This window comes from Diceros bicornis, chromosome 9 (genome assembly GCF_020826845.1).
Source record: "Diceros bicornis minor isolate mBicDic1 chromosome 9, mDicBic1.mat.cur, whole genome shotgun sequence".
Lineage (NCBI taxonomy): Eukaryota > Metazoa > Chordata > Mammalia > Perissodactyla > Rhinocerotidae > Diceros > Diceros bicornis.
Window position 1 is genome coordinate 30,058,606 of NC_080748.1, and position 72,089 is coordinate 30,130,694.

The window sequence follows — 72,089 nt, forward strand, 5'->3', positions numbered from 1 at the left end:
CTAAATTTCTCCCTGATTCTGTTTTTCGATATATGCTAACAATCATATATTTCCTTCAAAATGCATCTACTGAGGATGCCCCACTAGGAGACACCATGCTTGGTATTGAAGGTAGAGAGATTGAATAAGAAGTTCACCATCTAATAAAGACGACAGACATGTGAACAAGTAATTATAAATCAGTCATACATTCATTCGACAAACATATCTAAGCACCAACTATGTGCCCCACTGTGAATAAGATAAACATAATCTTTGCCTTTATGGGGCTCACATGTGATGTGAGAAGCATTAAAATAGAAGACTGTGGCAGGTGCTATAGTCTTTGCTTTCACGGGGGGAGGAGAGACACAGAACACTTAGTAACAGGAAGCTTAACAACAATAATAACAGCAACTAATCTCTATTGAGTGCTTAAAATGTGCCAGGCACATCTGTAAATTTATTTAACTCTCAAGTCAATCTTTTGAGGTAGGTATTATTATTCCCCATCTACAGATGAGGAAATTAAAGCACAGAGAGATTAAGTAGCTTGATCGAGGTCACACAGGTGGTAAGTGATGGGCCTGGGATTCATGGAGGACATACCTTTGGAACTAAGCCTTGAAAACTAAGTAGGAATTTGCCAGATGGACACAGAAAGGGGGGTAGTGAGAGCATTCCAGACAAAGGGAGCTGGAAGCACCAACACATAGAAATCGTCAGCAACCAGCAAGATGTCGGCTACTTGTGAGAGAGTAACAGAGTCCAGGCCTGAGATGTGGGAGCAGTAGGGGGCGGGCAAGGACAGGATTGTGGGCCCCACAAGGGAGAGACTGCAGGAATGTAGGTACAAACTGATGGAAGTGACGTTTGTTTTTTAATAATATCAATGAGAATATTAATAAAAACTAAAATGGCTAACACTCATTAAGAGCATCCTATAAGCCAGACATGGGCTACACGTTTACACACATTACACCTTCTAGCTTCACTACAGTCCTATGAGGGAGGTATACTATTATCCCATTTTATAAGTGAGAATATGGAGCCTTAAAGGGGGCAACTTCATTGTCCAGGATGCTACTGTTTATTCGTTACAGAGCCGGGGTTCAAAACACAGGAGCTGTGACCCCAAGGCCTGTGCTCTCAGCTCCTGCTCCACGGTGCGCAGCAATCACCACCCTCCTCTCCACGTGCGGATGCAGAGGGGCAGGAGGATGACAGAAGGGCAGTGAGGACTAAACTCATCCTCCAGCCCAGGAGACACAAGATGCGGCCCTTAACCAAAGAAGTGTGAGCTGTGGGCTGGAGCAGAGATTCCAGAAATATGCATACAGAGGTGGCACTGGAGACCAAGCAAGATCTGATGATGAGAACTCAGGAAGAGACATGGATAACAGAGTCCAGGCCTGAGATGTGGGAGCAGCTGTCTGCAGAGATGGCGAGTCCATCCACCAAGAGAATGGGTGGAGACAAGCACTAAGCAGTGGACAGGGGAATAAGAGACAGATGATGCTGAGGTCAAGGTCTCCTAGGCTACAGATGGAAGGGCCCACTGGGCAGGTGGATATTTAGGTCAGGAGCTGAGGAAAATAATCTGCTATGAAGGTACAGATTTGGCCAACAACATGTTGAAGGCATGAGAGTATTTGAATTTGTCTATGGAGAACGTAAAGAGTAAGAAGATGTAAGGAAACCTAGAAAACCCCAACTATTCAGGAAATAATCCATTTCTTCATCTGTAAAAATAAAGAGATCTGTCTGTGTACAAACATATCTACGTATACCTGCCATATATCTGCCTTCTTTAGAAACCTGAGAACAGGCTTTCTCACAAACAAAGCAGGCTGTCTTTAGTGTTACCTCTGGAAAAACCAACTATTCTCTTTCACACATGAGGTTTTGAATTACTTCTAGGTGGTATATTTCTGCTAAAGAAAATAAGCTAGTTGAACAGTGTGTGTATTTAATAACAAAGAAAAATAGTACTAATAGTTTAGAGTCATCACCAAAAATCCGCTTGGCCACTCTGAGCCCAAGTCGCCGATGTCAGGAATTCCACTGTAGCCTTTGGATGGAAATACCACATGCTTATAGTGCTCCAAGGATACACCATTTTTTAGCTTTATTTACATGATCTCTTCACCCTTCACCCTAAAAAATATCATGGTGTGGCTCACCTGCCTTAAGAATCTGTACAAAAGGCGATTTCTCCAGTTCCTCCCTTTTTAAAACCAAGGAAAACTTCCCAATGTTAACATGTAGCAAAAAGAGAAAAAAAAGCCCATTTGGTCCGCCCTCCCTGGCTGCTGCTACCTTGCAGTTTATGACATACAGATAGAGGGAGGTCTGATGAAGTGAACGAGGCAGCCGGAGAGCCGGTCCATTCCCGTGGAAACCACGAGTCCCCTGGTGCCGGCAGCTCTTCCTACTTTCCTGTGCGATCTCTTCTGTGTGACTTTGAGAGGGGCTCATGAATGATTTCTAAATGTGTGCCTCGCTGAGGCGAGCCGCACAGGGAGGGAGTCACCCAGCTGAGTGCGGGCAGAGGAAGCCAGCACGAACCTCGCAGCGCTGGAACTGGCTCGACTCTTAACATGCAGTTTTTGAAGTCAGCAAAACAGAAATCAAATTACTATCACATTGTGCTGGTGGAAGCTCAAGGAGAAAGGACTCTACGCCGGCTTTGTTATTCTGCGAGATGCAGCCAGTCACAGAACAGCAACGTGTGTTTAATGTGTGGACCCTGAAGACAGATGTAAGTTCTTGTGTTCTCATGCTGCTCTATTTTATTGCCATGTAATTTTCTTTCTGGATTGAAATCATGCGGGCCAAAATGTAATCATTTCTATGAGAATTTCTAGTGTGGAAAGTTGTCTCTAATCTTTAAGACTTTTTTTTTCTTTGATTAAGCAACGTAATACAAGCTGAAATTCCTGACAGCAGCTGTGGCAATTCAGCCTAAGACTGACTGAGCACTATAACCCAAAGTGCATCCACTTACTGTGGCATTAACACTGGATGTATTTTTAATTGACTTTCTTAATGTAGAATGCACACAGCCCCGCTGTGTTGGATTGCATGCTATTTTAATACTGCTGTGGTTCAACTAGTAGGCTGAACATAACCAACAGAAGGAGATAGAGCTCAACAAGATTCCTGGTAGTTAGGGAACTTTTCTTTTTTGGCCAGGATCACATTTTTCTCCCCCGAATGCTCAAAACTCTGCAAGCTCTATGTTAAAAGTTCAGTCTGCTTTTTGGACTTTGCTTTGGAGAAAAAAATGAAACCAAACAGAGAACTCGACTAAAATTGTGAAGGAAGAAAACATAAAGAGCCATTACAGTTCTTTATCTACTGCTGCAATAATGGGAGGAAAAAAGCCGGCCAGAGGAGCCCAGCATGTCCGCCAGCTTCAGTGTGACAGAGTGTGGGGACACAAAGATGGATGGTGAGCAGAGCCTATAACTTGTTAGTTTTTCTACACTTCATCTGCTACAAGTGCCGGCTGAGAAATGGATATTCTTTGCGAAGAAAACACTTCTTTGAGCTCAACTATGAACTCCTTAATGCAATTAAATGATGACACAAGGCTCTACAACAACAACTTTAACTCCGGAGACACTAACACTTCGGATGCATTCAACTGGACAGTGGACTCGGAAAATCGAACCAACCTTTCCTGTGAAGGCTGTCTCTCCCCACCGTGCCTCTCCTCACTTCATCTCCAGGAAAAAAACTGGTCTGCTTTGTTGACGGCTGTAGTGATTATTCTAACCATTGCTGGAAACATACTCGTCATCATGGCAGTGTCCCTAGAGAAAAAGCTGCAGAACGCCACCAACTATTTCCTGATGTCACTTGCCATAGCTGATATGCTGCTGGGTTTCCTTGTCATGCCTGTGTCCATGTTAAACATCCTATACGGTGAGTGGCATTAGTTCCCCAGCTGTACCCACAGGGGTAATAAAGAGCATGTCCATGTCATTAGCCGATGAGCTGGGGCTCAGGGGACAAACTAAACACAAGGCTTTGTTTATACATGGGGGTCTACCATGTTATGCTAGTTACTTAAATTTTACTCTTAAGATGGGGCTTCACATATTAAAAAATCAGACAACTGATTATTACCTGTGATCATTGGAGAGTTTTGTACTTTGAAACACGTACATTTTATGGAGAGCTGATTATGAAGTGTTGTGCTTTAAAACATGTACATCTTATGTAGAAATGATTATAAATGCCCCAGTCCAGTCATAAAGCAATAATTTAGGTGTCATTTTGAATCCACTTGATTTTCACTCCTTTATATTCCCAAATATTCCAGCCTTCAGGTCAGAACAGTTTTATCCTTGTCACACAGTTTTCAGCACTTCTGATGGAGTGGCAAAACCTTCCCAATTACTTTGAAACATTTGCAGAGAGAATATTAGTGATGCAGTGGGTTTAGTGTTAAAATATGCAGAGTCTCCATTAGAATAAATGAATTACACCAATTTTATTTGTTCTCTGCCCAGAGAAGCTAATTTGGAAGTGTGCCTCTGAATTATACCCTCAACTCTTTAAAAATGCATGTGCATAAAATCCTCCAGTCTGGTTTGGAGGAGGGTGGAAAATAAATGGGAAGAGATTAATTTTGCTTTCTTCTCAGAGTTTGAAAGAGTCAAACCTCTCAGCAAGTCAGCAAACACTGGGACGGCTTCAGCGGGAATTAGAATGTGATATTCTTTCCAAGTTATGAGTAATACAGCCAGATTTCTCCTTTTAAAAAGAGAATATTGAGACCGCTGACACAGGCACATCAGCAGTCACCCAGAGCTGGAAACAGGTTGTGAGCGCTGTCTTTTAACAGGGATTTTCTGGCCAAGTCTTAGGGGCTAAAAAAAGATCAACTCAGCCCTGAGGAGCGTGATGGAGGTGAGCAATGGAGAGCAGGTGTGGGTTTGCAGGGGGTCGATAATGCTTATTGCCAGGCTCGCCCCCGCTTGACCAGTCACAGCCCGACGATTTTGTTAAACTCACCTGTCATTTCCCAGACATGCTGGAGAGGTTCTCACTTCCTACAACCCCGCCCCCCTCGAAGGTAAACTCCAGGAGTGGGGGATGACTCCCAGAGGCCGCTTCCGGAAACCATACCCACGGTGGGAGGGTGGGGGACCCCGAGGTGCGGGTGGGGGGCAGGCACACGCCAGCGGCTTAAGAAGCTGGGATCTTCCAGGCGCCTCACGCTCCGGGTGCAACGGCGCCCCCTGGCAGCGGCCACTCTGCACGCAGCCGGTTCCTGCCCAGAGCTGCGCCCCTTGGGAGGCTGGTCCTCCCAGACACCGCAGGGCGGGGATGTGCCCCCGCCTTATCCCCGCCAGAAACCCAGACTAAGGCCTGTGGCTGCCTCTTTGCAGAGAAAACCCCTCCAAGGGCCAGCATCAGTTCCGACCAGGCAGAGCGCGGCTTCCCCCCAGGCGCTGCTAAGGAAAAGGCTCTCGTTTTAGCTCAAGCTCTTTGCAAATAATCAGAGTGAAAGGCACTAAGTTAGGCTCATATCCTGCACACTTTACTTCGCTAAATATCTGAGGTGGCATTTTGGTAGAGAGAATACGTTTGCGAATGGAAAATTCATTCAGCTTTGTAGGTCTGGAATATTATGAAGATAGGGAGGTCTTTATAATTTTTCTTCTCACATGCACACAGATCTAACGCCATTGCTAATACTGTCATCAAAACTAGTTAAGGGTTATATAACCATTTGACACCCCCCCCCCACCACACACACACACACACACACACACACACACACACACCGCCCTTCAGAACAAACAAAAACAGGACACTTTGGTTTTGTCCACAGGCATATCCTATCTTCCAAATATAGCAGGTGACCTTCTGCAGTGCTGGTCACAGTGGAATCATCTGGAGAGCTTTAAAACACTGGAATGTTGGGGGCCCACCTCCGCCTACCCTCCTGGGCATCAGGACCTTCTCTCAAGCTCTCCTACTGATTCTAATGTGCAGCCAGGGGTGAGAACCACTGCCCTAAACAGCTGTTGCCAAAGTGTGGTTCCTGGACCAGCGCACCAGCACCCCCTGGGAACTTGTTAGAAATGCAGATTCTCCTGCCCCACTGCAGATGTACAGAATCAACCCCCAGAGGCGGGAGCCAGCAGTCCCATTTTAAGAAGCCACCTGGGAGATTCTGAAGCTCACTCAAGTTTGAGAACCACTGCCCTGAAACAGTTCTCAGGACAATACAATGCTTTTCTTCACCATTGTCTCTATTTTTTCCCCCCACACACCCCAAATTTGAGTTTAATCCCCAAAGCATTATTAGATAGTTGTTTTCATTTTTACAAATTGGGAATGTGTCAATCTGGATTTTTAATCATGTGCTCATTCGCACCAGTAGCATTTATTGAGAAACTATTAAATGCCACCACAGTGTGAGACTAAGCAGTTATAATAATGACTGCGATGGACCTAACCTCAGGGAACCTACAATATGTGAAAGATACGTGAATAAATAACAACAGTACACTGTAAGAGGTGCTTCAATAGAGGAGCCCAAAATACATCATAACTTATGACCTAAGTCATTAAAAAAAAAAAAGCTAGATTGTTAGGCAGAAGAGATAGAGCGAGAGAAACCCCAAAGAGGGACAACCTGAGTTTACCACAACACGCCGGCGTAATTCCAGCCACAAGAAATATCAAACCTTGTGTTCATCAGCCAGTGCCATCTTATTGTGGTTAAGTACAGTCACTATTAGGCTTTTTTGAAATATTGAAAATATCTTGTGTTGCCCTTTGCGTCCACCTGTGCCTTTCCCCAGCATGGAAAGTGTTGTAGCAGGGTCAATTCCACACACCAGAGGGGGACAAGGCCACTGAATGACGCTAACCTTCTGCATTGCAGGTTACCAGTGGCCTCTGCCTAGCAAGCTCTGCGCCATCTGGATTTACCTGGATGTGCTCTTCTCCACGGCCTCCATCATGCATCTGTGCGCCATCTCGCTGGACCGCTACGTCGCCATCCAGAACCCCATCCATCACAGCCGCTTCAACTCCAGAACTAAGGCATTTCTGAAAATAATTGCTGTTTGGACCATATCAGTAGGTAAGTGGATCTCATTTGAAATGACAGTTAGTGCCTTCCAAGGAGACTTGTTCTGTTTTGTTGCATTGAAACCTGACATCCTGAATCTATTATTTGTTACAAGATATTTTACAACATAGTTATTATCAAATTTGCTTTAGGAAAGAAAAGTGCATTAATGTCATTGGCTGAGAACATAAATTTGCATTGCTTTGCACAGGTAAGAGTGTATACAGCAATCGAGCCAAAACCAGGAATAAGTGTGCCTTAGCCACCTCTCAAATCTTTTTCCCCATCTTACATGCTCAAATTCACTACCCTAAATCTTGAGTTTCCCAGACACCTCAACGTTTATAATCACTGGACTTGTGGTCGGTACAGAATACAGAGCCCCATACGGGAGAATACAAACTTCTAGGGGCTAGAGAAGGTACCAGGTGAGGACAGAGGAAGGTGGCAGGACTTGTTCAGGGGGGACAAGGCGTTTCAGCCTGCCCGGCACCTCTGTAACCCTTCCTCCTGTTGTGACACCACACGCACAAGAGGATTTCAACCTGAGTTGCTGAGGTTGATACACACATTCACCTGTCCCCAGTATTGATCCCCTGTCACACACCTAACAATCAGGTAATGGAAGCTAAAGGGACAGCCCCCAGGCAGCTAAGGCAATTGCACCTGTCACCTCAGCAGGCTTGGTTTGTACCCAAAGATTCCCTGAGATCTGTTTTCAAGTTGCAGAGCTTTCCAGGAGGAAATGCTGCACCTGCTTACAGCCACCTGGGTGCCCGTATCTACTAACATGAGAGACTATGGGATTTGGTGACAGGCTTGAAATCAAGGACTTGTGTGAGTCTACCACAGCTTTGTAATAATAAAAATGCAGATTAATCAGAGCAAGCCTTATAATATCTCGTGGTTTTTGTTCCTATTGTTTGCCTTGCTGCTTAACGTGTAATCTGCGGGGTAGGCAGCTCCGTGTTATAGGTGAGAAAACTGAGGTTCAAAAAGTGAGATGGCCTGTGCAAAGCCCACCTTAGCACACGGAAGATTTTGTTTGATGATGATGGGAACACTAACAAATTACACTTGCATGACTTTCAAACTTTTGAAAAGTCTTTTTTTCCCATTTTAAACTTCACATGACAGTCTGAGGTAGACAAAACAGGAGATCTTACTGTACTTATTTGATGGACCATGGAACCGGGGCAGAGAGGGTTTCATAGCTTGCTGGGTTGCCTCTCCAACTAGCGGCAGGGCCAGGACTCTAACCCTCCCACTCCAAGCCCTGCTCTTACAGCTGAATGGACCTCCTTCCTTAGGAAACAGTTTTTCTCTCCCAAGAAGTACCTGTGGTTTCTAGGCCTGTGCAATCTCAACTCATTCTACTAGGAGCAAGAGAATGAAGGACTAGTGGTCTCAACCCCAGCTGCACATAGGAACCCCTGAGAGCATGCTGATTTCACTGGCCCACAGTAAGGCCAGGTGATTCTAAGGTACAGCCAGCGTTAAGGACCACTGAGACAGACTGTGGAAGAGGGGGTTGCAATTAGCAAGAGAGGGCAAGGATAATGCAAATGAAGCGAGCAAAACTATTGTCAGATTTACTCTAGTTTTACCCTGTACGCTGTGCCATTGGTGAGACAGAGGCTGGGAGGATAACCCATCTTTTACCTTTAGCCATACCAACTCTCCCATCTTCGTCAACCTTAATACTACTACTAGTAGTAAGGGCCAATTTCTGAGCAACAACCACAGACCTAATGATGTACAAAGCACCTTACAAAACATAAGCTGCAGAGAAGTAAGTTGGATGGGATGACATAGCTCATAATCAGGAGTCAACTTGGGTCAGTCTAACTCCAAGCCTATGCCCTTTCTACTGCCCAATGAGAATCTGCTTCTCGATCCTTCCAAATACCACCCCAGGAAGCAGGCAGGCTGGAACGGTTGTAGGGGTGCTGCTCAGGGTTCACCATTCATCCACTTGGTCAACAAACTTTTATTGCATAAATACTATGTGCTTGGCACTGAGTATACTGCAATAAATTAAATATGCACTTAGAAATATCTCACAATGCAGTAGGGGAAGGCAGATAAGGAAACATAAGAAAGGCAAACGTTATGTAGGCTCTATACTCCAAGTCTTGGGGATGTATGGCCTAGGAGGGGAGCAGTTGAGAAAGGTAAACAAAAAAAAAAGAAAGAGAAAAAGTCAGTTTTACTGAAGAGCCTGAAGGGGTTTAGCGTAGATATTCTCCTGAATTTTCTTCTAGTGTTTTGGTTTCTATTGTTCTTGTTGTTGTTCATTGTTGTTTTACATTTAGATCCTTAGTCCAGCTGGAATTTATTTTTGTTTATGGTGTAACATGTTTTCTTCTACCAATGATTAGAGCCTTTGCAGCATCTATTGCTATGATCACAGTTTTCCCCTGTAATTTATTAATATATTTAGTTTTGATAGATTTCCAAATATTGAACTACGCTTGTATTCCTGGAATAAATTTATAAGTAAAATTGGATTTGGATATCTTTGTTAGGATGATTCGGGTTTATCATTCTTACAAGGTTTCTTTTTCTAGCTTCAGGAAATGAATTGGGATGTTTCTGTTTTTTCCCTATGGTCTTAAAATATTTAGGTAGAAATGTTCTTTAAAGGTTATATGAAACTGAGTTCTAAATCACTCTTATCCTGGTGCCTTTTCAAATCGTATCGTTAATTACATTTCTAACCTTTTCAATAGTTATTTATATTTTCTGTCTCATCTTGGGTTATTAGCTGCATACAAAGTTTAAGTTGTTCTCTTTTACATTGATTATTTTATCATTATTAAATGTAATGCTTCTTGCCTTAAAGTCTACTTCATTTGATATTAGTATAGCTATGCCAGTTTTCTTTTGGTTATCATTTTCTGGATATATCTTATTCCATCCTATTACCGTCAAACTTCTGACTTTATACTTAGAATATATTGTTTGTATACAGCATATAAAGTTTTGTTTTGTTTTTATCCAGTCAATCTCTTTTAATTGGATTGTTGAGTCCATGAGTCCTAACTCATATTTGGGTTTAAATTTACTCTCTTACAATTTCCTTCCTATTGTCCCATTTATTTTATATTCCAGTTTCTCTCCATTCTTACCTTCTTTTGGACTAATCAAGAATTGTTAATTCATTATTCTCCTTTGTAAGCTTGTTAGTTATAGTCATTCTTTTAAATCCTTAGTGATTAAAACATTCATTTTTGACCTAATAGAGCCTGCAAATCATTACTTGTATCACTTATCAGATAATGCAAAAACTTGAGAATATTTTAACTCCATTTACCCCTCTTTTGCCTTTTGTATTATTTTTCCTATCTTCTAGTTCTGTGTATATTTTTAGAACTCATAAGATATCATGTGTTTTATTCACTCAGTATTTATTTCCCATATATTGACCCCTTCTTTTGCTGTTTACTGCTTTTGTTATTTCCACGATTCTGCCTGGGTTTATAGTCCTAACTCCTCAAGGATTTTTTTTTAGAGTATCATAAGTTATCTTTCAGCTTTTGTTATTCTAGACATCTTTATTTTGCCTTCATTTTTAAACATATTTGTGCTCAGTATATAATTCAAGTTTGGCAATTATTTTTTTAAGCAATTTGTAGGTGACATTCCAAAGTTTCTAGCTTATATTTTTTTTTGTTTGTTTGTTTCTTTGATTGTTTGTGAGAACTCAGCTGTCAGACCTGTTGTTGTTCCTTAGAAACCACTGTCTCTTACCAACCTTTGCTGCTTTAGGACTTTTTTGTCTCTGTGTTTTAGCAGTTTTACTGTGATGTGCCTATATGTGCATTAGTTTTGATTTTATCCTGCATGGTGTTTGTATTGATTCTTAAATTTGTGGTTCAATGTTTTTTGTCAGTTTGGGAAAAGTCTTGGTCATTATCTTTTCCAATATTGCTTCTGCCCCCTTCTCCTCCCCTCACCCCCCCGGTCTGGGACTCCAATTTCATGTATGGTAGAATTTTTACCCGTGTTTATGACTCAAACACTTCTACACATTTCACTTTTTCCTCTTCTTATTTTAGTCTGGATAGTTTTACTGACTTTTCTTCTTCTGGATTATTAAGCTTCTCACCAGCGACTTCTGATTTGCTGCTACATCCATGTATTGTATTCTTAATTTGCTACTGTATTTTTAGAATTCCCACTTGATTCTTTTTGTAGATTCCAGTTCTCTGGAATAATTCTCCATGTTTTCATCTATTTTCTTAAATATTAATCAGAGATATCTGGATATCTGTGTTACCTGGGGATTTCTGCTTTCTTGGGTCTTTTCCCTCTTGGCTTTCTCAATTGATATGCCTGGTAAATTTTTTATTGAATACTGGACACTGTAAAAGAATTTGTGGATGCTCTAATTTTTCTTCAGAGAGGAGTTCTTTAGCTTTAGCAGACAGTCAGAATAGGCCCCCTTACACCAGTCAGGGATTGGGTTTATTGTAGGCTAGGTTTTTGTATTCACTGGTCTGTTTTTAATTTACTCTTACACCTAGGGTATATTCTTTCCCTCAGATAAAAGCCTGAGATGTTCTCCATTTTGAAGAGCTCTGAACAATTTTTGTCTCCTCAGCACCGTAAGACTGCTGCCTCTCAGTCTGTCCTTCTAACAAATTGGTAAATGCCTTGAAGGAAAAGGCGGCTTGCACTATTACCCCACTTTTTCGCTCTTCCTGTCACTCTACAATCCTAACTCCTGCTGTGGTAGCCCTAACTCCAATTACTGATCTCCCTAGCCCCCAAGACAAGGTTTTGGGCCTTGAATTCTGCTTTGATAATCTTACCGTATCTCCTCTGCCTTGTTTGAATCTCCCCAGTGTAATTTTTCTTATCTCTTCATTTTTAGTATCTTTGTTCCTTTGTTTTATGAATATTTCCACAAGTAACTTACAGATGGATTTTAAACCAAATCTGGGCCCAGCCCCGTGGCTTAGCGGTTAAGTGCACGTTCTCTGCTACTGGCAGCCCGGGTTCGGATCCTGGGCACACAGCGATGCACCGCTTCTCCAGCCATGCTGAGGCCGCGTCCCACGTACAGCAACTAGAAGGATGTGCAGCTATGACATACAACTATCTACTGGGGCTTTGGGGAGAAAAAGGGGAAAAAAAAAAACAGGAGGAGGATTGGCATTAGATGTTAGCACAGGGCCGGTCTTCCTCAGCGAAAAAAGAGGAAGATTGGCATGGATGTTAGTTCAGGGCTGATCTTCCTCACAAAAAAAAAAAAAAAACAAATCTGACAGTCTCTGCCTTTTGGTAATGAAATTCAGCCTGTCTACATTTACTGTGACAGTTGACATAGTTGACTTTATTCCTCCTATCTTATATTTGTCATATATTTTTCTTTGTAATAGTTCATCGTTTTCCCCCATTTCAAATGTTTGCCAACTTGCACAATATCTTCTTCATTTCCTTCACCCTATCCCAATTAGTTTGAATTTCTACTTGACTTTTCCATCCTTCTCGTGATTACAATCCCATCCCAAGTCCTCATCATTACACTGATATTTCTATGAATTTATCTAAAATAATCATCCCACTAAATTTTTATTTCCTCATTCACCCTGAGTCAAAATTCATAGGTTTTTCTATAATTTTAAAATAACCCAGTGATGCAATAGATCTTTTTAAGCAAAACAAAACATACAGAAATCATAAAGAAATATATAGACGTAGCTGCCTACATGAGAAATAGTAAGTTTTATATGGCTAAAATATAAGCACAGCCAAAAGAAAAATACTTCAATATATATGGTAACAGACCCTGGGTTAATGTCCTTAACACACAAAGAGCACGTACATTTTGACAGAAAACAAAAAGACAATCAATCTCATAGAGAAAGAAATAACTATATGAACAGGCAATTCACAATAACATAACTTGAAATGGACAATAACGCTCATGAAAAAATGCTCAGCTTCTTTAACAATCTTGGAAATGTAATTTAAAACAATATAATACGACTTTTTACCCATCTGATTGGCAAAATTAATATAAGTGAAAACATCTAGGGCAGTTTTGGATATGGTGTCCCACGTACTCTCATATCCTGTTTGTGTGAATATGAGCTGTTTGTTCTTGGACAATCTAGTGTAAATTACTAAAGTTTGGCCTACTAATCCCACTTGAAAGAATCTGTTGTACAGAAAAACAAAAGTACATGTAGGAATCTTTAAATCAGCAATTTGGGAGAATAGCAGAAAAGTGGAAAGGTTGGGTTACTGTTGAATGTATTATTTTTATCTAACTTACGGAATACTTTGCAGCTCCAAAATATTGAGTTGTGGTTGATATTCAGCTGGAGGAATGTCCATGACGTTAAGTGCAAAGAGCAAGTTTCAGGGTGGTATACATGGTCTGAGCCCATTCTGGTAAAATAATAACAATAGTAATAATATATGGAGATATGTATAGTAACACTGAGAAACTGTTGAAAGACTTCGTGCTTGTCAAGAAGGTGAAATTAGAGAGAATGGCTGGATTGTTATATTTTCCTTATATACTTCCGTATAGTTTTGTCACAAATATTATGGTGATGTAAAGTGTTTTGGATGATCAAGAATATGCCTGCGTCATGGGAGCAAAGGCTTGATGGAGGTGGTGGCTGACCTTCCAAGTTGGCTAGAATCTAACAAATGGCAACCTTGGTAACCACGTCATAGATTGCTCAAGTTTTCTTGCTCTAGCTATTTCTGAGGTTTGCTGTTTCTTTCCCTCTGCTTACTGCTACCAGCTCGGTCATTTTACTTTTACCAAGGCTGCCATCTAATTCTGAGGAAAATGAAGATAATTACAAATCAATTGCACTTTCTATTTGTGAGCTTCTCTGAGTAAAGTGATGACAGCAGAGATTGAAGCATTAGATTAATACTGACGCTGTGATTCTCCGTGGATTTCATTTTCCCTTTATAAACCGAATTCCCTCGATCAGAGGTAACCATGACTTCACTACAATATATAAAATAAGGAAACCTTTTCCTCATGATGATTGCCTTGCTAATGTCATCTGAGAAAAGAAAATAGATGCTGTTTTATTCTCTGGCCATTTTTATAAGGTAAAGGTATATTTCAGAAAAAGTGAAAATGACTATTTTCACACTGTCATACTGTGATGGGCAAGCAAAGACAAATTTTTTTTCTTGCACTATTTCAGAAATATATTTGCAGCTCATGGAGTAATTTTGAAGTATTGTGGGTCTAAATAGAAAGATTTCTTTTTTCTCAAGGCTAAACATGACCATGTATTTTCTGCATTACTTTTGTGATAGGAGAAAAGGCCTTTGCCTTCACAAACTGTGACACCGTGCATAGAATCCAAAACCGAATGCTTAGGTCACTAGGGTCCAACCTCCTGCCTTCAGGTAGAGCAAAAAACTTATCTTCCTGGACAGTACAGCTGTATAAAGAAGCTTTGAGTGAAAGTGAAAATGATATATCTCACTGTCGTTTTAATTTGCATTTATTTTATTATGTAGGATTTTGAGCATCTTTTCAAGTTTATAAGCAAGTTTATATTTTGTTTTCTGTGGTTGGCTGCTTATAGTTTTTGCTGTAGAACTTTGTGGTTATAAGCAGAAAGTCTAGAGCCAGACTACCTGACTGTCCCTTATAGGCTGGGTAGCCTTGGGCAAGCTACTTAACCTCTCTGCACCTCAGGTTCCCGATGAATGATAGTAACAGTACCTATATTATGAGGTTGTTTTAATGATTGAGCACATATGTTTGTGTCATAAGTGTTATAAGTTCACAACATTATTTGAACTCTTTTAAGGTTCTTGGTTTTTCCCAATATAAATTAAGGGGATTAGCTCTTATCTGTGTTTTTAACAATTTAGCTATGTATTCCCAATATGTTACTTGTCACTTGACATTGTTTCTGGTGGTTTTTTCACATGAATTTTTATTTTCATATATTCTTATTTATAAATGTTCTTTTCTCTGTAATGTCTTCTGAATTTTGAATCTTTACTAAAATTGCCTTTCCCACTACAAAGTTATAAAGGAATTCTTCCATATTTTCTTCCATTACTTTTATAGCTTTGTTTTATACATTTAAGTCTTTGTACCATTTAGAATTTAGCCTGTGATTTCATTTTTTTTCCTACACAGCTGCTTATTATACCATTTATTTCCCCCATGGGTTTGATATGCCACCTTCATCATATACTGACTTCCCACATATATTTGGATTTATTTCTAGACTTCTGTTTTTTGATCAGTCTGTTCATTCAACTATGTCATACTTTCAAGTGAGGTTATATAGTATGGCTTTTATTATCTCTCAGATCTAGTATTCCCTCATTGCTCTTTAGACTTTTCTTGACCATTTGCTTCTTTATATGAGTTTTAGAAATCAGCTTCTATGTAGTTCCAGAAAAAAAAAATTGTTGTATTAGAATTGCATGTAACTTTATAAATAAACTTTCTAGACCTTTTGGCTGGCATACCTGTGTACTTTCTTTGGTCCTGTTTTTTTATTTTTTGCATAGTTGTGTGCAGCCTCGAATTCTACGTGGAATGAAATGAATGTTTATAAACAAATATAACTACCTAAAATTTTAGCATTTAGGCTTTAAAAAATTGCATGCACATTTATGTCCAAGAGGAATGACAGTGAAATACATATGTCTAATTTTCCTATTATATCGTATCTTCTGAAAAAATGCTTGGAAAAATACAAAATAAGTCAGCTGAATAAAATGGGCTCAAAACCAGATGGCGTTCTGTTGGCCTTTTCGCTGGGGCACATTCCCAGCTCCACTGCCTGAAACAAAGTCTCTGAGGAGCCCTCTTGGGATTCTCTCCTCTGGGACCCAATGGGTTTATGCCCAACTCCCTTGTTGCCAGGAGTCAGCCTAAGAAGTGGGTTTCAGAGACTCATCACCAAGCAACCAGGACAGGAAGGGAGTTGGGTTACCTGTTCTCTCTCCCACACTTGGAGATCACATTGTAGGTTAGCACTTACCATGGTACAAAAGGGAACTTGTGAAGAATTAGTCTAATTAGCCTATCCCTCAGTTTCTCTATCTTCTCAGTTTCTCTCCTGGTGAAGTGAAATTGCCTCTCCTTTTTTCTCTTTTTGCCCTGCCACACCGCCCCAGCCTGCAGGTGAGTAGGCCAGTGCAGGAGCAGGGATGCTCAGGGCCACATGGAGAGAGGCTGCTGTCCTTCTCTCAAGTGTTGCAGCACCAGAGAGATGCCAAGTGGCCAGCCATGCTGTCACTGCCCTGAAACAAAGGCTCTGCAGGGCCACCAGTTGGCCCACTTCCTTCTCTTGTCCCTTGAGTGCAGCAATCCTTTCCCTTTCTGCCCACAGGTGCAGGAGAATTTAGGGGCATCTCTCCCACCTGACCAACTCTTCTAATACTTAGGAGCATAACATCACAGAAGGGCTGTGCTCTGGGAGGACATGTCTTTGGTTGTCCTTCAGGATGCTCGCCCATGGGTAAGAGGCTGCTTAATGGCCAGAGCAGCTCAGAGCCTGCCAGAATGACAGCTGACTTCTCTCTGCATGACAGACTCTATCCATAGCTGGGGGACAACATGCTCAATAAAACAGCGCTTAGTAGCATACACTCTCCACGGCCACTGGAAACTGGTGAGAAAAATTAAGTGATCCAGTGATAAAGAAGAAATGCTTTATCCTTTGTCAGTCTGCTGATTTGGCCTGCCTCATGGACTATGAGTTTCTTTGCTCTTTGGCTCATCATCCTTTCAAGGAAGAGAAGGAAGAGGAAGAGGGACAAGACTGGGACTTTTGTTGCTTCTGGCCATTTAAAGCAGAGGACTAGTACTCATATACTGTCCCCTCCTGTCCCTGGACTGTGTCAGGAACCTGCAGGCTATGGAGGCTTCCACTTTCTCCAAATCTGTCTGTCTCTTCCAAGCCAGAGGGTAGGAATCTGTGCCAAGCCAGGAGCTATGGCGGATCATCTGATCAATTTACCATCACCAGCATCCTTCGTATCCTAGTACCTGCTCCTTCACTGATACTAACAAAACCCCAACCTTGGATCACTGTGACAGCCAGCCTTACTGTTGCTGTACTTGTGTAACTGAGAGCTGCTGGAGAAAGTCGCACACTGTGAATTGGGTGGCACCACATATCTGTGGATTCCAACCTCACCTGGACTCTCATCATTACTGTCGATCCTTTGGTTTGTCCTTAGTGGACTTTTTCAAGTCTTTTTCCTACTTAAGTCATCTTCTCAACCTCTGATTTCCATTCTCTGAGCAGATGACCGTACCCCCTTTCTTCTCTAAGAAAAGGCTATCAAGCACAACTCCCTTTCTATTTTTACTTGCACTTTTCAATTCCACTTTCAATTTCCAACGTTCCAAATGAGAATTTCAAGAATACTCATGTTCTGGGCCAGCCCCGTGGCTTAGCAGTTAAGTGCGCGCGCTCTGCTGCTGGCCGCCCTGGTTCGGATCCCGGGCGTGCACCAACGCACCGCTTCTCCGGCCATGCTGAGGCCGCGTCCCACATACAGCAACTAGAAGGATGTGCAACTATGACATACAACTGTCTGCTGGGGCTTTGGGGGAAAAAATAACATTTAAAAAAAAATTAAAAAAAAAAAAAAAGAATACTCATGTTCTTCTGTACTTTGTTTCTACCTCCCATCCTTCCCAAAGGAAGCTTCCTTGACTCCTCCATCCCTCTCCAATTTATGTTAATTCCCTGTAAACATTCTACTCCTGGCTGATCCATTTTGTCACCTCTCTTGCATGCCTCCCTCCTTTTCCTGTGACTTCCCTCCTTTTTACTATTCTTCTCAAGGTCACCAAAGCCTTCCTGATTTCTAATTAAATCCAAAAGACTTCATTTCTATTTGAATACTGTACTCAATACATGAATACATTCTCAATGGGAGAGAGTTAAAGAGCTCAGACAATAGAGAATACAAAGTGAAGTTGCCCTACACCCCTCCCTGCCTCTCCAGACCAGCACCCAGGCACCATGCTGACCTTGAACTTCACCATCACTGTTCAGTACACAGCATAAGCAGGAAAGGAGGGAGTGAATATTGCCAAGCAAAGCTCCCTCAAACTCCAGCCCTTCAAGATGCCCCTCAGTCCCCCTCTGCTTATATATCCTTTGACTCTATTTGCATGTCAAGCTGTTCCCTCCAAACCCTGCCAACCACTGCTGCAGTTTTTTTATTTGTTTGGCTCTTTCTTCAAGTTCTGTTTCTCTCTAAACCAGAGCCCATCTGCTGTCTGTCTTCCAGAGACTCCTCCATCATTTGTGAAATACTGAGATGACACTCTTTCCTTTCATAGCTTGTAATAATTTATTCTGATCAATGAGTTTTATTTTTTAATCATTAAATGGAATTTTAGGAGGTAGACACACGTGCTTGGATACTATCTTGATCTACCGAATAAATATGTACATACACATCTCGCTCCTTATCTACTATCCTTTTATGCATTTAATTCTATGGATTGATCTCTCCTTCAAAACTGTCTCCTTGCTCGGTTCCTTCCCCTCCCTCTCTGATCTTCTTTGTCTGTTGCTTTGATAGACTCCTTTTTCTCTTATTCCTTAAATAGTAGTATTCTCTAGAGATCCATTCTCCACCTTCTCACTTTTTATTCTCATTGCTTTTGCCGATTCTTTCCATTTCCATGGATTTTGTTATTAGCAGAACACCGATGAACGTACCTCTCTATATACTAGTCCACAGTGCACCCCAGGGCTTCAGACTCCTGCATCCAACTATCTGATAGACACTTCCAGCCGGAAGTTCCACAGGAACTTCAGTCTTCTCAGATGAAAAGCTGTACTCCTTGTCTGCCGTTCCTCTTCCTGAAGTCTCTATCTTAGACTATGGCATTGATATCTATTCAGTTACTAGATGCCCAGGATTCCTTCCCTTCCTCACCTCCACATTACAAGCCATTGACTATTCCTTTGGTTTTTACTTGCCAGCTGTTTTGTAAATCAGTCTTCTCCTTCCATTCAGTCCTCACCTCTCCTGCCCACAGGTTTTTGCTGTCGTTCTCCCCCTCACTGAAGTCAACCATGTGAAATACAAGTTTAACTAAATCATTCTCCTGTTGGAAACTGTTGAATGACTTTGCTACCAGTAGATTACAGATTCTTAAATGAGAGACACGAGGCCTCCATAAATATGGTTTCTGCCCATACCTCTATCTCCTGCCGTATTTTGCCTCACATTTTATTCTCCAGCTAAAATAAGTTTCCCATAATTCCCATGTCATTTCACCTTCATTTTTGCATTTTCTGCTTCAAATGCCTCCTCATCTCCTTGTCTAACTTATGCTTTCCTTTTCTTTTGGCATCACTTCCTCCAGGAAGCCTTCTTCATTCACTCCTCCTTCTCTCCAAGGACTAGGTACTTGCCCTGCTTTGATTCTTCCATAACCCTTCTATATATTATCTTTTAACATATTATAATAACCTATTTATTCCCCCACTAGATCATGAATTCCCAGAGAGCAGGAAATGAGAAGCAAAACAAATATACTTTATCTTGAGCCCAAATTATGTAACAGGTAATGCCTGTCTAATTTTTGTATGCATGCATGCTTAGTTTCTAAAGTCTGACACTGAAAGCACCTTTAAGAAATTTTTATTTCCTTGTGCATTTGGTTTCAAAAAGCTATTTTTAGATTTCTTTTCCTCATACTTTGAGAACCTAACATTTATATAAAAATATACTTTTATTTTTCTACTTAATATCAACCATGTTGTAGTTGTTATAAATGCATAATTAGAGTCTGTAAGAAAGATGCTGAAGTGTCCCCTCACCCCAACCCTGCCAGCTGGTGAGCTTTGGCTTGAGAGTTTAAGACTTATTTGAAAAGTGTGTGAGAATCGTCCTCCTCTAAACCAAGTTCTCTCATGTCAGAATCTATGGAGCATCTCAGGGTCATTTTCCATTAAATTGGCTGTGGTTTTGTTTTGTTTGTTTTGTAGTTATGAGAAGGGGTGTGTAATGTATCTTCTAGAGTCCTCATGAGTCTCCCAGACAGGATCTCACCATCACAGCTCACCATTAGTGGGGTTTTCCGCATTCTACAGTCCAGGCATCAACTTGGGTAGTTCAGGTCTCCATCTTTTCCCTTTATCTGGGGATAATCACACTCTGGGAAGTTGACTTACAAATTTCAATAAACTGACTTATTTAATACATAGGTAATGTATACCCATTTTCCTGAATCAATTGACCTGCACACATAGGGCAATCCTCTCAGGAGGCCATATAAAATAGCAACATGAAGTTAGTGAGGGTCCACAATGGGCCAGGGGTGGTACAAGCTTGTGAGGGACACAGTGAGGATTGACTGAATATACAAGCACCTGGCAAAGAGTTTGACGCTTATGTGTTCAAACTTTAACATGAATCAAAATATAAATACAGAGCAAAGGGCTTACAGTCAAATGAAGAAAGAGCTAGCTATAGCAGAAGATGGAATTGGCCATTATAACAAAAATGCAAAGAACTCAGCAGAGTAGGGGATCGGGGAAGGTTGTATGAAGACGGAGATGTTTGAGTGGAGCTTTGAAGGATGGGCAGTAGTTGGAAAGATGGAGAATGACACAGAACTTTCCAAGAAGAGAGAATGTGGGGAAAGACATTATGATATAGCTTGATAAACAAGGGACTTAGATATATGAACTTAAATATCCTTTAAAGGATATTTTTATAACTCTAACCCTGATGAATTACCCTGTTCCACTCTAGGGATATTTGTCTCCAAATAAGCAAGACCAGTTGCCTAGAATCAGAATATCTTTCCCCTAGATAGTACTAAAAGAATGCTGAAAATTTCTTAGCTAGACTTTTTCAATATTTCATCTTAGTCATCAAAATAGTCCATTATATATTAATATTGCAGTTCTAAGATTAGCACTTGCTTACATTAATCATGTTATAGGTGCTGGCTGATTTTTGGAGAGACACCTTGGGATCTTAGGTGAACAAGGAGATGTGTTTTTATCAGAAAAATTTTCAAACATTTCTTCTAGATAGTCACTTCCAGGAATATTTATGCAGATGAACAGTTTCTTCCATTTTATTATAATCCTTCTTGGTTTTAATTCCAGAAGGTGCATTTTCTGATTTTCTCCTGCATTCTGGCCCTTGCTTAGTTGGGGAAAACAGCCTTTGTTTTAGCCACAGGGAGTTAAGAACCATGATATATGCCAGTTCTTAAGAAAGTCTTCCTAAATTTAGTTTCTAATCTGTCATCATAGTTCATTTTTTAAATTAAGGCTTGATTTCCAGAGTTAGGACTGTTGGCTGTGGTGAGGTATGGAGGTGGATAGAACCTTCTTGCTCAATTCCTATTAGAATGTGCCCATAGGAACCTTCATGATAAGTTAATGCTTGCCATTATCTTAGTTTTTTTAAATGTTTTCAAAAACGTGAATTAGTCTTCTCCATTTCCCTATTTTCTATGGAATGGATTCATCGTGATTCCTTTTCATATTCCTATTCCCTTTTAACTCCCAAATGAACCATTTTAAAGTTTATATGAATGACCATGTTTATAGGCTACACTCAAATGGTTAAAACATGACCAAGTTAATTCCCACTGTGCGTTTTATTCAAGGAAACCACCCAGTTTATATATTTGATATAGGAACTTTGGAAACCACCCAGTTGACATAGAAACCAGAGGTCTATCTACTCAGAAGTGTTCTCTACTTCTTTAATACAGCCATTAACCCATCTGTTTGGTAAGCCCTGTTGCTTATTAAAACTGTTTCATCTGATGAAAGATACTGAGGCCTGTCTGGAACAAAATTGGTCCTCATTTATTGTCCATTTGGTGCACTGGTTATTGTGTCCATTTCCATTTTAGGCACTGGTTTCTGAAACCCTGGTAAATGCCCATGATACACCATATACCCATGAGTACCTGTGGTTTCTCTATTGAAAGGAAAAGAGAGGTTCTTTTTATGTTTCCCTAACTCCCCAACAACTTCCTAAACAAGTCTACCAGCATTCTACTGTGGCTCCAAGCATTCTGTTTAGGCATCATCAACCTTAGATGTATATTGAGCCATTATGTGTTGGATGCTCATGATGCAAAGACACCAAGCCTGCCCTTCTTTCATTCCGTTTTAACAGAATCCCCAGATATACTTGAAGACAGTATCATTGTTGATTTGTTTGTCTCCTAAAGCCATCTATCAAAGAGTCTGACCCATCTAGGAAAAAAAAAAAAAATGCGTGTTTAACCATATTTAGGAGTTCAGTTATGTAGTTGACTGAATGAATGAACGAGAAAAGAAAGAAGGGAGGAAGAAATGGGAGGAGGGGATAGGGAAATAAAATGAGGGAGAGACACGGTTTCCTGAGAGGCCCTTGTAGTTTATCCCTGATAGCAAGTCACCTTGAAAGTAATATGTCCACCTATGCCTGCTTTTTTTTTTTTTTTTTTTGCGTGTGGGACCTCACCTGGCAAAGTACAGCAAATGAAACTTTGGATAAACATCTCTATGGTAGCTTTTCCAGTATTGTCACAGATTTAATGTCTGTTTGCATAGAAACAGGTCTGGCAAGGTTGGTCACAGAAGCTAAGAATGAGAGACATATACCATAAGAATCTCACATTCTAACTTCAGGCAAAAGCTAAAAGTCACACTTTTGTCTTTTCAATAACTTGGTGCTTTAAACTCAGGAGAGCCTTATTAATTCAAACAAGAAATATTTTCATTATATTAACGAGGCTTCCTTTTTTGACTGTTGACATTTCTCATAAAAGTGAAAGCAATTACAGGAACGGTGTTAGAGTATGTTCCTCGGGGGAGTGGAGAACTTTTAGATTCTGGTTATGGCCTTCAGAACTCCCACCACCAGCCCGTTCCTCACTCAACTGTCTTAGCCAGCACTTGCTCACTTGCCTGTTTTGAAGTATTTTCTTCACATTTGGCTGAACCATTTATGAGTGTTAAAGAAAAATGAATGAAAGACTCAAAGAATAAGACTGAGCTGTGAAACTGAAATCTCTAAGTGTCTGTAATAACCATTCTCAGACCATTCTCTGAAACATCATTAAATAGACACAAGATCAATGGCCCATAACTGAAGACCATTTCACTCTTGGATGAGAACCTACTTTTCCTCTGTGAAGGATGACTTTTCTGTAAGGAAACAATGGAAGTACATTAGAATTACTGGGAAATGCACATCCTTATGGCCCATTCCCAGATAATCTGATTCAGTCAGACCTGAGGGAAAACCCAGGAATTGGTATGCTCTGAGAAGCACTGCCTGAACTATCAGTTTAGAATTTGCATAGATTTCTTAATGTATATTCCTATGGATTGCATCATGTATATACTTTAACATTTCAGATTTGTACACTGCATATACTTATTTGTAAGGAACCATGAAAGCATTTCTACTAGTAGTGCAGAGAGCTGTCAAGCCACACTAAAGAGCATACTAGGTTTTTAACCTCTCAAGGGCAAGTAGAGGCCAGTCTTGTCTTTGAGTTTCTCACCATTAGCACAGTAGGCACTCAATAAATGCTTGCAAAACTGATCATTAATGAGCAAATCTTGGTTTCCTCAAGCAGGTACAGTGGCTTTGATTCTTTATAATCTCTTCTCATGTTATCTTTGATTTAAAAGACTAAATTTAAGAGTAGTTTTCATTCCAAATTAGTCAAGATAATAAGATACCTTCTCACATCTCAAAGAGCAGCATGATATTTTAAAGATATCATTGCCCATCAATAATATTACCAGAATTTAAGAGGAAAAATAAAAGATACAACTAAAGTAATTTCCCTGGAGCTCTTTTGAAATAGTTTAGAAAATCTTAAGTCTTATGTGGGATTTGTCTAGAATTAAATTACATTTTGCTAATCCTTTCCAGCTCTATAATTCCATTTTCTACCAGTTAGGTCTCAATATCTAAAATTCTCAGCAAGCCTCTGGACAAAGATGCTTTTGTTCTGATAGCAAGGGATTCTATTTCTGTGTCTCCATTCTACCTTCAGAGTCATTATCAGAACAAGTTGGGTGTCAAAATACAGAGAAGGCACTGAAACCTCTTACTGGCCTGACCAAAACATGCAGCATTATCTGAAACTCCTGTCTGTTTGCCTACCTGGAGAGTTTACTAACACTTTATAATTATCTTGAAATAGGGTTGGTTCTTGGGTGAATAAACTAAATAATAGACCCTATCAAGAGAGTAATGCTAAATAGTCTATTTTCAGGATGATTTGCTTGTTTTTCTTTTTCCGTTACGGTTGAATGCAGAGCAGACAATTGATTATTTAGCAACCCAATCAGTGGCTCATCGGCCTGAAACAGGACGACAATAGAATTAGACCAGGAGAGGACCCATGGACCAGAAGGGGTTCTCTCATAATCCAGCCCCATTTCAAGTAGAATTGAGTAGATAGCAATCATAAGAGGCAGGGTTTTGTGACTGATTTTCCTTTGTTTTTCAGGTCAAAATTGATCTGTTAGTTTGTGGGCTTTTAACAGATTTTTCACAACGGAAGAACAAGAAATCTAAACCAGGTTGCATCATAGTTTTTTAGGAAGCTTTTTCCATGTTACATTTCTAGTTTGTGCTAAAGTCCAATTGCTGATAAATTGAAGTAATTCTCACATTGTAAGAGATCCTAAAAGTTAAGAGAGAGGAGAAGGGGTGATGGGTTTGGTTAATTTAGTATAAATTAACAGCAATAAACCAGCTATGTTTTGAAGTTGTGTCTTCCAGCACCAAGCGCCTCTGTCTGTACCGCATCGTCATGCAGAGTACTGCACCAGATAAGCTGCTGTGCTGGCAGAATGAGCAGAGTATGAGACCCAGAAACTTGTGCTGCTGTCCGCTTGTCAGCACGCGGACTGTGTGTGTCAGTTTCCTCGCTCGTAAAATGAGGAGCTCAGACTACCAAATTCTTAAACTAATTATACAACTATAGGACTACAGAGTTGACAAATTGAACTCGGAAGTCTTGGTATTAAATGAGAATATATTAGTATAAATATTTAATTTATAATATCTTTAAAACACTGTTTGAGCTCTATTATCATTAATTTTAGCCCAATTTAGACATAAATCTTCAGATTCAAATTGAATATAATTCATCAGCTCCAGGATAAAGGGAATCTAGCTTAAAATTCCAATGTTACTTTGTGCAATAGATAATTACTAAGAGAGATGCAAGGTATTGAGCCAACCAATATTGTTCGTTTTTCCTTTTAAAAAAATATTGAATAGTGGCCGGCCCGGTGGCGCAAGTCGTTAGGTCCGCGCACTCCGCTGCGGCAGCCCGGGGTTCACCCGTTCGGATCCTGGGCGCACACCGACGCACTACTTGGCAAGCCATGCCCTGGCGGCGTCCCATATAAAGTGGAGGAAGATGGGCACAGATGTTAGCCCAGGGCCAGTCTTCCTCAGCAAAAAAAGAGGAGGATTGGCAGATGTTAGCACAGGGCTGATCTTCCTCACAAAAAAGAAAGAAAATACAAAAAAAAACAAAAAAAAAACATTGACTAAAACAATAGCATTAGACATATTTTAATCCTACAACCATTTTTATGTTTTGTCTCCCACATATGATGTATTTTAACAGATAATATCATACATGCTATTCTATATTCTAATACTTTCATATCATGTATTAACAGGTTTCCATTTTTCCGTATAGGCTTCATCATTATGATTTTAATGGCTGCAAGTTATTCCCTCATGTTGGTATGCCATAATCTATTAGCCTTTTTCCCAATTCTGTTTCTGGTTTTCACTAATGAAGTAGTATATTCAAAACACTAGCTTGGCATTTGATATGATTTATTTTATTGTATCCATACTGTAGTCTATATTTGTCCTGTTAGTTTCACTTGCCTGTGATTAACTTGGGTATATTTACTTTGGTCCCAGTAATTTCTTCTTTTTTCTGTTTAAAAAAAGCCTTTTTGACCAATTTAGAAGTTGCATTTATTTTTAAAAGTCACAAATAAAGGCATATACATTTTTAAAGAGTTTTTGTTGTGGTAAAATTAATTTGCTATTTTAACTATTTAAATATACAATTCAGTATTATATTCACAATCTTGTGCAACCACCACCACTATCTGTTTCCAAACTTACCACCCCGAACAGAAACTCTGACCATTAAGCAGTTACTCCCATTCTCTCCTACACCTACCCCTGTGAAACTGTCCATTCTAGATATTTCATATAAGTAGAATTATATTTGTCTTTTTGTGTCTGGCTTACTCCACTTAGCATGTTTTCAAGGTTCATCTATATTATAGCATGTTTTGATGCAGCTATAAAATTCATTCCTTTTTACAGCTGAATAGTCCACCGTATGTACATTTAGTTTATTGATTTATCTGTTGGACACTTGGGCTGTTACCACCTTTTGGCTATTGTGAATAATGCTGCAATGAACATTGGCATATAAGGATCAGTTTGAGTCCTGCTTCCAATTCTTTGGGGTATTTACTGAGAAGTGGAATTGCTGGGTCATATGGCAATTCTATGTCTACCTGTTTAGGAACTGCCAAACTCTCTTCCACAGTAACTGCACCCTTTTACATTCCCATCAGCCAATGTACAAGAGTTCAGGTTTCTCCACATCATCAGAAAAGCTTATTATTTTCTGAGTTTTGTTACAGCCATCCTAGTAAATATGAAGTGGTATCCCATTGTGGATTTGATTTCCATTTCCCTAATGACTAATTTGTTTCATGTGCCTATTGACCTTTGTACATCTTCTTTGAAGAAATGTCTATTCAAGTCCTTTGCCCATTTAATTGGAATGTTTATCTTTTGCTGTGTTTAGGAGTTCTTTATATATTCTGGATATTAAACGTTTATCAGATATGACTTGCAAATATTTTCTCCCATTCTATAGGTTGTCATTTTACTTTCTTGATAATGTTCTTTGATGCACAAAAGTTTAGTTTTGGTGAAGTCCAATTCATCTATTTTTTCTTCTGTTGCTTGTGCTTTTGATGTCACATCTACTTCAGTCACTTTGTTCCTTTAATCTAGTTTCCCTTTTTAGTTCCTTTAGAGTCCTTAAAGTTATGTTATCACAAGCTATATTATTGTTGAATAGTAATTGATCAATGAGTTATCTGGGAACAAAAAAAAGTAAAGGTTTGCAAAAAGTTATTTTCCATGATTTATTTATATTTTAATAAGTATTGAAACTTTTCTGTGTGGCAGTGTTAGTAGCAGTGAATAACTTTTTCCATCTTTAGAAATGGCAATATTTCATTAGCTGGTGAATGTAGATGTAGTTTCGTTTATAAAGCACTTTTGGATGCTTCAAGGATGAGTAGCTGCCCTAGACTTCCTTAGGGAAGTGCCTAAAGATAAAAGAAAATGCTGCATAAAAGATGTAATAGGAACTCAGTTAAGTGTAGGGAATTTATGATATGTTCCCTGTGAATAGGTTTTCTCAAAGAATTAGATATAATTCCCCAATTCCCTCAATTAAGGGGAAAAAATTCCAGCGATGATATTTTAGCAAAGTGTTGGGTAGGTCACCTGTAATTCCTTGAGTTGGAGTTTTCTTTTGGTCATATGGTTGATTCCTCCAAATACATGATCTTCTGAATAGACTTATTTGTTCTTGGCAATGCTTTCACCCTCAAATGCCTTATACAAATGTTAAATCTCAATGCCAAGCTGTCTGAGCTTTGCCTTCCATTTCATCTTCAGATTGCATTTCCAGCCACACCGCAGCCTTCAGTAATTCCGTCCAGCTTGACTCTCTGACCCAGCTCTGGCAGCTTTGCATATCCAAGAAGGCTGAGTCTTCAGATTATTCAAATGTTGTGTTTCCTGAGGTGTGACCTCTCTAGGGAGAAGACATTCCCATAGCTTTAAAGAGATGGAAAGAAAAAATGTTTGAAAATGGAAATAGACTTTCCATTGATAATATAAATAAATTTGTGAATTTAACAGACTATCTAGGTTTCCAATTGCCTAAGAAAACCAGCTGCTTAAGAATTGACTCTTTGCAACAGTGTTGGGACAACTGATGAACTAGTTTTATTTTCTACTTCATATTCTGCGTATTTTGTACTTCAGTCAGGACAAAGCAAGTTAAAATTTAAACTTCAGGAAATTCTTCAATAACTTGTTTATAAAGTTTATCATTTCTTTTACTATTCTCCTGTACTAGCAAAATCTCTAATTAATTTGAATAGTAGATGTGAAGACTGAAGGGTAGATCTCAGATTTCACTTTACTTGCAAAGCTAACAAGTCAGCTTGCCACAGTTTCATGGGTGCTGGCAGACGACATGAGACTCTTGGATCAGAGATTCTCTGCAACAGCAGTAGCCAGAGTATCATCATTCTCTTGCACTGGTTGCCTGAGCCCGAGTTCCCACAGGCTGATGCCAAGAGAGCCATGTAACAACTACACACACAGTGGATTTCACTACAGGAAAGGAATCTGAGCTTAACCCCAATCCTTTATGATGAGCAGTAAGCAACCTGCCCTTTGCTCCAGCTGGAGACACTATCTCTGTCATCCAAGGCTGTTTACTATTCAAGCATTCTTGAAAAGATACTCGGGAGGAACAGCAACCCAGAGGTCCACGGAGAATCGAGTCCTCATAGTCTTATACTATGTTGCACACACATATGTACCAGGTTGTCACAATGTTGATATAAATTCATAAATGGTAAATTGTGTAACAAGACAGATTCAAATTGAAAATGGCCCCCTTCCCCAAGACTGCTAATTTGTCAAGATAGTGGGGTTATCTTTTACTTTCCAGGATGAAGAAGGTCAGGCGGCACCAGCTTGTAGCTCTAAGGTATTTTAGATATAAGACGTGCCTGATAGTTTGTATCTACTATATGCCTAGCATATAGTAAGCATTTTAAGAGTAGCTGTTGTCATTGTTATTAGTGCCAGGCAAGGGTCAACAACTAGATTTTCCTGTTTCTCTGTTTCTGGACTCAAACCTGCACTACTTGGAAAGCTCTACCCCAGATAAGTTTGTGTCTTGTTGCCTCGTTTCCTTCAAGACTTGGCTCAAAGGCTTTTTTCATAGTGAGGCCCACCCTAACTCACCCAAAGAAGTTATCACATCCTCTCCCATCTGTTCTCCATCCATTTTACCCAACTTTTGCTCCCTAGCTTATTTTATTTATTAACTTCTATTATTTACTTATGTTTTTATCTTCAGCTTCCCCCACTGGAATGTAAGTTTCATGAAGGTAGTGGTTTGTAGTCTAGTCCACTGATGAATCTCCAGCCCCAAACACAATCCTAGCCCATAGTCAGTGCTCTAAGAGAACTAAGGCTCAAAGAGAGAAAGTATTTAGTCAGGATTTCATAACTAACAAGGCAGGATTGGGACTCAAATGCAGTTCTTCTGACTTCAAGTCCATTACTATTTCCACTGTGCAACACTTACTTTCCTCAGCCTCTCCCTACCTAGCTGCCTCTAGGCAAGTCTAGGCTAGCTCTGCCTAGAAGCTGATAGGCCCCAGGAAAAGAAGGGAGGCAGGGAAGGGAGGAACTGTGAGGCCAGGCTGAGGCTGAAGGACAGGTCAGCTTTACAGGTGAGTCGATCAGGAAGCAGATCACCTGATCACACTATATCTGTGTGAGCTGGCCTCCTGGGTTAATCACACAGATCCATTTCTCTGAACCCTGTAAAAGTGAACTGTCAGAAGTCTAATCTCTCCAAGTCAGGACTGCCCATAGTAATAAACACTTTATATAGAACTTTAATCTACAAAGTAATTTATAAAACTCTCACAAATGAATCCTCTTAGGATTCCCAGGATGTGGGCAAGATAAAGATAGCAGGACTTGAAAATAATGAAATGTGTGAGAGAAAGAAAGCAAAAAGTCCTCATGAGATGGCTGGACAGAGCCCAGAAAAGCTTACCTCGTTCTGAGCATCCACATGTTCCCATCACTGCTAACAACTTTTAGGAGCTCTTAAACACCAGGGTCTACATATCTTCCAGTCAGTGATAAATGCTGATCATCATCTCACACATCAGATCCGCCCCCCACCAATAGCACAGGGGTACGTATATGTAGATATATATATAGATATGTATATATATATATATATACACACACACACACCCATATACACACTGTAAGTAAATGACCCAAAAAATTTTCCCTTGAATCAGATCGTTCTGAGCTATCCATAAAGTAGCCACTAGACATGTGTATTGATTAACAAATAAAGTTAAATGCAATTCCTCAGTCATGTTGCCATATCTTCAGTGTTCAATAGACATGTGACTGGTGGCTACCACATAGGACAGTGCAGATACAGGACACTTCCATCATTGCAGAAAGTTCCATTGGACACTATCTCTCTAAGTGTGGTCCGTGTGGTTTCAGTCTGCATCTCAACCTGGTGGAGCCAGAATTGTTTGATATGGCAGTCTGTTGGCAGCATGGTGCTAGAACTTAAGCCTAATATCTCTCTACACTTCTCTTCTGTTGGTGAACTTTGAGCCATTGCTTCATCTTGTCCTGTCTTTTGTGGCCATGGAGTGTCTTGTCAGGTCATACACTCACTGACCTTGAGTCCCCAACAGCTGAGCCTCTCCCCTCCCTGCTCCCCCCACTTGCAGTTGTTTTTCTTATCTGACAGTTCCTGGCCACATGAAGCTTAAGACAATCCACCTTGCTGTTATCTCACTCTGAGATATCATAAAGTTAATCCTCTATATCTGTTACCAATTTTCCTTCCCCTGGTGGGACTTGAACCCACAATCAGAGGCAACCCAAGGAAGAGCCCAGGGCTGGTGGGCCCCAAACCCACAATCAGCCCTTTCTTCCTCACAGGGTCCTTTTCTGTTCAGTGTCACGGATTTGAAACAAAACCAAAGCTGAGCATTCAACAGCACAAGCTTTTATTCAATGGCCAAAGAATGGAGAAATGGGAACTATGTTCACAAGTCAACTTCTCAGCTCTTGGAGAAATTAAGCTGCTGTTATAAAGGGTCAAAGTAATGAAGGGGAGGAATATTCATAGTTATTCAGGGGAACTGAGCAGGCTTTTTGGGGGAACAAGGGTGCCACCTCTTTTCTTTCCTTATTTGGTTATATTCTGCCATTGCCATGGCAGTTGTAAACTGTCATGGCGCCAGTGAGTGTGTTATGTAGCATGGTAATGTATTATAATGAGCGTATAATGAGCTGCAGGGTCTATGTCAGGTCAAGTCAGACTGCCCTGTTGCCTTCAACCCGTTTTAACTGGTTTTGACTATAGGTCTCAGCCATCTCCTGCTTCCTCTCATTGTGGTTTGCTGTACATTAAAGACAACACATTAGGCTTGTTCTGAGCAAGGTTTGTGGTTGATGTCTTATGGAGCCTGGGGCCAGGGTACATATCCAAATTAAAGTTACAGAGCATTATTAGCTATAATGCCAAAAGAGGAGTGACAACCTATGTTCTAGTAGAAATCGGCCAGATTTGGAGGAGGGAGAACTAGGGTTTGACACTGATGGTTTACTTCTAGGCCAGTCACCTAACTTTTCTAAAAGTCTCCTGTCTCCTTTGTTGTCATTTGTAGAAGTATTTACATCTGCTGGATATTCAGGGGAATATTTTAAGACTATGAAATATACCTATATAATCAATTTTATATTGGGGAAATTTAATTAAGAACAAGTTCTCCCAACCCAGAAAACCTCTCCACAAAGGCAGTAGACAAAGAAAAGTTTTATTAATAAGCACTAAATTAGAATGTGATATGCATCGCAGGCAGTCTGCTAAAAGACTGCAAAGATAGAAAGAAATCTCACCCTTTTATAAAGCCAAGCAGATACAATCTGTTATCTATATAGTCTCAAGATAAACAATAATCAGGCCTCAAGTCAGAGAACTTGAAAGCACCATTTGTCACACTCAAAATTCATCCTAGACTCACCTGGTAATTGGGGTGACCATCTGTGTTAGCTAATTGGCTATATACAAAGGAGAAACAACCTTCTCATATCTTTGTGACAGGAGGTAGTTTTGCAACTTGGAGGAAGGCACCCGCCAAAGTTAGGTTCTTACCTTCTCACAGAACCTGGGATATGGGGGCCCTATCTCCCTTGAGGATTACATTTCAAAGGGATTTTGACTTCAGTTGGGGAATTAGTGGTCTGGGAAGTTTTGTCAATAGAGATCAATTTGACCAAAGAAGGAACCTCCTCTTCAGAATTGTAGAACAGGCAAAAAATGGGTTCTTCCATCTCTGAGTGCCCTTTTTCCCTCTTCCAAATGCTAATTTCTCCAAAATAACCCATTCCACCTGCTTCAGTCCCCACAGGACTTCTACTTGGGATAAAGTTTTAGTTGATAAGAGCTGATGGATTCTAAGTTAATATTTTTTCCAGGAATGTGTGCATTTTAAGCAGAGTGCCAGAAAGATCAAGATGCTTGATAGATACAAAGAAATGAATCTGTGATGGGAAAATTTCAGGAAGGTGGGAGAGAGAACTTGAGCACAGGCCTCTTCAGTGTCCCCCTAAACTATATCACAGAAACAAGTTACTCCTTTGCCCATAGCTGATTCTGTGGTGGGTGGAGGCTTGCGGGGGTGGGGGGTGCTGTTGGCATTTCTTGTTGCTGGGTCATGTGTCTGGAGATACTGGAAACTTAATAATGGTTTTGAGGATAACGAAAGGAAAATTTTTAAAGTCTAAAAGTGTGTCAGTGAGAAGGAGGCCGCTTAGGAGAAAAAAAATCACATCCTTTGTACATCAGCCCAAGCTTCCAAATTTCAGAAATGCTAAACACTCAATAGGATTTCATCTTATTTATTCTCCTTTTCTTGCTAAGCTTTTCTCCTCCATTTCCCTCTGAACCTGGTTGCTGTCTTCACTTTATCATTTCGGTTCAGTTTCCTACCAGCTGTTATGAAACAAATAACTAGGACCTTTTAAAAGGATAAATTCATATTTTGCCTCTCAGTTTCCTATTCTTGCCTACATCAAAAACATCTGGTGAGTCTAATTTTAAATAATCAACCTTTTCAGCATGGTGATTAAAAGATATGTATATAAGTTTGCATTCATTTGTAGAAATTCTTCCTAGGAGCCATTCATTTCTCATCAAGCTCCCCCTGCTTTTCATTAATCTCTTCCTCACCTTCTCCCTGTGGTCAACCTGCCTAAGGAAGCAGCTCTATTTCACTCAGTCTCATGATCTGCAAACATTAATAGTAAGCCATCAGACTTCATTATTTCAGTAATGGAATCTGTCAGGGTCAGCCACTGATGGCTATTAATGACCATTTTGTTGATAAATAGGGGGTAACTGCAACGATATTCATTTTAAGCAAATAAAATATGTTCTGATGAAGAATTCTTTCTGCCCAGTTGGAATCCAATTAAGCCAGCTTCTGGAGAAAGGCTCATTCAGGATCTCTCCTCTTACGAATATAGTCACAGAATCAACATAGTTTAAGTTTGACTTCTTTCAATAAAGCTCTTATCTCTTTGGAAGCAATTTATCTTTCATCAAAACAGACATAAAAGTGATTGCTCTGCAATCTTCCCTGGCTACAGACCTCCTCATCTCAGACCCTAACACAAACTTGTACACACAGACCCACCACCCGTTTACCATATCTAACACTATGGTTTTGCTTCAACTTGTTCATGTTACCATTGGGGATCTCTTCTTAGATTGATGTAATTATTATGGAGGTTTCCATGTATTACATAGCAACACGAAGTAGATTCTGACCTGGGATTAGAAGTCTACCTAGGGGTGACAGTCAAAATATTTACCAACCTGGGCTAGCCCAGCAACATAGTGGTTAAGTTCACGGACCCTGCTTCAGTGGCCTGGGGTTCGCAGGTTTGGATCCAGCTGTGGACCTACACACCACTCTTCAAGCCATGCTGTGGCAGTGTCCTATATACAAAATAGAGGAAGATTGGCACAGATGTTAGCTCAGGGCCAATCTTCCTCACACACACACACACACAAATTTACCTATCTGTACAACACAGACACCAACCAAGAACCTTACAGCACAATGAGAGAGAAAGACACATGTAAACAAAAATATATTTAAAGCTTATGGAAGTGCTATGAATGAACAGGACATTATACCATGATAGGAGTAACTATTTAGAGAAAGTGTACAGGGAAGTCTTTTCTAACCATTTTTATTTTCAAGCTGAAACTTGAAAACATAAGAAATCAGCTGTATAACAACATCTTGAGAACTTGGACAAATTATTAAGAAAACTTTTGTTGCAGAGATGTGTATCTGATTCTTTGGGGAAGAAATATGCCCTGCAAATATTAAGTTATAGTAGTTGTTTGTCTTTTTTCCCACATGTTGAGTATTGCTGTCTCTTTAGAAAAATAGAAAAGTAGTTTTGCAGAGTAAAATAATTCCTGAGGCTTAATATTGATAGAAAAGGATAAAGTGACATCACTGCAAATTGTTTACTACAGATGAAAATAAAATTTCTGTTTATTGTAGCAAACACAAATTCTAGTCTTTTAGTAACTTAGGACTTTTAGTAAAATGAAAACCAAGGTTTATGGCCCATCTACCCTGCTTTTTCTTATAGCTGCTCCTTGCCATCACCCATGTAGTGTTGCCCATCTTATCAAGTGGCCCATCAGCCAAGCCAGAACCCTGAGCGTCATTCCTGCCATCTTCCTTGCCTCTCAGAGTCTATGGCTATGTCTCTCATTTCTGCCTCCTCAATATCACCTGAGTTCATTCCTTCTTCTCCATCCCTTCTGCCTCAGCCTTAATTTGGGACTTTCTCTCTTGACAGGAATAGTGCTATATTCTCTTAACTTATCTTTTTTCCATTTCCAGTTCATACTCATGCTAGTGCCCAGTCTAATTTCTAAAGCACAAATATGAGCAGGTCTCTCCTCTTCCTAGAAACCTGTTGGCTCATTCCTAGTTCCTTATGCATAAAACATGATATGCAAGGCCCAACAAGAATTGTTCCCTGCCTTTCTACTCCATCTCATCCCCTCTATACTACCTACAGATCCTGATTACATTCTCTATCACAAGCATGCTCCCTCTTTCTGGAGCATCTTTCCCCTCCTTGTCACCTGCACACTACTGTTCATCCTTCAAGACTCAGCTCAGTACACTTCTTCCTGGAGCCCTCCCCCGACAGCTGTCGAGGGGCTCATCCTGGAGGAATCCCTCCCGCCTTCCTTCTCCAGATCCAGGTTTCTTCATCTGGAGCTCCACTTATATATACTCTAAGCATCTCCAAGTCAATATGTCTCAAGCTGACTCACTGCCTTCTCCCTAAAACTTGGTCATCTCACCAAATTCTCAATTTTGGTGAGGGGTACCATTCTACAAAGATAAAAACCTTCAGTTTTCATTTTCCCCCTTGCACCCACTCCCAATCACTGAGTTCTTCCAATTCTCTCTCTTGGTAATCCCCACTTCTCTGTCGCACTGCCACTGCTGTCTGTCACTTCTCACCTTGTTTACTGCAGCAGCCTCTTTACTGGTCCATTTTCTAGTCCATTTGCCACACAGCCAGGCCATTCGTCTGATCATTTCTGTTCTCTGCCTAAAATCATTTAATGGCCACCCATTGCCCTCAGGATAAAGTTAAAACTTCTCCAGATGGCTCCTGAGGCCCTTCAAGATGTGGCTCTTGTGTACCTCTTCAGGCTCATCTCTCTTGAGGATCCTTACCTCATGTTGAATTACTTTCAGTTCTTATTATGTGCTGTGCTTTCTTGCCTCTAGGGAATTGATCCAATTTGTCTCGATAAACCCTTCTTATTTTTAAGGCCTCAGCTTAGGATCAATTTCTACAGCAAGCTTTCTTCATCAGTCCCCAAATCCAAGTCAAGTGTCCTTCCCTAATGTTCCACATAGCATCCTGAACTGAGCCCATCCTCGAGTTTATCACCCTGAATTAGAAATGTCTCCTACTGAACTGTGAAATTCATGATGCCAGGAACTCTGGCTGTTTTGGCCAAGGTTGTATCATAGGTGCTTAGCATCATGGCTGATACTTAATAGATATTCAAAAAAATATTTGCTGGATGAATGCATAAGTAATTAGACAATGATATCCCTTTAATCTAAGTTACAAGTCTTTTAATAAACTGATCCCAGGATGAAAGTACTTTGAGAATGTATACATAAGAATCACCATACTAGAGTATCCTAGGGGCCCATTCATCCTAGTATTGTGTTACTAAGAGTTGAAGAAGCGTGCTGGGGAACAACAAGCTGATCTTCCCTTTTATAAACTTTAAGGTATATCCAAGACTCGTGTCCATTTGATAAACCCATATCCCATAAGGTGGGGGGGATAACCAAGCCTCACATCCATTTAGAAGACTTATATTCCTATTCAAAACCCTGTTACCTTTTCTTCCTCTTAAGGTTCATAAACTCATTCATAGTGAATGAAGTTACATTTCCTTACATTTTTACTTCCTGTCTTTGTTGGGGAAAATAGAGGTTAAGTAATTAGGTTTATTGAAATTTTACTAGAAAGATAGAAAGTTGTACCTAGGCATTTGCATTTATTTCAAGTCTTTTCTAAATTGCGTGGTAGTTTGATTATAAAGCCACGAGGGATTAGTGTTTTGCTTTAAGAATTTTTATAGAGAAAAGCTAGTCAGATGAATAGGGTACTCTTGCAAGTGAGGTAAAATAATATTGGCAGAGACACAGAAATGCCTGAATCTCGTTCTTGACCCACTGTCTAGAATGCTGGCAGTTTTCCAAGAGAAACATGTAACCAGAGATGAAGCTGCACAAAGGATTGCTTTATTCTACCCTTTTTGTCCTAAATCCACACTGAGTCTCTAATCTTATCATCTTGGATGTCAAGAAATACACCAGCAAGGAAGATGGTGTAAGTACAAGACAGTGGTAGCCAGACGAAAGACCATTTGCCCCCAGGGCTATTTAAGACCTTTGCTCGCTCTTACTTTGAGACCCCACTCACATACCTTAGATATGTAAATTATATTTAATGTGTCATTAATATATAACTGTCAGAACTGATCCAGCTAGTTGACAATGTTGCATTTTATATTTACGTTAAATGCTTCAGGTTGCGTGATTGTATTTTGGATCATTTTATCCAGGTCTTAAAATTTTCATAGGCCCTTCAGAACACCTGCAGGTTCCCACCTGCCCACCCCAATTCTGGCGTTTTTAGGGAGGGAAAGCTTTGGGGTTCTGCCCCTGGTTATATTTTACCTAGCTACACAGAATAAAGAAGAGCATCACGAAAGACAAAAGCATAAGGGAAAGCCAAAGCAAAAGGTGGCCATGATGTCTCCTACTTGGGACCACCTTCCCACTCAGACCAGGGAGGAAGTGGAAATCAAGAGACAGCCCCCCACCCACCCTAGGGAGATTTGTGTACAGGTCTCACACAAGGGTCCACACGCTAGAAAAATGTTAGATTGGATCACGTGAAACTGCCCTTTCTAAAGGTCAAAATGGTTAAATATCAGTCTTTTCACATGTTTCAGCCTGGTAATTCAATGAGTGTCCTTGAATTTGACCAATCCATAAAATCACTTATGGGAGACAGTGTGAGAGAAAGGGGGTATATTTGTTTCCCAGGCTGCCATAACTACCTACCACAAACTGGGTGACTCAAACAACAGAAATGTATTGTCTCCCAATTCTGGAGGCTAGAAGTCCAAAATAATGGCGTCAGCAGGGTTGGTTCCTTTTGAAGGCTGTGAGGGAGAATCTGTTCCATGCTCCTCTCCTTGATTCTGGTGGTTTGCTGACAATCTCTTGCATTCTTTGGCTTGGTAAATGCATCACCCAATTTCTTAATCTTCACATACTGTTATGCCTGTATGCTTGTCTGTGTCCTAATTTCCCCTTTTTATAATGTCATTAGTCATACTGGATTAGGGCTCACCCTAATGAACTTATTTTAACTTGATCATCTACCAAGACCCTATTTTCAAATAACATCACATTCACAGGTACTGGGAATTAGGACTTCAACACTTTTTTTGGGGGGTGGGGGGAGCAGACACTCTTTAACGTGTAACAGGAGGAGGGAGCATATCTATGATCTCCTGGCCAAAGGCACTGATCTGCTTCTGCCTCCAGTGTTATCAAATGTTAATTATATTGTCAAATCCCTGTGTCTAGAAATCTCTGCTGACTTCTATTATTAGTCATATAGATCTTAAAATCCCAGGGCAAATTTCAGCCTGGAAAGAGTTGAAGTCAGATAGGGACAGAACTGGAATAGTGATATTTTATTGTAATACAGGCTAAAAAAAAAAAAAAAATCACTATTGGAAGTCCTTACACTACAAGTCAGTTCCAGCAGCTTCTACCTTGAGCCAGTCCAAGCCTGAAAAGAGCTAAATTGCATGAGTTGTTATGTGCCCCTCTTGTAGCATAACAGAGAAGACATCGAATAAACTCAATTCTAATGAAGTCTAATAAGCAATGCTAACAGAAGGGAGCCCTGAAGTATGGCTCACAGCCGCTGAGGAACCTCTAAACCTGTGATATTTGTAACACCACCTACTAGGTGGTTCTTTTATTCTCATATAGCTGATCCTCCTGTCACCCATCAGTTAATGTTTGTCTGTTCTCACCACAAGAGTTCAAATTCAGCTAACGTCTATGGGCATCTCCTGAAAGCCCTTTGCTGCTGCGTGTTTTTCCATTTTATCTCATTTAATCTTTACAACAATGCTAAGGGATAAACTTGTGTTGTTAGCTGAGAATCGAATCCCAGACTTGGTGCGATGTCCAGTGTCCTCTCCAATACCCCCACAATTTGATAATGTTCTGAAGCAAAATACACATGGTGCTGATGACCAGGACCCTTCTAGCAGAGTCCCTCAGGCTAGTTTCCCTTTAGTCTTCCAGGTTTAAAAAGTAAAGAGGGGCCTCCAGGTGCTGTTACAAAGGCAAGGTAACTGAGACTGCAAACTGCCTCTTCAAACCCAGCAGAAGAAAGCGGGAAATTGGTGGATCTGAGAACTAGCATAAAAGCCATGAAAAACCTCTAGGAAAACAGAAGGTGATCAAGTCCACACGTGGGGGACACATAACCCATGGGGAAAAGCGCTGAGAGCCACCCACAGGGTACTTGATTCCCTGTGAGGGTCTCCACACTGCCCTGGGCAGGGGCCGCCTGCCTGCTGACCAAGCAAAGCAGAGAAACAGCAGCCTCAGCCCAGCACCTTCTCCAGCCACTGGAGTAACTTCAGGATAGGGCCGGGGCTGCCGATCTCCGCCTTAGCAGCACATTAGAACCACTCACAGCGTTTTAAAACACCCTTATGCTCAAAGCCTTACCTGGAGCCCATAGAAATAAAACAGACTATGAGTTCAGTCCAGGTGTCAGTATTTTTAAAGTTCCCAGGTGGTTCCAACGTGCTCCAAGGTCAAGAACCACCGAGTTATAGCGTGCGGCGAGGGAAGGGAGCAGCCAGCTGGCTCCGAGCTTTCCCTCCTCCTGCTCCTTCCAGCCCAAGCATTAGGGAGTGTGAGCTAGAGCAGCGGCCCAGGCAGGCATCCATGGAGGCTTCCAGGCAGGATGTGGGCAGATGGCAGATCTTGGAACCCTCATTTTAATGCTAGAGGTCCTCTACCCTAAGGTCCATCCTCCTCCCCAACCAGAATCACCAGGAGGGGCCCAAGCCAGAGCGTGAGTCGTCACGGCATCTCCTGGTGTATGGAACCAGTCATGGTAGCTTACATCCCCCGGGGAACACAAACTCATAAGAAAAAATACCTAGGCATATGAGAAGCAATCTCTGCAAAAGAAATACAAGTGCACCAATCTTTGCCCGACAATTCAGAAGTAATGCAGCATACAAAGGAACAAAAAAATCAAATTGACACAGACAGCAATGCTGGATGCAAAAACGATAAAGGTCTTGGGAATTTTTATGTTAACTTATGGGGAAAAAAACCCTTAAAACTATTATAGGACATAAAAGAACTAGTTAAAAATATACAACATGTTCATATTGCGATCATTTAACATTATAAATTGCAGAAGATGTTAGTTTTCCCCCGAATTAATCCACAGATTCAACAGTTTCAATTCAAATGTCAAAAAGATTTGAGGAACTTGACAAAGTTGTTGTGAAATGTTTATGGAAGAATAAAAGTTCATCACATCCACAATTTGTGTGAGGAAGAGGAAGGACCAAGGAAAGACACCAAGGCCTCCATCTCTCAGTCTAGTGCTGATTTCACCCCACTGGGCTACAGTTGCATTTAAATAGCATATGTAAAGGTAAAAAACGATGCTGCTTGTCATATTATGGGACAATTTTCTTGCTCACAGAAAGGTTTAAAATTAACGTGAGTCTGAATGGCACCAAAACTCATTCGGTTTATCCCTTTGAAGAATTCTCATGGTGAATGCCACTCCAAATGCACAGGGACAAAGGCAATGCCATTGAATGAGTGGGAGCAGGGGAGCGCTCCATACAAGTGAACGCCGCCCTCACAGCCTGGAGAGTCCCCTCTCTCTCTCCACAAGTGTGCACACCTACAGCAACACCCAAGTATCGGGGCAAGAACGGGCCCAGGCAATGTGTGTTTGTTTCCTGTGGCTGCCACAAACTTAAAATAACACTTCTGTTGGCTTAAAAAAAACACCAACTGGGGCCAGCCCGGTGGCGTAGCAGTTAAGTTCACGTGCTCCACTTCAACGACCCAGGGTTTGCCAGTTCGAAACTCCAGGCGCGGACCTACGCACTGCTTATCAAAGCCATGCTGTGGTGGTGTCCCATATAAATGAGAGGAAGATGGGCACGGATGTTAGCTCAGGGCTAATCTTCCTCAAAAAAAAAAAAAAAAAAAGAAAACACAAACTTATTACTTACACTTTAGAAGTCCAAAATGGGTCTCACTGGGCCAAGTCAAAGTGTCGGCAGGGCTGCATTCCTTCCGGACGTTCTAGGAGAGAAAGCCTTACCTTGCACTTTCCAGCTTCTAGAGGCCGCCTTCTGCCATCTTCAAAGACTGAATCACTGACCTAACTCTCCCGCCTCCCTCTCCCACTTTTAAGGAGGCTTGTGGTCACACGGAGCCCGCTTGGCTAACCCAGGCTCCTCACCCTATTGGAAGCTCAGCTGATTAGCAGCCTTAATTCCCACCTGCAGCTTTAATTCCCTTTTGCTGTGTAACACACCATATACAGATTCCAGGAGCTAGATGTGGACATTTCGGGGGGATCATTATTCTGCCTACCACCAAATGCGTCAGGTTCAAATGTTTAGTTGGCTGGAGTTAAACAGTGTCCTTGTTACTGTCACAAAATTTAGAAAAGTGGTGAGTATATCATCGGGAAATTCACAGCTTATTTACCCAGATCCACAACCACCCAGGTGCCCAGAATATCGCTAAAAGGAGGGCCTCTCTCCCAGTAACTATAAAACCATCGTACCCTTGTAGAGTGAGATGGAGAACCGAATCAATTTTTCAGAAGTTCCTGTTTCCATTATATAGATAGTCTATGTGAAAATGTTCTTTTGATGTGACTTGCTCTAATAAGTGCTTCAATTTTAACATGTATGTAACCTAGCAAATTAATTTCTTCCCAAGACACTAAAGTTAATGTGTTTTGTGGTGTGTGTGTGTGTGTGTGTGTGTGTTAATCTGAGTACACAATGCATCAAGGGGCTCATCTTCTATCATTTTCTTGCATTTCTTTAAAACTATCTGGCTTATTAGATTTTTCCTGTAACTTTTGTTCCTTAATGTCTTTTAAAAGTATAAATTGCATACTCTCATAGAACTACTATCTAGAAGAAATGGAACTATGAGGCTGTGAAGCTGTGATTTTTCTAGGACACACACACACATACACACACAACATAGCCGTTGTACATCCAGGTTCAGAGGTCTGGAATCATTTTTGTGTTACAGAGTATTAGGGGATTACCTCCTTCCTAAAAAGCTTGCCTACTCAAAAGAACATAAATTTTGCATCTATTTTCAGAGGGTTTCTGCCCCAGCCCCGTCCCGAAATCACCTAAAGATTAAGTTAGAAGAAAAATGTTTACATCAGCACAGGCGCAGGACACGAATCAGCTGGAATCCAGGGAAAGAGAATAAGCATTGTAAGAAATAGTGGAAGAAATTGTAATTTAAAAAAAAAATGTTAAAACTGTTGTTAATGTAATGTTAATGTAAAAATGTTAAATTAAAAAAGAACTGGGAGGTGTGCATTAAAGACTTACATTAGATAATTGCTCTTTAACTGTAAGCTCCTGAACGACAGGGCCCACACATACCCCATCCATTTTTGTGTCTCTCTGTGGGAAGCACTGACTGGGCTTCCATGGATAGCATCTAAGTGGCTCTGAATGTGAAATTTATCCACAAACACAGCAAGAAGGAGGCTTGTGCTCCTAATGTATTTCACAGGTAAGGCACAGCGTGAATTTCAGGATCCAGACCCGATGATGCAGGATCCAGGAACAAGCAGTACGATTTGTTAAGCAGCAGATTTTCTGAAGTGAGGTCGTTTGACCCCTCGAGGCTGCATGCCTGATGGCTAAATTGTGCTGAAGCCACAGAGCAAAGAAGCACACAGACTGCAGAGCCAGACTGACTGTGTCTCAAAATCCTAGTTCCGCCACTCACTGTGTGACCTTAGACAAGTTACTTAACCTCGCTGTGCCTCAAGTTTGTCATCAGCAAATGGAGATAACAATAGTACCTACCTCACAGGGTTGTCGTGAGGCTTAAGTGAGCTAATTTGTGTAAAGCATTTAGGACAGTGCTTGGAACATAGGAAATATTATACAAGTATTTGCTGCTATTATTATTTGTATTGTTATTATTATCACTACCACCACTTCTCAGTGTCCCTGAAGAAGTATTAGCTTGTAAAGATAAAGGATCATTATTAATTGCAGGAGAGAGGAAGGGTAATGTCTATGGAAAGTCCTCAAATTTAATAGCTTTATCTTCGTCTTCTACAAAGTCCTGATTTGTCAGAATATTTAGTCTCCCAAATGATCTATATTTGGGCATATTCTTGCCCTTGCCTCTATAACCAAGGTAATGAGGAAGTCTAGTATTTAATCGTAACTGTTTTCTTCTCTACCTTTTATGTGTCATGTGCTCCCAAAGGCCTCTGAATTTGCTTGTTCACTTATTCCACAAATTTTTATTTAGTATTTAATATTTAAATGCTATGTGCCAGGCCCTATCCTAGGAAAAATCCCTCCTTTTATGGAGCTCACATTGATGGAAAAAAACAAACAAACTAGCGAATAAATAGACCAACAAAAAAATGTCATATAGTAACAAATGCTGTAGAGAAAACAAACCAGGGAAATATGCCATAGAGTGACTCAGGCGGGGTGAGGACAGGCTGATTTAGGGTAAATTGTCAGGAATGGCCTCACTGAGGAGGTGGCATTAAAATTGATTTCGAATAAGAAGGAGCCAGCCATGGGAATATCAGTGGAGAGCATGTTCCCGGCCGTGGGAACAGCCAGTCCTAAGGCCTAATGTGGAAACCAGCTTCTGGGGCTGAAGGATCAGAAAGAAGCCAATGAGGCTCAAGCAATTCATGTAGAAGGGATGAGTCATAGGAGATGAAGAAGGAGGGAGAGGCAGGGCCAGATCATGGAAGGCCTTGTAACCAAAGTAAGGAGTTTGGACATTATTCTAAGTGCAATCAGGGATCTCTGAGGGATTCAAGCAAGGGGGTACACAGGCGAGGCTGGAAACAATGAGAGCAGGGGAAGCTCTTGCAGTAATTCAGACGTGAGCCTTAATGTCTCGCAGTATAGAGATGGCAGTGGAGATAGAGAGAGGTCGACAGGTTTGGACAGAAAATACATTTTGGAGATAGAATTAATAGGATATTGGTGAGTTTTTTGCAAGGGGAGAATGATGGAAAGAATGACTCAAGTTTTTGAGCTGTGCATCTGGATGGATGGTATTGCCATCAACTAGGATGGGGAAAGTGGGGAAAATTGGGGATGGGCATGTGCAATCGGGAGTTCTATTGTGGCCGTATGAGGTCAGGGATGCCAATTAGACATATCCAAGTAGAGAGACCAAGTAGGTAGCTAGATATTGTTTATGCCTTATTAACGAGTTGTTGGTGAGCTTGAATAGGAAGGATACTTTTATTGAAGAGTTCCGTGAGTGAAGTCTAGTTATATCAACAGCAATGCACAGCCGTTGGGGTAGAGGTTTTGTTTTCCATTTCCTATCTCCTGTTGCTATCCCTACATCCCTTGTATAAGATCTCACGTAATGTTCATGTGCATCTCAAGGCTCTTTACAAGTAAACACTCTTAATCCTTAAAACCCAAAAAAGTATTGGTTATAAAATGAAAGCAATGAAAAAGCTAACTGAACACTCTGATGTAGTTAAAGGACCACTAGTCAGGGATCATGAGGCCAGTTCCTAACAAAAAGTGAGATATAGAAGAAAACAAATCAGTCCCAGGTTTGAATCCTAGCTCATTCCTTTACTAATTGAAAGACCTAGAACAAATTATGGAATATTTTAGAACCTCAGTTTTCTTCACCTATAAAATGGGGATAATAATTCCTGCCTTATGGGCGCCTCATGAGGATGAAATTTGCTGACATCTGTGAAGACCTACCCAGTTTCTGACACATGGTGGACACCTGTAAATATAAGGGTTTTTTTCCCCACTCTTTTTACCTATCAATGTAAACTTGCACAAAGCATTTAATATTTCTCTATCTTGTTTCACCAACTGTAAAAGGAATATGCTTCACTAGATGATCAGTAAGCTTTATTTTAGCTCTTAAAAAAAAAAACAATAAATTATCCTCTTGATAACCAGATAAACTTCTTGGTTAAAGCTGCTTTTTACATGATATCAGTGCGTCTTTCTGCAAACTAAAGTCACACTTAGACCAGGGAAGACAGAACCTTCAGAAGCAGAAATTAGACAGAGAAATGCCCCTCCAATGATGCAGAAATTTTCTCCTCTCAAATCACCAAAATTTCAGAACACAAGCAACTTTGTAGAAGTTGGAGTAAGTGAAATCTCACTGTGGCAACTTTAGTATCATTCACTGCGAATACAGTCTGAGAGAACTCAAAACCCAAAGCTCTTCATCTCAGGCTTTTCTAAACTGGATAGGAAGTTTGGAGGTCTGAGCCAGCCAGATTGACAAGTGATGAAAGGGATGAAATGTGGAACTAAAAAGAAGCTTCTAGAATCCTAGCAGCTCAAAGAGAAAGTGACTAAGACAAGAGGGAGATACAGAAGTTTAGCTCAAGTTAGAAGAAGGAGTCACTAGTTAGGGAATTTCTGTGTCCCCCTCCTCCGGGGCACTGTCAGAATAAGTCCAAAGCACTTGTCCGTCTGTGACAACAGCATTGGTCTGAGTCCAAGAAGAGTGCATCTGAAACTCACGCTGAGAAAGACTCTCTTGATCATAGGACTTAGGAACCAAAACAAAAATGTATGTGAGCCTTGTGGTAGAAATAATATCAGTTTATCAGTACAGAGATAGTGACTCCAAGAGCAAGGCCACAATGAGAAGCCCATAAGAGGTATGAATAAAGAGAACCCCAAGGAAACTTTATTTAAGGCTCCAAACCTGTGCCAAGCTAATTAAATAATGAAAAAAATCTGTCTATCCCACAGATATGTTTTGTTTGGCTTCTACCCTCTGTATTTTTTTAATTGTACTTGCTTGTCCTTAGACGCTGTCCAGTTTTGCAAGCACTAGTCTCTCTATCATCTTATACCCACCACATAACTCAGTTATATTACTATGCTAGCCCCGTACGCATTTGAGTTCACAGCTATTGGTAATTGCCAGACTGACTCATTTTTAAGTATTAAATACTTGAACGTAAGCTGACTGCAGAGATGACAGAAAAAGAGGACAATCACAGGAAAAAGAGGAAAATAGGAAAAGGCTAGAAATTCTAGCATCACCATCTTTGGAATAGGCATCTCCCTGGCCCAGCCCAATTACAACAGCTACAAATCATGCCGTACATAGGTCAAGTGAAATGGGTGCCTGCCATGTTCATGGCTGCCGGTCTCTTTCAACTAGCCTTTCTATAGCTGGGGAAATTCCCAAAAGCCAGAACTCAAATTCCCAGACTTATTAATTGCTGGGACATTGGCTCATAGCCTAGGTTGCACCAAATAGCGGCACCCTGGCAAAACTGTGACGTGGAAAAGAGCAAAGTGAACGAAAAGGATGAGCAAGCCCCCTCCTTTTTTGCCAGCATGGAGGTAGCTGAGGCGTCAGGTTTCCAGTGGTTGCATAATTGAGCCCCTGGTAGAGTGAGGCAGGAGCTTCTGTTGTTGTTCCCTATGGTGCTCAGTAGACAAAGAAAACAGCAGAAGTTTCCTCATCGGACCAGGTCTGCAATGCAATTTAACATTGGAATTTTAGCCCAGAAGCCAGCCCTCTCTAGAATTCTTTGAACTATTTAATATCATTTTATTAAACTCATTTTCTGCTAACTCAGCCCAAATTAGCTTCATTTGCTTAAAACCAAAGAACCCTGAGTGATAAAATAAGCAATGGCAGACCCATCTTTGAGAATCTTTCACTGGGGTTGTCTTGGGAGAAAGCCATTCACAATAATTTCCATGCACCCTAATACCTATGAAAGAAGCCCCAGATTTCATAAGGCCACCCTTGTTCCCAAAGAGGAAGTGCACAGTAGAAATATTTCTTTGATCCTTGCTCTGTGAATCCTAATATGTACTTTCTGTAGCAATATCACATTGCACACCCATTACTCAGTACTCCTGGCAGTTGACTTAATTGTTACCATCCACAGAAGAGGTCATTAAATTTTCACCATTTGCTACTTAGTCAGTTAGGGAAAATGACAGAGTTGAGAAGTGCATTATCAGCCATTCTGGGAGATGGTCTTACTCTGCAAGGCCCCTGTGTTAAGTGATGAACTAGTTCCATATTGACAGACCTCTGTGCCAAGGAGGCAAGCAAGGCACAGATTTTCAGCTAAGCTATAAGTATGACAGCAAGCTGGTTTGCATTTCTCTTAGAGCCAAACAAGGGGCATAGGAGGTTTTGGCTACAGAAGGGATTTTTAGACAGAATGAAGAACTCAGCACATTAAGGAAGGCTGTGAAACATTCTTCTCTATGATTTCCATCTGCTAGACAATATGATATTTACTACCAATGGTATAGCAATTCTCATTTGTATTCCTCATGATTATCCTTTGAAGGGGATACTATTAAATAATCCCCATTTTATAGGAGAAAAATCTTAGAGGGATTAAGTAGCTTGCTTAAGGTTATAGGGGATCCAAACTTGGGTTTTCTGATTCCAAGCTGATGGCTTTTTTTCCTACATCAGTGGCTTTCAAACTGTGTTCTTGGGATCTCTGGGGATACCTGAGACACTTTAAGAAGTCAAAGAGGTCAATACTATTTTCATAGTAATAGTAATACCCAAAGAAATGAAATAACTGTCTCGACGACATAGCTGCACCCCCATGTTCATTGCAGCATTATTCACAATAGCCAAGACATGGAAACAACCTAAGTGTCCACTGATGAATGGATAAAGAAAATATGATATATATATATATATATAATGTAATATTATTCAGCCATAAAAAAGAAGGAAATCCTGCCATTTGTGACAACATGGATGGACCTTGAGGGCATTATGCTAAGTGAAATAAGTCAGACAAAGACAGACAAATACTGTATGATCTCACTTATATGTGAAATCTGAAAACATCGAACTCACAGAAACAGATTAGAATGGTGTTTACCAGGGACTAAGGGGTGGGGGAAATGGGAGATGTTGGTCATAGAGGACATAACTTTCAGTTATAAGATGAATAAGTTCTGGGGACTTAAGGTACAGCTTAAGTGACATGAGTTAACAATACTGTATTGTATACTTGAGCGTTGCTGTGAGAGTAGAGCTTTAACATTCTCACCAAAACAGCAACAACAAAATGGTAATTATGTGAGGTGAAGGATGTGTTAACTAACCTTATTGTGGTAAACATTTCTCAATGTATATGTGCATCAAATCATCACATTGTACCTCTTAAACTTACACAATGTTTCTGTTAACTATTTCTCAATAAAGCTGGGAAAAAATAAGGTGTGATTTTCCCTTTTCCCTTCCATCCTTTTGTTGGGGGAGAGTGGAGTTTTCCAGAGGATATATGGTGTGTAATATAATAAGAGACTGAAGCACAAGCATGTATGAGAATCCAACTGTCTTCTATTAAGCCAGACATAAAAGAGATTTTCAGAACTGTAAAACGGTGCCATTCTTCTCACTATTTGATTTGTTCTGAAAAATATAATTATTTTTCATAAAAATGTTATTTATGTTAACATGTAATGGGTTTATTAGTTTATTTTTAAATGAATTGATAAACTGTTGTTTTTACGTGTTCTGAGTTTTCATTTCTAATACGACAAATATTTATACAGATGGTCCCTGACTTAACGGTGGTTCAACTTAACAATTTTTCGACTTTACGATGGCTCAAAAGCGATATGCATTCAGTAGAAACCTTGAATTTCGATCTTTTCCTGGGCTAGCGATATGCAGTATGATACTCTCTCGTGATGCCCAGCAGAGGCAGCGAGCTGCAGCTCCCAGTCAGCCCCGTGATCACGAAGATAAACAACCGATACACTTACAACCGTGCTGTACCCATCCAACCATTCTGGTTTTCACTTTCAGTATAGTATTCAACAAATTACATGAGATATTCAACACTTTATTATGAAATAGGCTCTGTGTTAGGTGTTTTTGCCCAACTGTAAACTAATGTAAATGTTCTGAGTACATTTAAGGTAGGCGAGGCTAAGCTAGGATGTTTGGTAGGTTAAGCGTATTAACTGCGTTTTCAACTTATGATATTTTCAGTTTAGCATGGGTTTATCTGGACATAATCCCATTGTAAATCAAGGGAGATCTGTAGATGTAACCCACAGAAGCAAAAAGTCTTTGGAATCCTCAATAGTCTTTAAGTGTGTAAAGGAGTCTTAAGACCAAAACGTTTGAGAACTGCTATCCTGCCTTATAGCTGCCTTAAAAAAAATCCAGGGTAACTACAGATTTACCTTGATTGTATTATTTTTAACAATTTGGTGTCAGCGCTCAACCTACTTTTTCTGCTTACATTTCTGCATCCTCTTCCTCCCTAGTCTTGTTTTGGATTGATGAGTTCATGAAAGACAGCAAAAAGTCTTGGATTATAAAGTAGTGATTATAGACTCAAGCACCTTCTTCCTCTCGGATTCCTAAAGTACCTAGTTCACTGTATGTTCAACTAATATTTGGTTAGTGGATGAATGACTAAAAATGATTGCTGTCACGCAGAGGACCTGATAAGCAGTTGCCTCTGATAAGCAACATGTGTGCTTGCTCCTGAGTTCAGAGTTGCGTGCCAAACGCAGCAGAACTCAGCCCCAGCAGGGCCAGGTGCACTACGGCCCAGGATGTACAGTGATCATATACCTGTCTCCTTGCCTTTGGTCCTGACCCCCGTCCAGATTCTATTCACCCAGAAGGCCCAACTCAGCCACGCTGTCTCCTACACAGCGCTTCCCAGGAGACACTAACCCACAATGAGCATCACATTCTGACGTCATGTAGGAGTGCTTATCCACATCACCTATTTTGCTTCTTGATCTCATTCTATCCTGCACTGCTGTCTTACTAGGTCATGTGTGTATGTTTTGTTTTCCATACAAAGTCTTAGGCTTCATGAAGGTTCTCAAAGGTCTTTTGTGGTACCCATAGAGTCTAGTGCTAAGTAAATTATAATCACTTTCATCTTAAAAGTTTACAAAACAATTCAGACACATTACCTCACTGTTTCCTCACCAAAGTCCTATATGTAAATTAGAGAAGTCTTCTTTTTATTATCTCCACCTGACAGAGGGAGGCTTTAAAATTAAGCAGCCTGAGGTCACTCAGCTAGTAACTGACAGAGTCAGAATGCGAGCCTGTGCCTTATGACGCCCTATTCTGTGCCTTCCCCACTATCTCCCACTCCAGTTTCCTAATCCGTACTTGTTTAATTTACCTGAAAAAGAGCTCTGAGAAAAATAACAGCCCTAGATCCAGGTTATGAGTCAGAACAGACAGAAATAAACCCAGGTCTCCTGATTCCCATGCAGGCACTGCCTTTTACAGCGATCTTTTCCCTCGTGACTTTCGCAGTTAAGGTGGTCAGCTCATGTGCTGGTTAATCCTATATGTAGCTCTCTCAGAAGAGTATACAATTAAGTATCACGTAAATATCCATTTTACCTCTCTCTGTCATATGTGGCTAATTGGAAGCCTCATTTACTGTGTTTTCCCAGCAAAAATGAAGGGAAACATTATTAAATAATTTGGTAAATTCAAGCCATGTCTATAAAATGTATGATAATTCACATTTATTACAATTCTCTATCTTTTTTCTCCCTTTCATTCATTTACTCGTCAGTCCCACAAGCATGTGCCAAGTCCCTAGTATGAGCAGAGCTGCATTAGATGCTGGTGTGGCTGCAATAAGTATAAGAAGAGATGTCCCTGCCATTAGTGAGATTATCATCTCATGGGTGAACTGAGATTTCTAGAGAAAAATTCTAAGGTATTAGAATTGTGAATTAGCACAGTATAAATTATTTATGGAAGTGATGAAGGAATATAGAGTAAGAAAAGGAGATCTTGTTACAGAGAGAAATAATTTGGGGAAGACTTCATACAGGGGATGTCTTGAAAGAAAGATGTCATGAGACATGTCTTAAAAGAAATGTAGGCTATGGTTTGGAAACATCATCTCCACTTGCAGCCTCCAAATCACCCCCAAATAATCACACAAAGTAAAAACAGTGTGCTTCCTGTGCAAAAGTAGCCACAAGACATGTCGCCTCTCTCCCCCATGTCCAATCAGCTGCTACCCCTAGGCCCCTGCCGCAGAGAAATTCTGGAGCCCCCCTGGTTGGCAGAGCATTTCAGGGAAGGGGATGGCTTCAGAACTAGTCCAGGGCAAAATGGAGAAGAGAGTCTGTACCTCCCAGTTACTATTTACAGTGCACCTTCCCCCGTGGAGCTCGGGGCTTTTAGGAACAACCCAATGTGCCACAGACACCACATCCCTCTCTGACCTGCATCCCTGAGCTGTTCTCTGTCTTCTCTCCTATGAGGGCCTTCCTTTCGAAGGCCCATGCCCTCAGGAGTCTCCCCTGCTGGGCATTTCTGCGCCACTGCAACTTGAGCCTGGATTAATAGTTAACCCTCTGAGGTATCATAGACGCACAAAATGGGACTTCTCACTCTAACAGCGGAACATTGCAGTGTACCAAGCAAGTCACTGGGAAAAGACGCAGATGGGAACAGGCAGATCTTGGGAGCTCCTCCAATCACACTATGTGATTAGCTGAAAAATCAAGCTATATGTAATACCCTTCTGAATAGTTCCAGACATAACAGAAAGAAGAGAGAGAACACCTCGTGACTATGTCAAAAATTGAGAAAGTTGAATAATCCCATTAAGACCAGATCACAAAGACCTTGTAGCGTGGGCTCAGTGGTTGAAAATGGCTCTAGCATTAGGGACATTGTAGTTCTTCACAATGTGATATGAAAATGTGGTGCTTTAGGAAGCCATGTATTAGAGAGGCTGGAGGAAGAAAAACCACTACCTGTAGGCCTGCATTATGTGGCCACCTTCTGCAAGCTAACTTCCCAGACAACATAACTGTTTCTACACACACCTTCTACACCAGAGTCTCTGAAATAAGATGTCACATGTAAGACTCATTCTCCAAGCTTTCAGAAAGAATCACTCCAAAATCTGACCCCTTTAAAACAAATGGAAGTAAGGATGTAATACTGTAAAGATGAGGTTCAATAATGTGGGACAGAAATGAATTTTTTTATAAATAAACCTTTGCTAATGAGCATGTCGCTGAATATGCAGTCTAGAAAAGAACACTTATCCATTGTTGGTGGATGGTGTAACTCTGCTTATTAAAAAAGAAAGGGGCAGTGGATGATGACAAGTTGAATTGAAGAATTTGAAAAGTTGCTCTATTACTTGTGATTCCAACAGCAAAATGAGACTCTAATAATTTATCCATATTCCATCATATTGTTCAGATTCTGTTTGGGTTTCATAACGCATTGACAGGGGAAGAAGGTGGTGGACGGAAGTCAATCTGCCCTGGGATGAAAGACGTGGATGGGCTTCCAGGTGTCGCAATGATGGCTGACAATCCATGTTCAACAAGTCAGAATTCAGTCTCTTTACCTTTCAGTGCAAGATTGTCATGATAAAGGCACAACTTCTGGGCTGTGAAACAGAAAGGAAAAGGAGTGAGGGTCAGAAGAGCAAGAGACCACCTTTCTAGGAAGCAATGACGGGGACAATTAGGCCACCAGCTTAGGCAGTGCACAACTGCCTATCCTTTAGGGAAACTTCGAGCATTTCTTCCAAATATCGTATATTTACTGGGGCAGCACACCAGGTTTGAAACATTTTTGGAGATTTAGTCATCCCAGTCAAAGAACTGAAACAAGGATTTGTGGCTTAACACAAAAACCTCACTTAACACTTCTCTTTTTTTCCAAATAACTCATGCCCGAGATGGGGGAGTGGTGGGGGGCAGGTTTCTTCCCCTCTCCATCAGTTCTCCACTTTGCTTTGCTATGGGAAGTTAGCCTGAGCCTATGGGAAAATTAATAAATTAATTAAATGAAGGCAAAGGGTGGAGCTGTAAAACTTCACTTGATTTAGTTTTATTTCAGAATAAACACATTTTTACTACACTCTTAATTCTATACATCCCGGGTTCGCAACATCAGCTGTATCAGGATCACCAGGTGTTCTTTTGTTTTAATAATAATGTCCATGTGGGGTCTGAGCATTAGTATTTTTTAAAAGTATAATATCAGAATCTCTGGGAATGGAGCTCAGGCAATGTAATTTTTAAAAGCTCCCCAGTAATTCTAATATGCAAAGTAGAGAATAACTGCTATATAAAAAAGAAACTAGGTGGTGATTATAAGGATTTTAGTTTTAAAATATCTGTCTGGCCTCAAAAAATAATGTCTCACTAAAGGAAATTTTTACTTTGAGATTAAAGAATGAAAAAAGAAAGTATCAAGACATAAAGAACCATCGGGGCGTGTGTGAACCTGTGTGTATATGTGTGTGTGCCTGTGTGTAAGCATGCGTATGTGTGTGTGTTCTGTACCTAGGGCATTGATATAATTCAGTGTTTATTAACCACCTTGAGAACAGAAACTTTTATGATAATCTGATGAAAGCTTTATCTTTCTCCAAAATAATGTATATATAGGCAGACTGCAGATTTTAGGATTTATCATAGTCTTCCTAAAACCAATGTTAAGGACCTCTGATATAGTCATAGATTTTTATAACTACTATAAAAGAAACAAATAAGCAGGTAAAAAAAATCAGCCATAAGAATTGAGAAACTTAAGACTAAGTCTTGATTTTGCCCCTAAAATGTTGTGTGATTCTACATAAATCACTTAAACTTGCTAGGCCTGTTTTTCTATAAAGTAAAATTTTTAAATGCCCATAGGAGTATGTGGGTGTTATTTTTACAATATGGCACAAAAAATTTAATTGAGGGTAAATGAATATATGTGAAAGTATTTGAAAAGTTATGACATTGTTAGAGATATTCAGAATTAATCTAAGAGGAAACATCCAATTTCTTGGGTAACTGACATGCTTATCTAGCTCTCACTTTTATGTACATCTGCCTTGTCAGAGACCACGGATTATAAGAAATTTAGCAACTCTTAAGCTTTACACTCTATATTAGAAGGACGGTGAGTCCCTGGCCCGGCTGCCCTGTATATTCAACCCCTCTCTCCCTGTGGTCCGGTGTCTGTCCTTCAGCATTCACTTGTGGTACTTTCTGTCAACTGGTAGCAAATCCATTCTTATAACTTGAAAAAATTCACCATGTGTGAAAATGCAAAGGAAAAGTAGTGTTTCCATGAGAAATGAAATCTATGAACCAAAATTCAGTCTTTTTCACAAGAGTCCTGAAGTATTTGTTTCTTTCCCCTGTACCTCCTACCTGACCCGAGGCCCTAGGGACTCCCACTGTTGTGTTCCCCACCAGAGAATCACTACCTAATAAGGCAACCTTCTTATTTCCCAAGGAAACAGTCTCAGAAGTACCTTCAGTCCCAAGACAGTAAAGTGTAAAAATCTGGAATTAAGAATAAAGCTTGTCTTTCACGGCCAGTGCTCAGAATTAAGGCCATTTACCGAGACTGTGGTAAGATATTAACCAGAGATGCAAACTTTACGTGCAAAGAGTAGGCAGGGCAACCCTAAAAGAAAGACACCAGCCAAAACCTTCATGTTCCTGGGCATCCATGTTTCCCATTCATTTCATTGTCTGAGTTTTAATGAAAAGAAATCAAAATGCACATGGAGGATCCAATACTGATACTGAATTTTGACTGCTGTTTTCCACTCCTCAGAAAAAAATATTAAACAAAATGCAAAGTCACGTAGTTCAAGCTGCTGTCTGTTTGTTCATAAAGGAAAATGCTTTATATGCAGAAATTTCAAATGAGTGGAGATGCCAGATCTCCAAAAGCAGCTATTATCAAACAAAGCAGCCAGAAAATTAATGCACTGGAGATGGCTGTGGCTGCAATCTTGGTTATCAGCCAGCATCTTTATCTCTCTTGGTCAGAGCGTGTTTTTGAACTGCTTATTGTATCCACAAAGTCTATCTCAGTGTTCTAGTTCTTTGACGTAAAATTCCTTCCTCTCTTTTAGAAAGTATTGTAAATTTATCTGGTGATTCTTTCCACAAACCTTTGCTGACCCGTTACCAAGAGGGAGGCACTGAGATATCTGATAGTATTCAGGGTATTTTTGTTGTATGTAAAGAGGAATGGGCCATTTAAAGATCTAATCAGTTTGATTCTCCTCCTCCAAATCAAGGTCCCCCTTCCAGACAGCCTGCCTGTGCCCTCTTGCCATATCCACTTTAAAGTGGCTCTTTATCCCAGGCAGCTAAGAGGGGCAATCTCGACTTCAGTGAGATGACTCCATCATCTCTTTCCTCTCTGGCCACAGAAATTGAGCCATTCTGGAGAAGGGTGTGTGTGTGTGTGTGTGTGTGTGTGTGTGCGCGCGTGTGTGTGTGTGTATGTTCTCCCCAAACAAGGACACATCTGAATTCCAAATGATTGAAGAATTTTGTGTCTTAGGTAATCTTATATTCTGGTTAATTGAGAATTGCCACTTGTATAAATTACTAGGTCACAAACAAAGACAGCAAAAGGCTCTCAAGGTGGTGACTTTCTTTGTGTGAATCAGGAAAATGCACACCCAAGAGCTTAATAACAAAATAATACACTTTTTTTGGACGGTCGATATTTTGTTTATGTGTATCATGACTAATAGTAATGGCTGTAATTCATCACACTAGAAAACCCATCAACAGTCCTCACTGTACTAAATTAAAATTGATTGAGACCCTCTGTCACCCTAGCAGAAGATAATAATTACATCATTATTAACTACATAGACAATAGCCAAAACTCTTTTTTTTTTTTGTGAGGAAGATCGGCCCTGAGATAATATCTGCCAATCCTCCTCTTTTTGCTGAGGAAGACTGGCCCTGGGCTAACATCCATGCCCATCTTCCTCCACTTTATATGGGACGCCGCCACAGCATGGCTTGCCAAGCGATGCGTCGGTGCGCGCCCGGGATCCGAACCAGCAAACCCCAGGCCACTGCAGCGGAGAGCGCGCACTTAACCGTTTATGCCACCGGGCCGGCCCCAGCCAAAACTCTTTTTACTTCTCTTAGTCTAAGAAGATCTATTATATATTTTAAAGTCTAGTATATACAACCAAAGCAAAATAGAACAAAGTCAAATTAATGTATTTAATGTGAATTATTTTGCAGAGAAAGCTATTTTCATGTTTATTGACCATTAATAGGGCATTCACTCTGGACTAAGCACTGTCCTAGGTGCTCTGCCTATTTGGGACATTTTATCATCGTCACATCCATGGAGGCATTTAGGTGCCAGCCTCATATTATGGATGAGGAATTTAGGCCTACAGCGATGAAGTAACCAGCTCAGGAGCACAGAACCAGAGCCAAGACTCAAATCCAGGTCTGTCTCACTCCAAAGCATTTGTTCTAATCAATGAGCAACTACACTAACAAGGACTTGTAGATAAGTACAGGAAACACCTTTCACAGATATATGTTCAAACACTTAGAAAACAGAACACTCTTCTTAGACACCATGTCTTAACTTTTGCAATCAAGAGTTTTCTAAAGGATAAGCAAAACTGGCACGTATCCAGAGTCTCAGAAGATATTCCTCTTGGAGCAACAGTTCTTCCATCTCTTCTTGGCCCACAGAATGTTCCCAGAAACAAGCCAGGGACAGAGAGGAGTAAAGGAAATGAAGAATCATTAACCACACTACATGTCCTTAAGAACAGCTCTGATGTCATATATCTCCACCTTCCAAGAATACTGGGATGGCCTTGCATAGACAAGTGACAAATACTGTCAATTAAGTCTGTGAAGATAATGGCAAATGTCACTGAGAAAGATGTGTGTTAAGCATTACATTAACTCAAGCTAATGTCCCCTCCTTGCAAGGATGGCCAGTGTGAGATGACTTGAGGTTAGGACAGTCAGATCCATGGTTGGATGGAGCTGAACTCTGTTCTGAGTATGCAGAAGTTAGATTATAGATCCTCAAAGGAAGTTTTTCCAGATGGATGGCAAGAGTCAAGCAAGCAGAAGCCCTGGACTCTGGAACCAACCTGTGTTCTTGGCTGGATTGTGACCACTTATTAGACTCTAAAGGGTGGTCGGAAGCAGTGACCAGGACACTCCCTGTTATACAGTTCTGAGGGAGCTGAAAACATGGGCAAGAGTTATCAAGAATCTTTTTGCTGACTTTCTCCAGGGTGGCCTTGTGGTATCCACCCTTTCACAAAACGAGCAACTCTAAACTAAGTTATATAGAGTATTTGATTCATGGTCCCTGTCCTTTCCCATCACTGTGACTATTCCTCTATGGCAATCATAGGCAGTAGAGCAAGATACTCCCACTCCCCCCAAAATGCATAATGGTGGTGGTGGCCAGTTGAATCTCCATTTAATAAGGTCCTATCACCACGGGGAGAAGTTAGCATGATTAGAGACCACATGTTGCCTTTACTCACTCTGCTCCCTCCTCTGCCTAAGCCCTGTGCCTTTATAGGTTCCCCAGATTTGGGTGCTTTATAGGTTCCCCAGATTTAAGTGACAGAGCAAATGACCATGGGCTCGTGTTCCCATGTATTGTCTCATCCTATACCTAACTCTTGTAATTGTCAATAAAAGAAAAGTCTGTGGCTGCTTATTTTTTTTGTAATCCAGCCTTATGAATGCTCTACTACTAAAAATACATAATGACTTTTATGAGACGATTGGAAATTTGAATACCCACTCTATTTTTAATGATATTAAGGAAATATTAAATTCCTATTTAGGAGTGAGAATGGTATTGTGATAATATTATGTTTTTTAAAGAGTGAATAGCTTTCAGATATACACAAAATATTTAGAGAGTGAATGATATGATGTCTGGGATTTGTTTCAAAATAACATGGGAAGCATTGCAGCAGGTTGGGGTATGGATGAAACAATATTGGCCTTGAGTTGCTCATTGTCAAAGCTGAGTAATGGGTTCATTGTGCCGATGTTTTCTTTTGTTTTGTTTGTATATATTAGAATTTTTCCATAATAAAAAGCTCTTTTAAAAAGCATCAAAATTGGTTAAAGTTACTTTAAATTCACATTAGATAATCATATTTTTTCAAAATAAAATATGTGCAATTTTCATGATTTAATGTTAAATGGGATGGGGGGATCTAAAACTGCATATTTACATATACAAGTAAATGGAAAGAGAAACTACACAAAGTGGAAATTGTGGTTGCCTCAGCTGGTAAGAATACGTATTCTTTTTCTTTATTTGTTGTTATTTTTTTATTTTCTAGAAAGAAAATATACTATGTTTGTAATTTTATAAAGTTACTTTCATAAATTATGCTTATGACATGTTAGGTAAAAACAAGGGATACAGAGCTGCATATGAAATAGAACTCCAATTCTGTTTTAAAATGTGTGTATATGGTGTGTATGTGTCTGTGTGTGTGTGTTTATCTAAAATATGACAGCGTCATAATGTTAACGGTGGTTATCTCTGGGTGGTGACATCATTGGTCATTTCCATTTTTATTTCTTTGTCTCTGTGTGTATTTTCTTCAATTAATAAGGATGTTATAATCAAAAAAATATAGCATGAAAAATTAAAGAGATTTATTGTAGTCCTCTGTATATAAATAATTTATATAAACAATATAACATAAGTATAAGGAACTATATAATATATATTTATAAAAGAGGTAAGTCCAAGGGAATTTTAAATTCTCATTGAAAGTATATGTTAAGCTTTTAAACAATGTTGATATAAAATCCTTTGAACAGCCACCATTATATGGCAATGCTCTTGTCTTCATGTACTCAATTTCTTAATAATTATGTTTCATTTTCTGTCAAACTCCAGGTATATCCATGCCAATACCAGTCTTTGGGCTACAGGATGATTCCAAGGTCTTCAAAAAAGGGAGCTGCTTACTTGCTGATGAAAACTTTGTCTTGATCGGCTCTTTCGTGTCATTTTTCATTCCCTTAACCATCATGGTGATCACCTACTTTCTAACTATCAAGTCACTCCAGAAAGAAGCTACTTTGTGTGTGAATGATCTCAGCACTCGGGCCAAATTAGCTTCTTTCAGCTTCCTCCCTCAGAGTTCCCTGTCTTCAGAAAAGCTCTTCCAGCGGTCGATCCACAGGGAGCCTGGGTCCTATGGCAGGAGGACTATGCAGTCCATCAGCAATGAGCAAAAAGCTTGCAAGGTGCTGGGCATCGTCTTCTTTCTGTTTGTGGTGATGTGGTGTCCCTTCTTCATCACGAACATCATGGACGTCATCTGCAAAGAATCCTGCAATGAGGATGTCATCGGAGTCCTGCTCAATGTGTTTGTTTGGATCGGTTACCTCTCCTCAGCAGTCAACCCGCTAGTGTACACACTGTTCAATAAGACCTATAGGTCGGCCTTTTCGCGGTATATACACTGTCAGTACAAGGAAAACAAAAAACCATTGCAATTAATTTTAGTGAACACTATACCAACCTTGGCCTACAAGTCTAGTCAACTCCAAATGGGACAAAAAAAAAACTCAAAGAAAGATGCCAAGATGACAGATAATGACTGCACTATGGTTGCTCTAGGAAAACAACATTCAGCAGATGCTCCTACAGACAGTATCAACACAGTGAATGAAAAGGTTAGCTGTGTGTGATAGACTAGTTGCCATGGCAACCGTGGAGGGCACACTGAGCAAGTTTTCACCTATCTGGAAAAAAAAAGAAAGAAAAAGAAAATAGGGAGACTGGAAAAAATTAGGCTAGTCTAGTGGAACCAACAATAATACTTACATGCCTCATTTTATTCCATCAATGAAAAGCAGGGTTAAATGCCACAAAATGTGCACTTCAAAAATGTTCTGACAGCATTTCAGCTGTGAGCTTTATGATACTTATTTTTAACATTGTAAATGATATGTCTTTAAAATAATTAGCTTTTATTGTATAATTACAATGAGGCCATAAATAAATCTAAATTAGCTTCTATTTTCCAGTGGAAACCTTGTAACTATGTTGTTAATTGTTGGCATGAGTTGGTCACCTATTGCTGTAAATAAAAATAGCTATAAATAGTGAAAAATTGGTTGAATATAATGGCCTCTGAAATAGAGAAAAATTCTCTTTAAAACTTACCGTAATACGTATTTTGAACAACAACAAAAAGACACGAAGGACAGTGTTATAAAGTCTGAATTGCTAAGATAATTAAATGAAATACTTGACAACTTTTCCATTCCTGCTTTTTCATAGATGTCACTTTGAAATATTCACAAAGTTGCTGGCATTTGCTGCATTTCAAGTTAATTCTTCTCAGAAGTGAAAAAGATTTTAAATGTTATTTAATAACGATTGCTGCTTTCTCTTCTATTTATGCTTTATTCTGAATTTCCAGTGTGGTCTTGTTTAGTGTTTGTTCTACTAGGTAAACTATCAAAAATATAATTTAACGTTACCAAATACATTTCTAGAAATTGCTTCTCCTAAGAAGTACCACAGAGGTGTTTGGTAACTTGCTCTTTAGTGACTGCATCGTGCATGTATGTGCTCCTTTGAGCAGTAAGCAGTATTGATGTAATTGTGTCAGGATTGAGGAATAAACTCAGGTTTTTGGCAACTGACAGCAGTAGAGTCTTAGGACATCTCTGTAAAATGCAAGTGATTTGCCTATTGTACCTATCAGATAAATTGATGCTTTCAGATCAATCCATCTATATTATTTACTAAAATTGTTCGTCTTTGGTTTCACAATCATCTATTGAGTGCACACTATCTGTGAAGAAATTTCCTAGGTACTTAGGATATAAAAATAATTAAAACAAGATCTTTTCCTTTAAAGAAAATGTCTTAATTGGAATGGTCCTTGTCAAAAAGCATTAATTAACAGACATTTTGAGGATCAGTTCAATTTTATCTCCTTCTTACCTGGTTCAGAAACAGGTTTGTTTCAACTCTGAGGGTAGTTTTCTCAGTAAGTTTCCTGATTGGTTGAATACCAAAAAGAGGGGAAATATCACTTGAGGTCAAAATTTGCAATTAGTTTAGAAATATGTTCTTCAACCTGGACACAACCTATGACTACTAAAGTTTTGAGCAAAATTTTTGTTCCACTTCCCTAAAAACCTGCTCATTTATTACTCACTGACATTGGATTCCCATAATTAAAAAAAAGCAGTAATATAATATTTTGTAGAAAAGTTTGCTAAAGAGATTAACAGCAGTTAATTCACCTTGATATTATATAATTGCACATTATTATTGGAATAGATGTTAGATATGTGATTACAATACTGAAGCATTTCTATTGACTGACAAATAGTTTTTTGCTCTGTTTGAAAAAATTATAGATTTGAAAACTAAAGAATGTAGGAGGTACTATTGTATAATTTGGAAATGCATTTGGGCTATCCTAATTATGTCCTTATAGATACACTGAAAGGTGTCTTTTTCAAAGCTAGAATTTATAGCAAGCTACCAGTATCAAGGCGACATTTGAACTGAACTACTTTAATGATTATACCATACTAACTCATAAAAATACAAATGTTAAAAAGTCTCCACTCTAATGTATTTTGCCTTAGTTTATAACTCTGCACATGTCATTATGTATTAGAGCAAAGATTACAGATTCTACCCCAATATACTCAATCTTGATCAGAATAAACATAAATACTGCCTGACAGATGTCTTCTGAGTACATATATTACAAATGTGTATGTTTTTTCTCTCCATAAGTATCTATTCAAGTGTATATAGACAAGTATATATCTGTATACATGTACAGACCTGTTCCCATGCACTTTATTTGATATTTATATATTTATATGGAGAAAAGGCAAGTCATTAATGAAAACACTCAGTATATACACATGTGTGCATGTTTGGATGATGTCGATTTAAATGCAAATTCATGTTCTAATGTTTCTATGACCTTCCATTGCTGTCAAAGCAGATTAAAATGTAACAGAATTATCAACTCTTTGAATAAACTGGAAGTTGACCTAATTTTGTGGGAAGACTTTTAACACAATTCTATGAGGGTGGTGAAAACAGTGGTCCTTATATATATAATTGATTGATCTTAAATAAAATGGTACCTTTGGGCCTTTTGTTTAGTCTGGGGACTTTGTAACGACTGAGGCTTTTTAGATATACCTCCTACTCCAGCAAAACACAGTCTTTGCGTGATCTCTGGATCTGTGATCAAAGGACTCACTCCTAGTCACTACTATTAGAATAGAGTTACTAATCTTACTCTAAGTTGAATGGTAGATTCTTCTATAGTTAAAGAAAGGAATTAAATGCCATAGAGAAAACTCAGTTTAAACATACTTAATCTCCTTGGCCACGGCGCCATCTCATGGTCATTTTTTAAAGTGCTACCGCAGCCAAATTGAACTAAGTTCCCATACTGCTTTTGGCAAAGGGTGCTTCTCCCATTTGTGCATCAATGAAACGTATTTATAAAGTGTTGAGTTATTCTGTGCCACATGTAACAAATACAGTGAAGATTATTTTATGTAATGATTTTAATCAAGGCGATTCTAAAAGATTTCAAAAAAGAATGAATAATTGTAAATAAAGTATACTCAACGATGAATGCAGCTGTGTGAGTCCATAGCTGTGCCTACTAAAGGGAGCTGCCCAAAACCTTTCAGGTCATCAGGCTGGGAACTCCAGATATCATCCAGATATTTTGAAAGGACAAAGCTCAGTGACAGAGCTAGGACTCACCTGGTTGACTTAGATTTATGATCGTGACCCAGTTTCCAGTTACCTGCAGCAGACAAAGGCTCCGTGTTTGATCACTATATCTGGTTCCACACAGTCTAGGGAACCACTGCTGTCTTCCCAACACATGTGGGTACTTGTGGGTACCTGTGTACAGGTGTACCCCCAGACATGCACTGGTGCATTCACACACACACATAAACACACACACATACATGCATTTTCACAGGAGATAGTTTCAGGAATTAAAGTAAACCAAGGAGACAGGGTATCCTTGAATAAACTGGAATGTTGCTCTGATTTGTCATTTCACCTGTAAGTGTAGAAAAAGTTTATGAAACAGGGACAGTCGGTGTCTTTTCCAGGTGTTTATAGTTCCATGTCTGGAGTATGTGCCAGGCATACAGCTGGTCGCATTGTTTGCTTTACCTGATGGAATCTTCACAACAACCCTGTAAGGTAGGTATAATTATTCCTTCTTTTTCATAGATGAAGAAACTGAGATTCAGAGCAGTTAGTAACATGCCCAAGGTCACACAGCCGGCAAGAAAAGTGGCAAGTTCAAGCCTGGGTCATCTGACTCTGAAGCATAAATTCCTCTCCCTACCCAATCTGGTACAAGAGAAAGAACACTGGGTTCAGAACCAAAACATGCAAGTTCCCATCTTAGCTTCCCTGCTCACTGGTTATATGAACTTGGACAAGTCACTTAATAACCCTGTGCCTCGAATTCGTTGTCTTCGTTGTCTAAAATGGAGCTACTAGCACCTGGCCTGGCTAACTGACAAGGTCGCTTAAATGACATCATGGTTGTGGCTGTGCTTGACAACCTGTAAAAAACTATGTAGATGCTATAAGTGTGTTGTTATTCAAAAGAAAAAAAAACCCCAAAGCCTGTACATATTATTAGCCATCAAAGCAAATTCTAGACAAAATTGTGGGATAGGAAAAATTATTATTCAGTAGCTTCTACTATCCTTTCTGTGAATGCTTCTCATTTTTAAAAGATTTTGCTTCTTCTTTGTCCTCACCACGACACAGAGGACTCTTGGTTGTACCGTTTTTTGTTCTGCTTCCACCAAAACTTACCCATTCTGTGACCCATTCCCTCAGGTTTCTACTCTCTGCCAGAGCACTAATAAGTAACTCAAGCTGTTAAACCATTGTCTACCACTGAGATCCCCTTAGCTGTCCACCGTGAGCATAATCCAAAAGGCAGAAACCAAAGGCAAGAACTTTAGGCACCAGGGAGATAAGAGAGAAAGAAATTTGGGCATACGAAATATTGTCCCAGTATCACTCAAATGACCCCCAAAAAAACAAGTACCTTTGGACATTTCATAAGTTATACAAAGTTTTATAACTTAATATTGAATTTTAATCTACAATCATAATGATAATTTTTAAAGAAACAGCTGTGGCTTTTAAGATTTCATTCTATACTGAGAACAATAATAATGTTACTAAGCTTATTCTCAGGTTTCATAGCCAATGCATATTTGCCCCAGTAAATATGCAGTTAAGACAAAACTTCTTTGTTAATTTTTTATTATTTTTGCAGGTGGCTTGCAAAAACAAATGGTTTCCTTATTTTCCCTTAATGGTATACACGCCAATCATAGCTCTATTCTTCCTTTTTGATATTTAACACCAGTATGTCCACCTAAGCCAACACATTATGGGAAGTTTTCACATCCAGTTGAAGCCTCAGAATTTGATGTGACTCCATTGCTGCAGAAGACTGAGGCAGGAAACCTAGGTCCACTCTGCTGCTACTGTCTGACCTTGAACAAGTCAAAGCCTCTCTTCCCTCAAGTGTATAGTAAGACTTACAGTGAATGAACTCTGCAGAACTCTCTTCTAGGTCTATGCTTATCTGAATGCTAGGGAAACCAGTCAAGGCTTTGATGAACCAAGACACAGCTTTTTGTGCAAAGAATATTCCGGAACTCACAATTCTCACATTCTCTTAAATTCTTTAGATGAATTTCAAATAAATGACAGCTTTTATTTTTATATCAGAATCTTATGAGAAAAATCAAATGTTAATGATCTAAGGAATTTCTAAGATATGAGATCAAGAGTAAGATATCAACATCAATGATTCCTGCTGTGGCATTTTTCTCACAGTCAGCCTCTCTTCTGCACAATTTCTGGCTCCTACAAGATATCAAGTTGCTCTTTTTAACAGCCCCCAGGAGGGGGCTTGTTCCTGAAGAACAAGTGCTCCTACTATTTGAGTTCAATTTCCTTGAAGGATTAAAATTTTAAAGCTCAAAAAGCTTTAAAATTCATAGTGCAGGGAAGATCTTTTTTTTAAAAGCTACATTTTTGTTGAAAGCGAGCCAAGGTCATTTAAGTTTTTATTTATAATTAATATTATGAGATCTTAAAAGGGTGTTTATTCTGTCTTCTAGAGAACAGCACAATTTGTACTTCCTGTTCCACATTTTTTTCAGATATTGAAAGATAATATATGCCATAAGTCAAATAATATTGTCTTAGTTGGCATGACCCCAAGTGCAGAACTGAGAAAAGAAGTTGGGTGCAGGTTGTTTATGTGGGCAGTGATCCCAGGAAGCAGATAGAATTAGGGAAAAAGTAAAAGTCCATTTAAGGGTGTGGTATCAAGAGTACTGCAGACAATAAGAGCTCAATTCTGCTGGCAGTGGGAGACTAAACTACTGAAATGAAATAAACAGAAAGAAACATACTCAATAAATTTAAGCTAGAGGAGCTTAGATACCATCTAGTCCAGGCTCCTCGTTTAGCAGAAATGGTAATGAAGAGCCAAGGATTTTAGAGAAATTACCCAAAGTCCCCTGGCCAACCAGCATAAGAGCCAGCAATGGGATTCAGGCCTCATGCCTCCCAATTTCTACTTTCCTCCTTTTACATGAAAAATGGATCTAAGAAAGGCCCATTGGTTTATGGTCCACATGGTTTATTTACTCATATAACCAAAAATATATTTAAATCAGGCTGAGAGACAGTGCTGCAAAACTCATTTACTCTCTCAACATGTTTGTTAGTGAGGGTCTACTACAGTGTATGTTAAACAGAAGACGTTGAATGTGGGAAGTCTGAGGATGGAATTACTCTTTAAAAAATAAGATGTTTGGTGGGGAATTATCCAGTCCTTTTTACAAAATTAGGGTTTATTTTGTTGAGCCCACCGGCTTTGTCACAAATGAGCCTAAGTAATATGTGAATAACTTAACACACCTACCCAGTGATAGATACCCCCTGAGGCAAAGCCGCCACCTTGATGCTGATGTTTCAACCACTGTAGACCCTAGTGAAAAGCAGAGTCATGTGGGCCACTGGCAAAAGTGTTAAGAACATAGATTTGGAAATTAGTTTTTTTTTTTTTGTGAGGAGATCAGCCCTGAGCTAACATCCGCCAATCCTCCTCTTTTTTTTGCTGAGGAAGACAGCCCTGGGCTAACATCGGTGCCCATCTTCCTCCACTTTACATGGGACGCCGCCACAGCATGGCTTACCAAGCAGTGCGTCGGTGCGCGCCCGGGATCCGAACCAGCGAACCCCGGGCCGCCGCAGCGGAGCGCGCGCACTTAACCGCTTGCGCCACCGGGCCGGCCCCTGGAAATTAGTTTTAAAGGGGAAAATGAAAATTAGATATAATGTTCAATATCACTATCTCCAGATTCCATTATTAAAATTCTGCATTCTAAGACCCAGGTTCACAATGGAGTATATAAAGAATATCCAAAAGATAGGAATTAAGTCAACATAGACAAGCAAACCAAGAAGAATTTTTTAAAAAGAAGAAAAAAAGAAATTAAAAAATGATAAAAATTAAAACTGATTTGCTTGGCATGTACACATTTAATCATTTGTCTCTCTGATATTCTGAAAACGGGATATATGTATAATTAATTGATTTCTAAAAATGAGATGGTGGGTTTTTTCTGAATTTCCAGGAAAATAGAAAGTGTCAGGTATTCATGAGCGATTGTGATCATGACAAAGTTGACAACTAAACATTTTCAAGACTGAAGAGCCAGAAGAGTGATTTGCGTGAAAACGTCACGTTATACTCAACCTTCAAACACAATCACCAGAGAACCTGACTGTGATTAATTCATCCCTGCACTTGTCTACAGGAGAATGTGGAAGCTATGACACACATGTGGTCCTCTACCCATCCACCACATGGATCTGACCAAGTCCAGAAAACCATTAGAACCACTCAAAAAGAATAAACCTTGTCAACTTTAGAATTACAATCACAATCATGATGCAAATATCAAGTTTTCTCAGTTTGTAGTAAGTATAATAAACTATTGAAGCTATGCGTGCATTTATATCATGTTCTGCTTTGAGAAATTTGCTTCAATGACTTTGAAAGAAGCATTATTTCCCCCTTGGAGAAGAATAGTTTTTATTTGAATTTTGTAACAGCTTGTTGCTAACGGCTTTGAGTGGTCTTACTTGGTTCTGAGAATTCAGGCAAAGTACTGCTAGCCACTTGTAGGTAGATGGTAATGTGTATATAAAGTATATATCAGCAATGTTTTGACATTTTTCTGAAACAGTGAAATTAAACCCAGAACCATCCAATCTACCTTCTTTACTATAGGAGGGAAAGCAGAAGAAGACATGTGAAAGGAAGATACTGATGTTAATATTTATTGAGCAACTATTCTGTGCTGAGGGCTTTCACATAGGTAATCACATTAATATGTCTATTTATATCTCCTTGTAACCAATGAGGAAACTGAGTCTCAGAGGAAATTTGCCCAATTTCACCAAACTAAGGAGTAAAATCAGAATTCAAGTGCAGATCTGTATGACTGTTAAGCTTTTACTGTTTCCTGTTTCCACTATGCCAAAGATCAGTAAAAAATTTTCTATAAAGGGCCAAATAGTGTATCTTTTAGGTTTTGTGGACCATACGAGCTGTCACAACCATTCATCTCTGCTGCTGTAGTGTAAAAGCAGCCATAGACAATAAGCAAATGAGAGGATGCGGCTGCCTTCCAGTAAAACTCTATTTACAAAAACAGGCTGTGAGCCAGATTTGACAGCATGGGCCATAGTTAGCCAGTCTCTGGACTACACCATTCAACAACAACAACAATAATAATTACAACAATACAACTACAACATATATGAGTACTACCATCACAACTATTTATTTAAGCCTTTACTCAATGCTGAGTATTGTGTTAGGTCCTTTAATATATCATTTCATTTAATCCTTACAATATCAACACTACACACTTGATACTGTTATCATCTCCATTTTGTATATAAAGAAACTAGAGATTAAGTGACTTGCCCAAGCTCACACATATTAAGTGGTAGAGCTGGGTTTTGAATCAACATCCATATTCTCAGCTATTTGCACTACTTCTTCCCTAACCCAGAACGGCAAGAGCACATCTCCATCACTCCTGCATTAGGTCTGAGACTGCTCTGCCTGAACTAAACTGAAGAATGAAGCTCAGCAGAGCTCTAACCTTACAAAGATCAGTTTCTCCTAAAGTTCCTCACTTATACTGCAGGGTGAATTAGACTTTGCTGAATAAACATAATTTCAACCTATAAGTCTAGTTCACCATCAACATGGTTAATTCTCTGTATAAAGGACCATTCCTGACCTTATACAGTAAAATCATGATATATTGATTGCTGTCTCCTCTCTTGGCTCACTTTTATGCCCAGAGAATGTATCTAACATTAAGTTCCTCTTAAATGAAGGGATAAATGAATAAACTCTATGTCCTTCATACCAGTAGAATTATACTCAAAAAGAAATTTCTGATATATCCTTTCTACTTCTTGCACTAATGAGGGAAAGAATGAATTTGGACTAAGGAAAAAAAATTCTATTTAAAATGAGTGTTAGACATACTGATTAGTTGAAAAATCTCCCTCAAGTTCCTTCAGAGAACATGGATTTTATTGTCAAGATACACATAGGAATGAGTAAGCAGGAATCATAATGTCAAATAGGCCTCACAGAAGCCCAGAAAGAAAAACACAGCCAGCTTCGTACCAAATCTAAGGCTGCCTGAGATTACACAGGCACAAGTTCCTCCACTTTCTTCAGAAGGTCTGATCGTCCAACCATGGGACTCAGCTGCTCTCTCTCAGCCCGAGCCTCTCTGTGCCTCTCTCATTCTCCCACTCCTACCAATTGGCTTCCTTCTAGCTTCTCCTTATTTATAACATCCTCACCCATGGTCCACTATGACCTCTCTCTACATATGGACTTGAATCTTCTACACCTGCCACTAATTACTTGATCTTTTCTATACTTCCCTGTTCAGATTTCTAAGAGACAGTGATCAGGTTGGTCCAGGTTCTCCCTGTTTGGACAGAGATTTTGTTCTGAGCCCCTCTTATAGTCAGCTGACCAAAGTATGGCCATATGCCCCTCTCAATCCAATCAGCTGCGGTGGACTGTCAGAATGTTCCCCCTGCTGGATCCCTGGATAGAAGAAGAGTTTTCACACATGGTGCTAAGAAGTGCCCAGCACTGTGTCTGATCAACACCTTATCTGAAAAGGGAAAGAATCTACTGATTGTCTGTTCTGGTAACAGTAGCCATCTCTTTCAAATAGCACTCCTATTTCTTACTTTACATTTTTTCCTTCTAATACAACTATTTCCAATTCCAGCCCTCCTAGCTGTTACCTAGTCTATAAACAACAACCTTCACACTTTAAAGAAGGTTACCAAAAAGCGATCCAGCCAATTTTCTTTTACGGGGCAATCTGCAAAATAGTCATTGCTAAAAAACGCAAAAGCTGAAATATGAAATCGGGAAATACAATGGACAGGAGATGAACCAAACTCAATGATGCTTTTCCAACACTTGCCATGGGAATCATGATTTGATGATCTCAACAAGCAATCACAGTGCACTGTGATTAAAACAGCCATGTTACAATCTAAAGAAAATTAGACAGTTCAAGAGAAAAAATCTGCCAAGCCTGAGTAGAGGAGAAAATCATTTAGTAGCTGAATTAGAAACATTTATGTAATTGGGCTGACGTAGTTCTCCAACCATCTGATGTCCCGACGTTATGAAGACTTACCTAGGAGAGGAAAGGCACAGCAAGACACATGTACCTGCGGCCCTCAGCGGGAGCCTAGCTTATGCCTGGGAGCAGAGAAGAGCATGGATTTAACTATCTACAAACCAGAACTCTAAGAAGAAAAGAGGGAATGGACTATAGGACATTAACAAAAATAAGCCAACAAAGCGCTGGCTGTCGGTGTAGTGATTAAGTTCACGTGCTCCATTTTGGCGGCCCGGGGTTCGCAGGTTCGAATCTTGGGCATGGACCCACGCACCATTTATCAAGCCGTGCTGTGGCAGCATCCCATATAAAGTTGAGGAAGATGGGCACCGATGTAATCCCGGAGCCAATCTTCCTCAGCAAAAAGAGGAAGATTGGCAACAGATGTCAGCTCAGGGTTAATCTTCCTCACACACACACACACACACACAAAAAGCTAATAAAATATTTCCCCCTGCAGTACAGCAAGAATTGTTTGAGTTATTCCATATTTCTTTAAGAAGAAGTTACGTAACAGAGCATGGGGATTTTATTTTAGTGAATATTGCAATGACTCAAACTTCATGGTAAGGCCATTATGGGGAGGTTGGATTTTAAATCTAATGCTAAAATATTTCAGAAGATGTTAGAAAGAGCACGGACTCAGGATTTACATAGACATTACTTCAAATTCTGCCTCTCCTAGCTTTATGAAAAAATTATTTAACCTCTCTGAGCCTCGTCTATTAAATGGATTGATAATATCTTGTGGAGTTGTAAGAATTAGAGGTAGATCCTTGAACAGGATTTGGCCTATTATAGAACATGCGATGACTATTAACATTACTAGCTAAAGAGCAGAGAAGTAACTCGGATTGTTAGGAGGACCCGCCTGATTATATCCCACAGAAAGGGGACAAAAATGAAGGCAGGGGGACCTCTAGAGCTAACAAGCCTCAGGCAAAAATTATACACGAGTGGGGCTGGCCCGGTGGCGCAAGCGGTTAAGTGCGCGCGCTCCGCTGCGGGGGCCCGGGGTTCGCTGGCCCGGATCCCGGGCGTGCACCGACGCACTGCTTGGTAAGCTGTGCTGTGGCGGCGTCCCATATAAAGTGGAGGAAGATAGGCACCGATGTTAGCCCAGGGCCGGTCTTCCTCAGCAAAAAAGGAGGAGGATTGGCGGATGTTAGCTCAGGGCTGATCGCCTCACAAAAAAAAAAAAAAAAAAAATTACACACGAATCTGGCAAGCCTCTCAAACTAATCTATCCCCACCTTGTTTTTCCCTTGGGGTTTATACAACAAAGTGAGTTATCAAGGGAAAAAAACAATCAACTATTGTTTGGGGCTCTTTTACCAGTGTGGACTTAAAAGGGAGGCATCTCCTTTCCCTACCTCTATCTGTCTCTAAAGGTCTGAGCGCTCCTTACCATGAGGGGGCTAGTAAACATGTTGTTTCAGGCCCCTTGAGGCTGTGTCATACCAGAAGCAGAGAGGACCAGGACTAATGCTTTAAACTGCAGTTGAGGGTGATGGCCTGTGCCAAGGTTTCCCTAAGACTCGTAAAGTACGGGGGTAAGCACTTCTAGAAGTGGGAACGATCTGCCCTCTGCCCTGTCCAGGACCCTGGGAGTTAGTAAGGCCTCCATCAGGCTGCCAAAGAGTGGCAGAGAACAGAAAAGCAGATGCCTCGGCAAAACAACTCCGGGCCTGATGCTGGCCTGGAGGGAGTGAGCCTCCCAGCCTCCCTCCACCGCACAGCCATAGACACAAGCATCTCAAAGTTTCCGGACTTGACCTTTGGATTCTTGTAAAGTAAGGGAATGGGCTCCCTGCCAACAGTGACCAACCTAGACTCTTCACCAACCTTTAGGGGACAGGGAGGGAAACTCAGGCCCAGATTTACTTTTTTGTCAGGAAAATATGTGAGGGGGCAGCCCCGTGGCGTAGCGGTTAAGCGGCCCAGGTTCGGATCCCGGGCGCACACCGACGCACTGCTTGTCAGACCATGCTGTGGCAGCGTCCCCTATAAAGTGGAGGAAGATGATACAGATGTTAGCCCAGGGCCAGTCTTCCTCAGCAAAAAGAGGAGGATTGGCATGGATATTAGTTCAAGACTGATCTTCCTCACAAAAAAAAACAAAAAAAAAAATAGGTGATTTTTTTGGTTGTTGTTCTCAAGTGTCATTATATAGTGTAGTAATAAGAAGGAAGAATGAGAGAAAGTTCCATTTCCTTTTTAAATCTGCCCTTTGCAGATATAACAGACTATCAATCCTGCCTGCCCATGCAGAAGGAGGCCTCATTCCATTGCCGTTAAGCTGTCTCTGCACAGAATGATACTGTTCTAACAAAGGCATCTTATCCCACTGGCTGACACTTTCTTGGCATCTGTTGTCCAGCAACCTCAGCTCTCCAGAACAGATCCATGAAGAGAAATGAGTGAAAAGTGCTTCTGAGTAGCCACAGTAACTTTTATCAAGGCCATAGACAAAAGTTTGACCTTTATTCCATA

At 40.1% G+C, this 72,089-nt stretch overlaps 1 protein-coding gene across 1 annotated transcript; it reads left to right on the forward strand.

Annotated features, from left to right (window-relative positions):
- The first annotated feature begins 3,497 nt into the window (after positions 1-3,497).
- On the forward strand, positions 3,498-59,468 carry HTR2A (5-hydroxytryptamine receptor 2A). The gene is made up of 3 exons (XM_058547689.1): positions 3,498-3,909; positions 6,890-7,090; positions 58,669-59,468. The coding sequence occupies exons 1-3, from the start codon at positions 3,498-3,500 to the stop codon at positions 59,466-59,468; spliced, it is 1,413 nt and encodes a 470-aa protein (XP_058403672.1).
- The last annotated feature ends 12,621 nt before the right edge of the window (positions 59,469-72,089 follow it).

Excerpts from the sequence above, each read along its gene's own strand:
- HTR2A (XM_058547689.1), top strand. The coding sequence starts at position 3,498 with ATGGATATTCTTTGCGAAGAAAACACTTCTTTGAGCTCAACTATGAAC. Across the intron at positions 3,910-6,889 it reads CATGTTAAACATCCTATACG|GTTACCAGTGGCCTCTGCCT; the intron begins GTGAGTGGCATT and ends TCTGCATTGCAG. Across the intron at positions 7,091-58,668 it reads TGTTTGGACCATATCAGTAG|GTATATCCATGCCAATACCA; the intron begins GTAAGTGGATCT and ends GTCAAACTCCAG.